Consider the following 72,089-nt stretch of genomic DNA (forward strand, 5'->3'; position numbering starts at 1 on the left):
TGTATATCCAGCACTCCATGGTCCGTGAATGAAGATTTACACATTATAAATACTTGTAATCAAGAGCTCCACTAACAATCTTACTAGCAGTAATATTTATTCAAACTATTCAATTGTATGAAATCACTAAGCCGACATTATATTGCATATTATGTTTTATATAATGTATATACAGAGTTCTCTATTAGGTGATCTGAAAGCGCACATATTATAGCAGCCAGAAGTCACCTGTCTCGCTGTTGACGCTGCATGCATCTAAATTCGAACAGGAGGCGACAGAAACACACGCGCACCAGTGCAGAATGCCCGCTTCCCCCTCCACTCCGCTCACAACCCTGCACTAGATTTTCAGAGCCTGGACAAATCATGTTTCCTCCGGCTTACCCCCACCACTAGCACAGATACTGAAGTCTCTGTTACCCGCAAGGGTCATGTTTGTGCTACATAAAACTTTATAAATACATTTAAAAAATAACATAGTCTCCCTAACTGCAGTGATATTTCCGGAAAGTTGATGACATGCTGTTGGCCTGTAAATGAGGAGAAAACAGCACCCCTTACGCTGCGCCCACTACTGCTCTGAGGCGGTCTGTGGAACTGTTCAGCAGCCGCCGCCGCCATTTTTTTATTTTTTGTTGTTGGCAGGAACAGCCCCGCTGCCACTCCAGGTAAGTTTGTGTGTATGTGTGTATGTGGGGGGGGGGGGGGGGGGAGAAGGGGGCAGGGCTCACCTGACACGAGAAAGCTTGTGCGAAATAGTGCACACTTGTGACTATGGGGTCGTCTCTAGTGCAGTGCACGTTAATCATTGGTGACAGTGTTCCTGAATTCTACAGCAGGGGGGCACTGGTGGTGCATTCAGTAGCCAGATGATGGCTGGAATGGGTATGTTTTAGTACTCAACATGCACGATACGTTAGTACTGTACAGTACAATGCTTTACTGCACTTGAAATTCCCCAGTTGCATTCTGCGTTCCTGCATGTTGAATGGAAAGGTGCTCCAGATGCGGCATGTATCATTGATCTACTGCAGGATGAGACAGTTTGTGGCTGTGCACTGTCCGTGCAAATGTATGCTAAGTGGAAAGGCGTTGTGTTAGCTAGAGGTGTTTAAGTGTGTGTGTGACTCTGTGTGTGTGGGTGGCTCTGTGTGTGTGTGGGTGGCTCTGTGTGTGTGTGGGTGGCTCTGTGTGTGGATGGGTGGCTCTGTGTGTGGGTGGGTGGCTCTGTGTGTGGGTGGGTGGCTCTGTGTGTGGGTGGGTGGCTCTATGTGGGTGGGTGGCTGTGTGTGGGTGGCTGTGTGTGTGGGTGGCTGTGTGTGGGTGGCTGTGTGTGGGTGGCTGTGTGTGGGTGGCTCTCTGTGTGTGGGTGGCTCTCTGTGTGTGGGTGGCTGTGTGTGTGTGGGTGGTTGTGTGCGTGTGGGTGGCTCTCTGTGCGTGTGTGTGTGGGTGGCTCTCTGTGTGTGTGTGGGGGTGGCTCTCTGTGTGTGGCTCTCTGTGTGTGTGTGGGTGGCTCTCTGTGTGTGTGTGGGTGGCTCTGTGTGTGTGTGTGTGGAGCTCTGTGTGTGTGTGTGGCTCTGTGAATACTCTCTACTACTCTCTAATGCTCACCTATTGCCATTGTAAATGACAATACCATTTATTTATGTTTAAAAAAAAAAGAAAAAAAAAGTCATGAGCAATGCCAATAGCTCTACCAATAATAATGCGAGACCATTGCATTGTAAATGCTTGTTTATTGCTGTTTGTTGCTGTCCAGCAAGGGGCTCCCTTGTCTCTTGCCAAGAACTGCATTGGGGGAAAGGTGAGCTTTTCAGCATGAGTGAATTCTTGTCTTTATCCTTTGTTAGTATGAAAACACCTGAAGTTTTATCATCTTAAAAGCACAAAGATGATGTCAGTTATGTCAGATAATGTGTGTGTGTGAGGGGGTCCAGAGGCCTACCGTTGTTAATCCAGTTGACGGGATTATGGCTAGAATAAAAGAGATGTTTATAATAACAATGTGGTATCGATTGAATGAAGTGGGGTGTCAGCCGCGAACCTGCATTGTGTTTTGCCACTCATTTTCATTCCACATTTACAGCGCTTTTATTAATCTCTAATTGCCAGAGGGCTAGTAACAATTGTATTTAATTATCACACATGATTGTTCCGGTCAGGGCGTGTATAGTTGTACAAGTTACTTACCTTCGGTAACAATGTATCTGGTAGTGATAATTCTAGCCGCACAGTCCTTCGCGTAGAAGTATCCCCAGGCGTGAGACTGGATCCGGAAACTTGTTTGCCACAGCATCCCTGCGCGCTGGGGGCGGGGCGACAACACGGGACTCCTCCCAGTCGTCGTCCGCACATGTTACGTCAGCGAAGTCACATAAGACCAGCCCCGGCGCGCCTACGTCAGTTTTCTTTGGAGAACTTTTCCGCACCACAACGCGGAATCACCAGGTAAAAATCTGTGGAAGCATGGGATCAGTGTGCAAAGAGCAGAAAAATTGGAAAGAAGCTGTGACTAACCCCACCACACAGAATAGTGGCAACACCGTAGAACCCAAAGACAGGAAAGAAGAAAGAGCAAGCAGAGCCCTGCGCATCCATCCTGGCAGCACATAGACAGCCTCCCACTCCCGTGCCCCAGAGGCAAGGAACATGCGTAAAGTCATGATACAAATAGTAAACCTACCACCCCATCCCGAGAAAGGGGGGACCAGTCCCAAGACATACAGGGACAACAACCCTCCAAGCCACCCCAACAACGCGGGTAACCACCACAAGGGACAAGGCAAGGCATGGCCAGATGGCCCTTAATTAGGTTTAGCACTGGAAGGAAGGGAGGGGAGGAAGGACAGGGATGGTAAGCAACCTCCCCCAATCCTGTAGTAGCCAAAGCAGCAGGGCACCGGAACACTAGACCCCATCCTCCAAGAACCATGAAGGAATGAACCGCCCCCAGACGGAGCGACCCGTCAAAAACAAGGAAGGCACTCACAGGAGATACAGCCCCCCACCGGGAGGGGAGAACCGAAGACCAGCCCAAGGGTCCTCGCAAGAAAGGGGAGGAAGGGTGGGCTGTGAAGGAATCTGCGGCTTGAATCATCTCTACCAGATACATCATTACCGAAGGTAAGTAACTCGTACTTCGGATAGAGACTACTAGCCGAAGATTCCTTCACATAGAATAGCTACCCTAGCAATACCCTTTGGGAAGGAGGGTCTGCGAAAGGAACCCTACCAGCCAATGCAGAAACGATCTGGTCCCCAGGGGACCAGATCTGTGTACCAGGAAAAACCTCGTCCCTGACAGGCAAGGGGAACCCCCACAAGCAAAACCCCACTGACCCCAAGGGGATGTAGGAAGGAAAAGAAGGCTGAAGAGGCTCACAGCAAAGGAACCAAAGGCATGGGCGGAGAGGTCGAAGCACCCCACTCCCCACAAGACAAAATAACTCCGCCCAAGACCAAAACAGGAAAACTGAAGAAGAAGAAGCCTAGAGGGCCCGAGGAAACGAGGGAAAACAAGGTGGACCCACTCCAGATGGAGAGCAGCCTGCAAGCCAGAACAGCGCCGGCAGCCAAGCTGCCAGAAGCAGGAAGAAGAGAAGAACAGCCTGAGGCCCAAGGAAGGCCGAGTAGGCAGCACCTGGCAAGGGAGAACACAGAAGTGTCCCAGACCTCAGGACAGGAGCAGGGAAAGGAGAAGATGCCCGGGCACACCACTACGAGTGGCCGCGCACACAACCTAAAGAGCAAAAGCAACCTACACAACTGCTGTGGAGAAAAATCACACGAAGGCGACCAGAACCCTCCAGCAGAGCGCAAGCCATAAGAGCTAGGGTACGATAAACCCCAAACATGGGAACCCTCTTTGGAAGAACTTCCGCAGCAGAGGAAGAAACAAAAGAGCCAAGGGGAAAAAACACCCCTGCGAAAGGCTTGACAATCAGCCCAATCAAGCAGAAGGCCTAACCTCAGGGCCAAGTCTGTGCAAAAATTCCAACACAATCAACAATAGGGCCGTCCAGCAGCCAACAATGCCAAAGTCTCAAGAAGGACGCACTGGCCAGAAAACGCACTCCACAGTCAGAACAACCGGCCTAAGAAGGCCCAGACTCAACCCGACTCAGGAATCTCTAAGGAGGGGACGATGGAGGAGGATGATAAGGTGGAGGAGGAGGAGGATGCAGCCCTGCCAGGATGGAGGAGTCGGCCGGGGCACGGAACAACATACTGCCATCAAATGGAAAATCATGAGCCGCTCCCGAATATTCTCTGGGAATACTTCATTCCAAAGCCAAGCATGGCGACGGAAAGCGATAGAGGAAGCCATGGCCCGGCCCAACACCTCTGAAATATCCATGGCGGACAGGAGAATAAACACAGCCAGCTCCCGGCCATCCAACACATGATGCCGTAAGTCCTCCAGGGACACTGCAGATCCCAGAGACTCAGCCAAGTCCCACAAACAGGAGGAGGCCCGAGCAAGCACACACAAGGTGTTCAGGGCCCGCAGGGCAGCGCTGGTCGAGGCAAACATATTGCGCCCCCAAGAGTCCGGCCAGTGGGCCTCTGGAGACGGCGGAGTCAGCAGTGGCGGCAGGGAGGGAAAAGCAGTCCACCAAAGAGCACTGGAGGCAGAAGGGTGGAGGGAAAGGCACGCCGGGTCATGCAGCGCCGGGAGATTCCGGTGCAGAAGCTGCTGAGGCACCGGATCCCCTGAGGCAGGACGCCTCCAAGCCCCCGTCAAGGAAAAAAGGAGTGAACTTTCAAAGGGAAGCAAGATTTCCCTCCCATCAGAGGCCTGGTGGAGGACCTCCAGTAGATGGTCTGCCAGAAAGTGAGCCACCGGGTCACCCATGTGCTGGATGCCCACAACCGTGGACACCTCGTGAGCGAAGGCTGCACCCGCCTCCATAGGGCCCAGCGGCAGGTAAAGCAGCTCCTCCGTGGATGACGGCTGCAAACCAAGGTGGCTGTACCCGTGGCCAAGCGGGGCGGGCAAGGGCCAGACCTGGAAGTCAGAAGGAGCCGATGAATGAGGGACCTGCTGCTCTTCCGACGTACACCTCTGCCTCAGGAAGGGCGGAGAGCCGTCCTTCGCCGATGAAAAAAACACCACATGGCGACCTGTCTCCGGGGAGGATGACACCAAAATACAGGCTGCCTCCGGAGTAGTCCGGATAAGAAGGAGCGTCTGAAGACAAATCTGCGGCACGAACCCTGTGCGGATCCATAGAGTCCGCTGCCTGAGGCGGAGTGTCAGATCCCTCCCAGGCCCCCCGCACCGGGGACCTGATCGGAGACTGGAGTGGGGCTGGAGCCGGACCGGCCCCGGGATAGCGCCGACCCGACCTCCACCGAGGTAGCCATCCACGCAGGGGAACGAGATGGCCCTGGGGAGTGAAACGAAGCCCTCTGGCAACCGCAGCCCAGAATGAATCATAGATCACTCAGCAACCCATGAGGTGGTGCCAGGGACGATTCCACCTCCGACTCTCTCCCTGTCGAGGCAGCCACCTGCGGGGGAGGACGAGAGGGGCGAGGGGTCCTTACCCGGCCTCGACCCGGAGCGGGCGAGGAGGATACACCGACCCCTGTGGCTCTGCACGGTCCAGCTGCTGTCGGTGCAGTAGCGGCATCACCTCGGCCTTAGACACGACCACCTTGTAAAGGGACCGAGAGGGGCTCGGGGATGTGAACGAGCCCCTGCGACCTCCCGCGACACCACAGGGACTTCCGCAGGAGTTTGCGGCGAGGTAGAGACGCCATGGCCTGAAGAAGGTGCCCCAGCAGAGCCGCACCACAACAGAGCCACACCCCCCAAGCCTAGAACCGAACCAGTCAACGTCGGGCCAGAGCCACAGGCTACACCGCGGAGGCGATGGATCCGCCGACGTCCCAGAAGGGGTAGGAGGGGGAGACACCAGCGAGGCACGTAAAGCCGCTGCGTATTTCTCCATTTGGACTCTCAACGCCTCAACACCGGGGAACGGTGGATAGGAAGACACGCGTAGCCGCATCACCCGCGGAGAGTCCACTCCCCCGGTAAGCCGGAACCCAGCCCCCGGGGACAAACTGCGACACTTATCTACCGGGGAGCGACGCTCTTTTTACATTGGAGAATTGCGAGGATGACGACCACGGCCCTATCTGAAGCTGTCTGCTGAGGCTGATCGAGGGGAGGAGGTCGACCTGGAGAGACGCGCCGAAACAAGCTTCATGCGGCGCTCACGCTGCGACTTCGGCTTTAACTGTTGACAGGCCTCGCAGTCGGTAGTGCTGGGATCCTCCCCCAAACACCACATACAAATGAGGAGCGGGTCCGTCGCCGATATAAGACGCCCACAAAACGTACAAGTTTTGAAGCCCGAAGGCATTCGCACACTGTTCCACCAAAAGAATGGAGAAAAAAGGGCCCGAATCAGGCCCGTATCAAGGACTGGATCCGCGTTGCACGCGGAAAAGGAAGAAACTGACGTAGGCGCGCCAGGGCAGGTCTTATGTGACCTTGCTGACGTCACGTGCGCGGACAACGCCTGGGCGGAGTTGCGTGGTGTCACCCCCGCTCCCGGCGCACAGGTATGCTGTGGCAAAAAAGTTTCCGGATTCAGTCTCACGCCTGGGAATAATTCTATGTGAAGGAATCTGTGGCTAGTAGTCTCTATCAGATACAGGAGATGGAGAGCAGGGGGATTCTCTCATCTAAAACCTAATTGATTGGAATTTTGGGAACATTGGGCTTTTAGCGTTGTGCGATGCTCCCATTTGTGCCATACGATTCGATACGATGTAGTTTTTTTGTGAAGTTGGACACTGTAAACATTCCATGTGTAACACAGAAAATGTCGTAAATTTGTAAAAAGCTGTTGAGAGCGAATTACAATATTAACCACAAATCTGTCATTTGTGAAGACAGATGACGAGCTGCAACGCAGCCATGAGGCTCTTGAGAAAAGGGCATATGGATTTACAGAATCCGTTATGTTTGATGACTGGGAAGTAGCACACACCCTATGCATTGAGTCCTGTTTAGCAGTGCTCAGGGAATTTCACAGCCAACACACCGGTACATAGTAGTCAAAACAGGGGCAAAAAGTCAGGGTAAACCTGCACAAAAAGCCTGTTTGCTTACAAATATCACAACTCTACTCCCTTTTTAGGTCGAGGACTCCGTCGTACTGCTGTAAGCAGTGTGGGCGGAGCCCGATGATTTAATGTTTCTTAGAGGGGGCTTGGAACCCGCCCCTCTTCTCCATTGGCTGGCCTAGTAAATGCTGGCCAGCCATTGGAGGAGAGGGGCGTCACTCTGTCCAAGCCCAGTCTTTTTCGGATTCGGGCCGTTTTTTTAAGGTTCTTTCTTGTTTTCTTTCTCTCCTCTTCCCATTGGCTGGAATTTTACCTTCCAGCCAATGGGAAGAGGAGAGAACGAAACCACGCCCCCGAATCGCAAAAAGACACTGGTTTCTCCAAGGCATTTCTGCTTCGCCACGGAGATACATGGTGTTCCTTTCCCCCTTGCGCTGTGTCCTCTCTGCCTGGGCCACAATTTGTGCTGTTTGTCCCCTCTCCTACAAAGCCAGAGAGACTTTCCCTTCAAGTATTGTTTGTTTTATGTGTATCGTTGCTGCCGTTCGGACTCTTTCTGCTTGTGCCGGGAACCCCCAGCCTCTCTGCTCCTCCGATGCTGCAGCCCAGCCGGTGGCCCCGCCGCGTGCAGTGGTCGCTAGCCCCCAATAATGCCCGACCGCGAAAAGGTGTCCCCTGCACAGACCGAGTAAAGTATGAAAATAAGCACAGCGCCTCTCCCTTAAGTCCGGCTACTTTTCACCGAGCCCCGGTCCACCTCTCATCTATGTTTGACCTCCACAACACTGAAGCAGGCTGTGAGGCTTGACGTGCAGGCTAACCAAACTCTTGGAGGCTGCCGGAAAACTCCCTAGTCACAGGGCGAGCGGGAATAGTTTCCCGAATGTGGATTAGGTCCCCTTCGTGTTATTTATTTACAAATATCTCAATCAGATCTGTTGTGTCCTGTAGAGGGGAAGTGATGGCCCTAGGGGTAGCAATCTGGGGCCTACACTCCGGGGCATCTAGTGCTAACTAGGCCTAACACGTGGCCCTAGAATAAACTCAGTCGGACACTGGGAATAACTTTGTTGCTCGGTCTGCGTGCATCAGAATGCCTGCGTGCGTGCGAGACCTCTTTTTATTATCAGGAGTCACATGACTAGCGCGCCCCACGCCCGGGGCGTCAAGGGCGGATCTCCTGGAACATAACATTCCTCCTAAAATAAGGAAAAACCAGAACACAGCAACAATCAAACTCAAACATGTTCAACTAGTCTTGGTAAACATTAGGACCAATGATTTCAGCGTCCGTTAACCTCAGCACCACCTTGTTATCTGGGGTACTTGGATCAGATACATATTCAAGTGAGAACAGTCTTACGTGAAGTAGTCTCGTAACCAGCCGGAGGGGGTGGGATTGTTTCTTAGTCGACGCTGCGACCCCCTGTGACTCATCAGTTCCGCTCCAGCCTCTGACTCGGGCCTTGGCGCCTCTCTGTCGGCCCCCTGCGGATCTGGGGCCTCCTCGAGGGCCTCCGCGTCGCCTCCCACTTCTTCACTGGCTGCTTGCAGATCGTTACTTTGGCTGACCTCGTGACTGGGTGTTGATTCCACATGGGGTGTGTTAGTTGCGGTTTCAGTTTGTTCAACACCCTGCCGGTGCTCGGACTCTGTGGCTGCAGAGTGAAACAGTTTAAAGTGAGACACATTGCGAGTCACCATCTCTCGTCCTCGGATCACTGTAAGGCGAGTGCCTTTCACCCCAATCACTCGCCACAGCCTTTTCTCGTAATTGAGTCTGAACTTGCCACTAGTTATGCGATTGCGAAGAAGCACCACATCTCCTCGTCTGAACTGTGGTGGAACCGCCCGTCGTTTTTGGCTGATTTTGGCAAATGTGGTTGTTCTTTTCCTTGCGACTGCTTATTCATTGACCACCTCAGGCGACCACTGGGGATTGAAGGACTGGGTTCTTTTAGACCCAGCGGTGCCAGGGCACAACACCTGAAACCTTCGTGGGTAACCTGCTCCGGCGTACAAGTCACAGAGACACGGGACACTTCCTTCGACGTCAAAGATTCAAGGTTTATTAGCTGCAGGGAACACAGAAGTCACAGGAAGTACATCGAGTGTAGTTCGGGGAGACTGCTTCAAATTGGTTCTGTGGATCGCTCCTTTTATACAATTTTTACCCATAGGATAACATTGAACACAAAAGTTTACAACCCGGTTCCCACATTTAACTCCCAGTGGGGACGCTTTGGTCACTTAGAAACACATAAGGTCCGGAACATAAGTGCGAAAACATTTGACGGTTCCCAACTGTAAAAACCCATCTTCCCACCATTAGCGAATTCCAATCAGCAGTAAAGTAGATCGAAATAGGAACAAAGACAGGTGCAGAGGAAGACGGAGACAGTGGGGGAATCGGAAAGGGTGTAAAAGGGGAGGTATCGGAAAGCACGAGATACAGGCATCAAAGGGACGTGCCTAATGAGATGCACGGCTGAGGCAATAAGCCTGTGCGGCAAGATGAGCCTCGAGCGGCGCCACCTGCCTTACAGCAGCAACCCCCTCGTCATAAAGACACTTACAAAGAACATGTGTCTTCCGCAAATATCTTGGGAGTCCCAGGGTCGCGAAGCGGACAGCGTCCGTTCGCTGGCTACTTGAGGGCAAGAGACAAAATGGATGCCGTATCTAAGATGGAACCCGTGGGTACAGATGAAAAACCCACATAACAAACGAACGGTTTAAGTTAGCACAGCGAAACTGCGCACACTTACTAAACTCGTCATTTGCGGTTCATAGATACCAGACTCGATCATATTCGTGCGAGTCGAAAACACCGCTTACAATCGTCACGGAACCTCAGACGCTCCTTTTGCCCTCATGTAGGCAAGCACTAGTCGGAGTCATATTCGATATTCATCAGACCATCGAGATGTTGTTGTAGCATAGCTCTGTCCAACCGAGTCCCCTTGGTAACAGATGGTTGTCTCATACACGTTGTAGCACAGAGGCCACATAAGGCAGGACCACACTGCACGCAAAGGCAACACGTGAACAGGAACACTACCACAACTCCGATGATCATCAGAATCTTCCAACCCCAAGTCGACATCAGGCCCCAAAACCATCCAAGTAGCGTCCAATCTCCTACATCCACGTGTATGGATTCGGAGATCTTATGCAACTTCGAGATGGCTTGGTAGACAGTAGGAGCATTATCTGGGATGAAAATGCAGCAGCTCGAATGGATCACCTTACATACCCCACCGCGATCTGCTAAGACGACATCTAAAACCATACGGTTTTGTAACGTCATAAGCCTCTCCGCCTGAAGTTCTGTGGTGATATTACCAAGGGCACTGGCAGTAACATTAGCTGTCGATTCTACCACTCGAGTCAACTGTCTCAGGTTCCTACTATTAACCATAGGTCCCCAAAACGGGAGGAAACCCTTGAAAAAGTCTCCTGCCTCTTGACCGGCAGTGTCTTCTTCGCTAATTACGCCTCGTACAACTCTAGTCTTATGATAATCGGCATCTACAGTGAACGTCGGAGGCAACAGATTTGCAATGAAACATGTGCCCATAAAGTCTGCGGGCAACCATGTGTATGCACGATCATTACAGATAAAGTAAGTACCCTTGGCAGCCAGAAACACAGGGGACGGGGTCATTGGCACAACGTAGGTTTCAGTGCAAGCACTGTCTCCAAATCGGGCTTGCGGACCTTGGCCACGACCCATGAGACACAAATTACCAGTGTGGGGTACAACCCATATTGGAGGCGAGCTTTTAAGCTGCTTTTCACTAGTGAACAAACTGTATTCCCCTCTACTTAGGACCTTATAAGCTCGTACCTCTTCTTCAGGGATAAGAAAAGGATCATGGATCTCATCTTCCATATCCTCTATTGCCATTGATAGCAGCTTCTGATACGAGGTAGGACCAGAGTTGGGGGAACGTGGTTCTCGATTGGGGTGGAAACCCAGTGCGCTTCGAAACATTGTTTGAAATGCTCGAGCTGACCCTTGGGAACTATACGGTAACACCAAATATGGAATTCCCTTACCCGTAGTATGTGGCATCAACCCACACACCCAACAATTAGTAGTGTTAACCACTAACTGATGCTGATGGAGGAGCTGAATAAAGGAATTGTTGCGGAATTCTACACGTCTAGCCTGCTCGTGTTCCGGTAACATGTGAAAGGAATGGGGAGAAGCAGTAGTGGTAAGATTAGGGTGAGGAGTAGGAGTAGGGGTAGCAGGTAAGAAGTAAGACATAGTGTAATACACCCCACCTGTCAAAAATGCAGAAGCAGTCAGAAATAACATAAACAATTGAAATATAAAACATTTGGTACGACTGAGTTGCTGCAGCTTGAATCTATAGACTTGAGCTCCTTCCAAATCATTTAGCTTAGAGAAAGCCATTCCCTACGACCGTCCGCAACGTTTCTTGACGCACTTCGTTCCGTGCAGCAATAGTCAATCCCCAGGAGTTCCTAGGAACCGACGGCCTTTAACCTAACATCAAAGCCCACTGTCCAGAAGGAAGTACGCGCGCGGCCCTACGGCCTTCGATACACAATATGTATATATAGGCACAATGTCTCTCAGCTGTGAAAGTAAAAAGATACAAGGAAGAAGTTTGACATATGCACAGAAAATTTTCAATGATACGAATGTTCAAAGTTGATCATGGGAAACGAGAATATTGCAGTTATCAATTTCAACAAAACAAAAAAAATTTATTTGTCCTTAGTGTGAGATCGCAAAGAATATCGATGTTTCCCGGGACGTGTCTGCTCGTTGAACAAAGGATCTGTTAAAGAGACAGCGTCCTGCTGATCAGTTCGTTGATCTGGTCTTGAGTCTTTTGCTGACAAATGTTCAACAGTGGCTTTCTGCTGTGCTGAGGGTTCTCCAACAAGCTGTGCGTCGCTAAACGGTACAAACGCCGGCAATGTTTCTGTTCCTGTTGACGCAATGCCTTTCCTTACCCACGGGTCTGCCGGCAGAGGAATAGGGACTCGCTTACAATGGGTAGCATGTACCCAATTTTTCCGCCCCTCGAGACGAACGGCAGTCCTCGTGGCCAGTAGTATCTGGTAAGGTCCGGTGAATCGGGGGTCCAGATTATTCTTGCGTGAGAAGTTACGGGTAACCACCCAATCCCCGGGCTGGAGCTGGTGGCCTGGACCCTCCGTCCGCGTTGGCAAGGCGTCGTAAACCTGTTGGTGAATTAACCTCAGTTTAGCAGTCAAGTCATGTAAGTAGTCAATCAACATCGGATACTCAAGATCAGAGAATATTCCTGGCCTAGGAACCCCCCATACATTCGCAGGACGGCCGAACACTATCTCATAGGGACTAAGCCCTATTCGGGAGTGTACAGTCGCCCTAGTTGACAGTAATGCTATAGGCAAAGCATCAGGCCACGAAAGTCCAGTCGTAGCCTGAACCTTCGCTAGCTTTAGTTTAAGGGTACCATTGTAACCCTCAACCAATCCAGCTGACTGGGGATGATTGGCGCTATGGAATTTCTGATTAATTCCAAGGCCCTTACACACACTCTTCATCACACTTCCAACAAACTCACTTCCGTTATCTGACCACACGACTCTAGGCATTCCATACCGAGGAAAGTATTCCTTCAGTAGGATTTTCGCAGTAGACAAAGCAGTATTATCTTTGAGGGGATAGGCCTCGATCCATCGGGAGAATGCGCAAACCACAACCAAAACGTATTTCAGGTTATTGCATCGCTCCATATGGATGAAGTCCAATTGGATCACCTCAAAGGGATACGAAGGAGGAGCAAAACTGCCAGGGGGAGTTGGGGTTCCTTTGCCAGGATTGTACATTATACATACCATACAATTCTTCACCAAACGTTCAGCACACTTTGTAATGCCATCATTCTTCCACACATCGGCCAACAACTTGCAAATGCCTTTCGCGCTAATATGTGCTAACCCATGTGCCATTGTCACAACGGCCAGTACATACGCATCAGGCAACATCCATCTTTTCTGATCCGACAAATCAATCCAGCAACCATTCACATCCAACTTTCCCGTACTTTCTTTCCACTTCGTCTTTTCAGTCTCAGTGGCCTCATTCTGAATTGCTTTCACACTCTCAACAGTATCTTCACACATACTTGATTCTGTAGGCCACCTAACCGAACTCGTCACATACATTCGAGTGCTAAGGTTCCGGGCAGTCTCCTTAGCAATCTCATCTGCAAACGCGTTACCACGACCAACATCATCCGTCACTTTACGATGCGCACTACACTTAACAATTGCAACCTGTGCAGGCAAAGTCAATGCATCCAAAAGATCGTTCACAAGCTGGCCATGCTGGATTTTCGTGCCATGCGACGTCAAGAAACCACGCTCTCGCCACAATCGTCCAAAACTATGCGCTACACCGAAAGCGTACTGGCTATCGGTGTACACATTCACACGTTTCCCTTTTGCTAACACACATGCTCTAGTGAGAGCAATCAATTCTGCAGCTTGGGCAGAATTCTGATTCAATCTCGCAGTCTCAACAACAGTATTCAATGTTACCACAGCATAAGCAGTAGTCACGTCGCCATTCGACAACTTAAAACATGACCCATCCACATACAAGGTGCCATCCGGGTCTTCCAATGGGGTGTTTTTAAGGTCCACTCGACCTTTTGTTTCCTCTTCTGTCCGCAAGTAACAGTCATGTTCTGCTACTTCATCTGACTCTGCACTAATTGGTAACAAAGTTGCCGGATTTAGGACATTACAACGTTTTATCTGAATGTGGCTTGCCAAAAGCGTCAATTCGTACCCAGACAACCTCGCACTCGTCAAGTGCTGAGTTTTCGTTCGATTCAAAAGAGTATCGACTGCATGTGGAACCATCACCGTAAGCATATTATCCATGACCAATCCTGCTGATTGTCGGATGGAGACCGCAGCTGCCGCAGTTGCTCTCAAACAACTCGGCAATGCTCTGGCTACTGGGTCTAAGGTCGAGGAAAAATATGCACATGGACGTTGCTTACCACCAAAAGGTTGCGTTAAAACACTCAAAGCACAACCTTCCCTCTCGTGAACATATAATGTAAAAGGCTTACTGTAATCAGGGGTACCTAACACAGGAGCCGAACACAACGAATCACGTAATTCAGAAAAACTTTTCTGACATTCTTCCGTCCATGGTAAAGGAGTTGAAACATCCTTGCACGTAAGAGCCACCAATGGTTTCGCTAGTAATGAAAAATTAGGGATCCACTGCCTGCAGTACGATGTGATACCTAGAAAGGCACGCACATCTCTTTGGGTGTGTGGCACAGCCATTCGCGCAATCGCTGCAATTCTCTCTGGGGTCAATCTCCTTCCCTCCTTTGACAATAAGTGACCTAGATAGGTTACTTCTTGACAACAATATTGGAGTTTAGAAGGCGATACCTTATGATTTAACTCACAGAGATGTTGCAGCAACGACACCGTAGCAATCTTGCAAATGTCCTGAGTATCAGCAGCCACCAATAAGTCGTCGACGTATTGAATTAAGGCCGCACCAACCGGCAACCTAAACGCGTCCAGTTGACCCTTCAAGGCTTGACTGTAAATCGATGGACTTTCACAGTAGCCCTGAGGAGCGCGTTTGAACCGGAAGCTACGCCCACCGAGAGAGAAACCGAAAAGGTCCCTGCTCTCCTCGGCAATCGGGATGCTGAAAAACGCATTTTTCAAATCAATCACCGAAAACCATGAAGCAGTAGCTGGAATCAGAGTCAGTAGCGCCGTGATGTCAGGCACAACAGGAAATTGAGGAACCACAATTTTATTTACCTCCCGTAAATCGATAACAAAACGATAAACAGGCGGTTTTGTAGGATCAGTACGTTTAAGAATGGGCAGTACAGGGCTGTTGCACACGTTTCCCCGGGTCTCCTCAATGACATCTTTCTCGATCAAATCATAAATGATCGCTAACAATGCTCGCTCACCATCGAGGGAGATACGGTATTGGGGAATACGTGGCAGCCGCACATTACCTTTCAACTGGACAACATAAGGGGAGATATCAAGTAGGCCCACATCATTTGGACCCGTCGCCCACAAAGACGCAGGAAGAGAACTCAATTCCGGTGGAAGCCTATCGAGAGACAAATACATAGGAGAGACAACCCTTTCTCCTAACGTAAGCTCTACACCCGCAGGAGAACAATACAATGTTGCATACAGACGTTTAAGCAGATCCAGACCCAAAAGATTTTCGCCACAACCAGTGGTCAAAATCAACGGAGCTTCGAGCTCACGTGGCCCAATTTGAAGGGGCAAAGGGCGAGAAACTGGATTGCTAACGGGGGCGCCAGAGAATCCAATGGATACATTTGTTAAGCCAGACAAAGGTGCGCCAGGGAGTTTCGAATGCATAATAGAACTTTTCGCTGCACCAGTGTCCAACAGAAAAGGCTCAACGACGCCCGATGTAGCAACAGCGACATAAGGCCCTCTCTGATCAACCGGAACTGATACCACTCCCTCTCCTTGTCTTTGGCTGTCCTAGTAATTACTGTCGTCAGTTCCCTGATCGACGTAATAATCATCTACATTGTACTGTGCAGATCGTCCTTGCGACGATCCACGTTGAACGAAACAATTATTAGAATTAGATGAATTGTCTGATCGATCATTTTGAGCACCACGACCTCTACCACGTGATGCCTGCTGTGAACCACCACGGCCTCCTTTAGACGAATTACCACTATTACGTTCGTTTAAAGCAGGACAATTGAATTTAATGTGTCCCTCCTGTCTACAATAAGCACATTGATTATACCCTAACGAGGATCTTTGGAAAGAGGAATCATTACGCGACTGCGATCGATTCGATTGCGACTGCGATCTATTCTGCTGAGGCGCATTCTGATTAGAACGCGGCGGATACGCTTGTTGCAGCAACACTTTAGTTTTTAACTCGTTCGTCTTTTTAACAACACGGTCATTCTCTTCTTTCTCCCTATTTTCGTAATATTGCGCCGTAGCCAATATCTGAGCTGAGGTAGAAACGGCCCATGCACTTTCCGAATTCTTCAATTTATTGCTCAAATCGGGCAACAAATTCGACACAAATTTATCCACAAACAACCTCTGTCCACCCTCAGTACCCATATCCTGTCCACTATGATCAATGAATGCTTCCTCGAACCTCGTGAAGAAGTCGGAAACACTCTCATCTTTCTTTTGTTTACAAGCTGACAACTTGTCCCAATTTACCCTCATAGCTGGCATAAGAGTCTTCATTAACGTTATTATCCGCTGAGGAAGAGCAGCAATCAATTGATCGGGCTTAGTAGCAGCCACTTGTCCAGCATCTGCCGCTGTAATGGCAGCCCAATCACCACCTAATTCATTCGTGTGATCTTGGTGACGAATCTTAGCCCATACTGGTTGCGGTACGACGTTGCCAAACAACATATCGATATCGGCAAGAGTCATTACCGTAGCATCTACGAGCTGCGATAATTCCTTATAATACCCAGTAGGATTTTTACGAGGATCGGGCAAAGATTGTTTCACCTGAAGCACTTCCGAACGTTTCCATGGAAGATGTATCCATACTCTCTCAAAATGTGCCGCTACTGGATGGGCAGCATTAGTATTATCAGCTGGTACCCAAACCGGCGGAACCTCGCGCATAGGATATTGGCCAGACTCGTCTTGTTTTTCAATATCCTCAACAAACAGTGCATGAGGAATGGGAGCGGGATGAAGGGATAGCAACTGCTCAATAGCACGTCGGACATTAGTATCTACTATTAGTCCGGTTGCGAACTGAAGCCGGAGGTTAGACAGGGCGGTCAGCACCTCGTCAGGCGCATTGGCCACTATCTGATCATATAGGAACTTGCACATTTCGTCAAACACATATCTCTGAGTTGGTATGTTGAATTGACTAAACGTTTCAAGGACAACTCGGGGTGGATTTCTCTGCGGATTGTCCATCCAACCCATCGCCATATTATATAGCGCAGCGCGTTCCCTGTTACCAGGAAGCTGGCTACGTCTCTGAGGACCATCAGAACCAGCAGACCCAAAAACAGGTCCAAGCGACTGGAAAAAACTTGGTGCAATAGGAGAATTACGACTACGAGTAGATGGAGAGAGATAAGACACAGGACTGACAAGAGAAGGAGTAGAAACAGTAGCAACAACAGGGGTTAACAAAACAGGAGCAGTAGCGGGAGCAGGAGTATGTGGAAGCGGAGGAGCAGTAGGAATAGAAACAGACAAAGGAGCAGGGACAGTCGGAAGAACGGGTGCAGGTTGAGGAACTGGTGGAGGAACAATAGGTGGAAGAACAGGTACGGCAGGGACCACAGGAGCTGCGGTACCCTGAACGTACGGAGGTGGCGACTTCATTAGGTAGGACAGTAAAGGATCCTCAACTGCCTCTTCCTTCTTATCCGACTCCGTAGGTAAAGCAGGATAACATTTATCTATGGTCATACGCTGTAGTCTCTCAAACACTTCCTTATCCTTATCCTCCTTATCACGCTGAAACTGCTCAGCTTTCTTTACAATGGTAGCAACATTATCTCGCTGACTACGTTTATTTTGTCTGATTTCTTTCTGTCGGGCTTCTTTGCGCCACAACCGAAAGGCATCAAACATGGCCGGCCTTGATTTACGTTCGAACAACTTCATTTCTAGATTATCTAAGATGGACGCTTCGAAGCTACCGTGAGGTGGCCAACGAAGGTCGCCGTCTTTCTTTGTATATTTAATCCAATAATCATTAAAAGCAATCGGGCCTAGCCCATGTTTGCTATATAAGTCATAAGTAGAAGTTCCAACTGGAGGTATCGGACACGAGTCCTCCAGCAGGGAATCCGCACCACAAGGTCTGAAACAACTAAACAAAGTACTGCGACCAGGCATCTTGCACACTAGCCGAGTTTCACAAACTTCAAGGGTTACGGGATTTACCAAGTCCCAGCAAAGAACAAAACCCTCGGTCTTTGGCGGCTGCAGTCGTCAAACAATACAACAACAAAGTACGCTAGCAAAGTGTCACCGACAAAAACACTCACACAGCGTGCACAACAAAGACACTCGCTAAAGTGTCAACAACCAAGAACTCTGGGAGCGACCCACAAATACTTAACTCAAAGATCGATGGCGTCACCAGGAAGGCCCGTCTATCGTCTCGCTATACCAAGGTCTACGCCAGGCGCCAAAACAGGTCTACAGTCAGGGCAGCAGTCCGTCGCAGCCGTCAGGAGGCGGGAATCTTCGCGGGAAAAGTCTTCGGGCCACTTATTTCGACAACAGGATCGATGAAGCGGGGTGCACCTTCCCTCGGAGATTTCACACGAAGTTCCTCACGATCGTCGGGCTTGGACCGGTACCACTGATGCAGGCCCCACGTTGGGCGCCAACTGAAGGACTGGGTTCTTTTAGACCCAGCGGTGCCAGGGCACAACACCTGAAACCTTCGTGGGTAACCTGCTCCGGCGTACAAGTCACAGAGACACGGGACACTTCCTTCGACGTCAAAGATTCAAGGTTTATTAGCTGCAGGGAACACAGAAGTCACAGGAAGTACATCGAGTGTAGTTCGGGGAGACTGCTTCAAATTGGTTCTGTGGATCGCTCCTTTTATACAATTTTTACCCATAGGATAACATTGAACACAAAAGTTTACAACCCGGTTCCCACATTTAACTCCCAGTGGGGACGCTTTGGTCACTTAGAAACACATAAGGTCCGGAACATAAGTGCGAAAACATTTGACGGTTCCCAACTGTAAAAACCCATCTTCCCACCATTAGCGAATTCCAATCAGCAGTAAAGTAGATCGAAATAGGAACAAAGACAGGTGCAGAGGAAGACGGAGACAGTGGGGGAATCGGAAAGGGTGTAAAAGGGGAGGTATCGGAAAGCACGAGATACAGGCATCAAAGGGACGTGCCTAATGAGATGCACGGCTGAGGCAATAAGCCTGTGCGGCAAGATGAGCCTCGAGCGGCGCCACCTGCCTTACAGCAGCAACCCCCTCGTCATAAAGACACTTACAAAGAACATGTGTCTTCCGCAAATATCTTGGGAGTCCCAGGGTCGCGAAGCGGACAGCGTCCGTTCGCTGGCTACTTGAGGGCAAGAGACAAAATGGATGCCGTATCTAAGATGGAACCCGTGGGTACAGATGAAAAACCCACATAACAAACGAACGGTTTAAGTTAGCACAGCGAAACTGCGCACACTTACTAAACTCGTCATTTGCGGTTCATAGATACCAGACTCGATCATATTCGTGCGAGTCGAAAACACCGCTTACAATCGTCACGGAACCTCAGGATGATGAGGAATGGAGTCCGTCACCACTCGCCCTAGGAGAAGATGTGCTGGAGCAACCCCCGTTGTGGAGTGTGGGGTCTGGCGATAGCTTCGAAGAAAAGTGAAAATGGCCATTTCCACGGACTGTCCCTTGTCATGAGCGATGCGGATAACCTTGTTCATTGTCCTCATGAACCTCTCGGCTTCCCCATTGGCTTGAGGCCATCGAGGTGTTATTCGCCTGTGGCGTGTCCCAAGGGATGACAGATAGGTGGCAAACTCCTGCCCTTGGAATGGTGGTCCATTGTCCGTTCGGTGTTCCTTCATGGCCCCATGAGTTACAACAATCTTTTCCATTTTGGGGATCACACAGTCCGCACTGGTGCTTGACACAATTTCCACTTCGGGGTACTTTGAATGGTCATCTATCATCACTAGCGTGTGCCTTCCATCCGGGAGACTGCCAAAGTCCATGCTGACCCTCTCCCAGGGTCCTTGTGGTCGAGGCTCTACGATGATGGGGGCTTCCCGGGATACTTCTCCCGTAACTTGGCAGGCAGTGCACGACCTCACCACGCTCTCCACCATGTCGTCCATGAGGGGGAACCATACTTTGGTTCGCAGCCGGGCCTTGGTCTTGACCATCCCCTGGTGACCTACATGGGCTAGCTGTATGACTTGTCCCGTGAGAGCCGTTGGTATCACTAGACGATGCCCTCGCAGCAAGCACCCCGCCGTGTCTTCATTAAGTTCAGCTCTGACATGGTACAGACTCTCCATAATTTTCTGAGCCTCCGGGGTGAGCGCTTTCCAGCCCTCCTTAGCTTTCTGCCAATTGGCAGTTCGAAGGAGGTCCTTGGCTCGCTGTATGCAGGCGTCTTGGGCCGTGGCGCTCACAACGTCTTCCAGGGATATGGGGCGCGGGCATGACCTGGCCACCACCCACTTCACATACGCTTCTGTTTCTTCCGCCTCATCCATCTCCTCCGGAGTTGCGGGCCTGGGATGGCGCAACAGATAGTCTGCCGGGTTCTTCACTCCCGGTTGATACTCGATGTTGCAGTTATATTCTTGCAGCTGTAGTAGCCATTTCTCAATTCTTGGGGGTGGTTTCGATGAAGTCCCGGAGAACAAAGCCACCAGTGGCTTGTGGTCAGTCACCACCGTGAATGGTTTCCAATAGACATACAGGTGGAAGTGTAGACATCCCCAATGAATCGCAATTGCTTCTTTTTCAATCTGTGAGTATCTTTGTTCAGTCTCTGTGAGGGACCTGCTGGCGAAGGCAACTGGAGTCCAGTCTATCTCATCCCTTGGCTTTTGCATCAGTACGGCTCCCAGCCCCGCCGGTCCAGCATCTACCGCGATTAGTGTGGTGTGTCGCGGGTCGAAGAAGGCCAGCGTGGTGTTACTGGAGAGGGAGCTCTTAATGTCTTGAAACGCCTTCTCCTGCTCCGGTCCCCAGCTCCACGGAGTGGAGTCCTTAGTAAGCTCACGCAGCGGGAGGGTTAGGTTGGCTAGATCCTTGATGAAACGGCCACAATAATTTACCATGCCAAGAAAACTCCTGACTTCCGTGACCGTCGTGGGCGGTGGCGCATCCTTGATGTCTTTGACTTTGTCAGGATCGGGGTTCACACCATCAGCTGAGAAAACGTACCCAAAGAACCCTATTTTGGTCCGCAAGAATTCACACTTGTCACGGTGTAGTGTGAGCCCCGCACTGCGGAGCCTGCGGAACACCTGCGCCAACCGGTGATTGTGTTCTGGAATTGTTCGGGCATGCACCATGATGTCATCACTGACATTTATTACTCCAGGTATGCCGGCAATCAGCTCATGAATGACATTTTGGAAGACTTCAGCCGCACTGGATATTCCAAAACTAAGTCTAGTGTATCTGCGGAGTCCAATGTGGGTGGAGAAGGTTGTAATGTTCCTTGATTCTTTATCGAGCACCAGCTGATGGTACCCCGCACGGAGGTCAAGTTTGGAAAACCAGCAGGCTCCAGCCATCTCCCCGATTAAGTCGTCTATTGTGGGGGTGATGTGGCGTTCCCGTTTGATGGCAGCATTTGGGAGACGCATATCTACGCAGATCCGGACTGCTCCCGGCTGTTTTGGTTTCCGCGTGACCACAATAGGCGAAACCCAGGGGGTGGGGCCTGACACCTTCTCGATTATTCCGGCTGCTTCCAACTTGTGTAGTTCTTCTTCCACTAGTGGCCGAAGGTGGAATGCAATGCGACGGTGTCGCAGGGCCACTGGTTGTACTGTGGGGTCCACGTGCAGATATATCTCACGACCTTTGAGACACCCAATTCCCTCAAATAGATCTGGAAAGTCCATGATCAGTTGTTGCACCTACTCTTCATGCACTCCAAAGGCAAACGTGACCACCCCCAGGTCTTCGGCTGTCCTACAGCTCAAAAGCATGCCTTGGCCTTCTTCCGATACGAAGATGTTGGTTCTTGTGACCTTGTCCCCATGGCGGACTGCCGCCCTGAACTTCCCACGGATCCGGAGCGGGACGTCTTGACCATAGGCAAACACAGTGATGGGGGTGGGGCTGAGGTTCGGAGGTGTAGGCATAGTTCTGTAGAGAGACGCACTCATAAGATTTATGGACGCGCCTGTGTCCACTACCGCCATGATCTCCTGATCCGCCACCTGAATGGAGCATTGGGGCAGTGTCCTGGTGCGTCGGGTGGCGGTGCCGATCATGTGCACCTTGTGTACTGACTGCTCCTCCTCATTGTCGTCATCCATATCGCTGTTGTTGGGCTCACCTTCCACGACCGTTTGCACCGTCTGGCGTGGCTTGCGGAATCTCTTGGACCGGCATACTTTTTCGAAGTGGTTCATCTTGCCACATCCTGAACATCTCTTGCCCCGTGCTGGACATTCTGGTGCCGGGTGCCTCGGGCCTCCGCAGTAGCCGCATGTCTGTCCTGATGCCCCGCCTTGGGTGGGTGTCGTTCTTTTGGGCCATTTGGACGGTGTTTGGACCTGTATCTTATTGATCGGTTCCACCTTCACGTTGGCTTGTAGCGCAGCCTCCATATGTGCCGCCCTGGCCTTGGACAGCTCTTTCGTGCGGCCAAGGGTGAGAATGTCGGGCAGAGGCTTCCCCGATTCCTCCAGGATTCTCTCTCGCAGCTTTGCAGAAGCGCACCCCTGTATTATCTGTCCCCTGATCTCCTCCGTCACATCCTGGAGCCCACAGGTGAGTGCCAGTTTCTTGAGTCTGGTGTGATATGCATCTAGTGACTCTTCCGTTAGTTGTCGTGCTTGTCGGAAGATGAACCGTTCGTAATCCTGGTTCGCCATGGGCTCAAAGTGTGCATTAAGAGCGTTGATCAGGGTATGATGAGTCTTGGGGGTCGCCTCTGTGAGGGTCCGAGCAATGGAATGAATGTCCTTGCCGCCAAGGTGGAGGACCATGGCTCGCTTCTGTTCCTTATGGACCTTTGTGGCTTCAAAGAATATCAGGAGCCTGTCCACCCACTCCTTCCATTTCGGCGCGAGAGTGGAGGGCGCACCCTCCACCACAAACGGTTCAATGGGCGGAATGGTAGCCATCGCCCAGGACGCGTGTGGTCAGGCCCGTGTCCGGCCGAGGGGAGGTCCGATGTGACACTTCGAGGATGTCGCTGACGGCTGGGGTCAGGCACGGAGGCGTCGATGCCCACTGGCAGTACGGGTAGTGACCGCGGTGTGCCTTTCAGCAAAGGCAGCGGAGCGCGTGCGACCGGCGCTCCGGGGTCGGATGGCAATGGAGCGCCTCGGGACAGGCAGGCGCCACGTCCTCTCAAACAGCCAGGCAGTACTGGACGCCGTCCAAATCGTCTCGCCAGGCGGGCCGAAGTGCGCTTCACGCAGGTGCCACCGAGCTCGGTGCGCACCGGATGGGGATGTCCTGCGGGGGAAGACCCGCACACGACCAATCGTGCCTCGATGCGCAGCAGGGTAGCGTTGGGCAGCGCCGCTCACCTCCAAAATGCCAGGGGTGGAAGTCGTCGTCTCTCCAGGCGCACCGTTCGGGGGCGTGTGGGACAGCAAGGCACGAGCACCACGAGCGAAAAGCACCGCTCGCAGCCGCCTCACCCAGAGATGGGCACACACACACCCCACGCGAGGGGACGGCAACCACCCTCGTCCCCAATTGTTGTGTCCTGTAGAGGGGAAGTGATGGCCCTAGGGGTAGCAATCTGGGGCCTACACTCCGGGGCATCTAGTGCTAACTAGGCCTAACACGTGGCCCTAGAATAAACTCAGTCGGACACTGGGAATAACTTTGTTGCTCGGTCTGCGTGCATCAGAATGCCTGCGTGCGTGCGAGACCTCTTTTTATTATCAGGAGTCACATGACTAGCGCGCCCCACGCCCGGGGCGTCAGGGGCGGATCTCCAGGAACATAACAAAATCTTCCTAGAATTTAGCGCCTGACGAATGTTCTGCTATATTGGTGAAGTCCCGCTATGCCCTCGTAATTAAACGAACTTGCAGAGAAAAATATTTATTGTCACGCATTCCTTCCCTTCCGTGTTTTATTAGTTTGTTATTCTCTTGCTCCCGTGTTGCCCTAAAGTAATGCTTTTCCTTTGGCTCTAATGCCATTACATGCCATTACATGTCCCTGCATGTCTTCTGGCACTGGAGCACCCGCCCTCTCTGCTCCTACGATGCTGCAGCCCAGCAGGTGGCCCTGCCGCTTGCAGTGGTCCCTATCCCCCATTAATGCCCGACCACGGAAAGGTGTCCCCTGCACAGACCGAGCCCCGGTGCGGCGGCCACCGTTTTTATTGGGACGCTGCACCGGATCAATCCCAAGGCCGGTAAATGGATATTATAACAGCGGGGGCGGGGGAGAGTGCAAACTAGGAAAGAAAACTTGCAGTGGGCTGCCTTTGAGCCGAGCGAGCCTGCCTGCTGTGACAGGGCAATTGCTAATGGGGAACATTTTCAGCATATGGTAGTTGCAGCTAAATATACTTATTTCACGAGTGCTGCAAACACTCCTATGTAATGTTAATCGTTGTCTTGAATTGTCTGAGTTTGGCAACCATTTTGGGCGGCACAGAAATCGAAGGAAAAGTCAAAAGAATGTCTCTAACAATCTATCCAACAACCACTCCAAATGGAAGAAGCTTCCAGGAAAGTGAATGCGTGCCGTTTCATTTTTTTTGCATACTTCCTCGTGCCACATCACTGTGCACACACAGCTGGAAGCGAACGCTCCACTCTGGCCAACTGCAATAAACAATCTCTAGGGATTCATTGTGACTATTTCTTCCAAAGGGGAAAACATTACATTTAAGAAGCATTATAACTCACAAACAGGGCAGAAACGTTTTAAATCACTGCAATGGTGAAAAAGTTGCTAATGGGGAAAATTTTCAGCATATGGTAATTGCAGCTAAATATACTAATTTCACGAGTGCTGCAAACACTCCTGTGTAATGTTAATCGCTGTTTTGCATTGTCTGAGTTTGGCAACCAATTTGGGCGGCACAGAAATCGAAGGGAAAGTCGAAAGAATGTCTCTAATAATCTATCCAACGGCCACTCCAAATGGAAGAAGCTTCCAGGACAGTGAATGCGTGCCGTTTCATTATTTTTTTAAACATACATTATTGATTTTACAGAGTGCCGCATAAAGTGTGGGTGTGAAAATGATGGATGCATAGGCGGAGCTAGAACTATTGAATACGTAGAAAATTCTAAGTTCAAATTAGATTAATTCAAGATTTAGGCATTTAGCTATGCAAGTCATCAGTATTAGAACGTCTACATGCAATTGAGGATTTATCGGAGGTTAATTGTCATTCAATGACCGTATGTAAACATTAAAATTCGAAAGAACATTCCTAAGGAACCCACCCCCTGCCTTTTATCTGGCTCACCTCGTTATCATTTAGCTTATTCCGAGCTCGGTGGGTGGCCGGACATGGCTGTTTGTCAGGGAAAGGGAGACTCGTGTTTTATTTGCATTGTGGAAAAGGGGGCTTGATTGCCTTAAAGGCTTCAAGCATTCGATCCCATTCTATGGAGATCTGTAAATCCATAGGCCCCTATATTCTTCTCTCCTAATGGTTGCACTTTCTGCATTGCACCATCAGACTGCCTCCAAGTGCCATGAGTGTAATGTTGGGGGGAGGGCTGACTTCCACCTCATAGTGATGGAGCGCCTCGGTATAAGTAGGGCCAAATCAGCAAACCGGAGCTGTACTTTCTGTGACTTGGGGCGTCGGTAAAGGCCTGCGTTTTGTTTCATAACAAATAAATTGATAGCAGGAGTTCCCAATATTTTGATAATCTTGAAAATAACTTCATCATTTAGCACCCACTAATGTTCTTCCACATGGTGATAGCTGAACTAGGTTTCCTTTGCGTTCTACAGATCTGTGAGTTGGACTGCCCTGAGGCTGCTATGCCAAAATGTCATATGGCCTCATTGGAAGGGCTTGAGATCAGTTTCTCTCTTGAAGAATGTTGAGGCAATGCATTGAAGTTTGCATTGTGTATGGTGTGCAGAAAAGTGGATTTGGAAGCAACTGTTAGCACATAAGACATTAGGGTCAGGCCGAGCGTCCTAAGTTACATCACAATGGTATGACACCTCAGCTCAAGGTTAATTTTCCACTGTAGGCTCCCCATCCCCACTTTGACACATCTGTTACAATGGCCTAAGAGCATTCTGAAAGGGGACGTCTTGGAGCAACATGTTCGTCTTGGAGCAACATGTTCTTCTTGCATCATCACACTACAAAGTGAACATATGGTTTGTTCATCAAGATTTGTTTGTCCCAATTCCTCGACATCTGAGAACGCTTCCAGAAGCTTTCCAAAAGGTTACATATGAAGTTTGACATTCAGGAAGATGCACAAAACCATAGATCCTTGTACAGAAAAGATGTGTCCTACCGTTCACAGAGTTTCCCCAGGAACTGACACTTGCTCTGAATTTATGACAGTCTCTCCTCTAAAGGAAACACTTTTGAGATCTGTGTTTCTTGCATTACCATCTGAGCACTGAACGACAAACTGGTTTGGAGGACAGATTTGTTTTCACTGATCTACAAATCTGCATCTTGAAGCAGGCCGACAGCCAACCATAGACCCTGTAGTATGCTATGATCTGCGATGGTCTTGAGAAACCAGTCTACCATTAGCATGCACCAGGACATTGTTTAGGGGTTAATATGCAAGTCAAAGGGGGCGCTTTGTGCAGGTGAAGATTTCCGATGTGCAAGAATTCTTCTAAGCAAACTGGAAACGTTTGACAAATAAAAAATAATCTTTCCCAAGAAATATTAAGTACATTGAACGGAGGCCAGCCATTGGAGGAGAGGGGCATCACTCCCTTTAAGCCCCGTCTTTTCCAGATTCGGGGGCGTGTTTTTTAGGTTCTTTCTATCTGTGACGTCATCCGTCACTCAAACCTAAAAAAAACACCCCCCCCCCCCCCAGTCTGAATAGGACGGGGCTTATGTGCCTCTCTCGAAGGCGCCTATCGGCAGCTGGCCCTATGAAAGCGCGTCCGTCCTCTGAACTCTGGAGTTTGCCCTGTTACAGATGTCCCGTAAAGCTCCACGGAGTTGTTTCCCTTTTGTGATACGCGATACCCCATACCGTTCAGCATGTCAATTCAATTCAATTATCTTTAGTCGATTCACACAAAGTGTATCATAAAAGAATACATACGGTTAACATTTCTTTAAAAACATGGGTAAACTTGTAAAAGTTGTTAGCATCAAAAGGGACAAAAATGTGTGTGGCTCTGTGTGTGTGTGTGGCTCTGTGTGTGGCTCTGTGTGTGTGTGTGGCTCTGTGTGTGTGTGTGGCTCTGTGTGTGTGTGTGGCTCTGTCTGTGTTTGTGGCTCTGTCTGTGTGTGTGTGTGGCTCTGTCTCTGTGTGTGTGTGTGTGCGTGTGTGTGTGTGTGTGTGTGCCTCTGTGTGTGTGTGTGTGTGTGTGTGGCTCTGGTGTGTGGCTGTGTGTGTGTGTGTGGCTCTGTGTGTATGTGTGGCTCTGTCTGTGTTTGTGGCTCTGTCTGTGTGTGTGTGTGGCTCTGTCTCTGTGTGTGTGTGTGTGTGTGGGTGTGTGCGTGTGTGTGTGCCTCTCTGTGTGTGTGTGTGTGTGTGTGTGTGTGGCTCTGGTGTGTGGCTGTGTGTGTGTGTGTGTGTGGCTCTGTGTGTGTGGCTCTGTGTGTATGTGGCTCTGTGTGGATAGCTTTTTTTGTAGGTGGCTCTATGTGTGGGTGGCTCTGTGTGGATAGCTTTTTTTGTAGGTGGCTCTATGTGTCGGTGGCTCTATCTGTGTGAAGTTGACTGTGTAGGTGGCTCTGGGTGTGTAGGTGGCTCGGTGTGTGTGGGTGGCTCTATGTGAATGACTCTGTGTGGGTGGCTCTGTATGTGTGTGTGTGTGGCTCTGTGTGGGTGTAAATGTAATAGGGCATGCATATGGGAGCGATTAAGCTATTGGCATTGTAAATGACAATGCCATTTATTTAACGATTAAGCTATTGGCAATGTAAATGACAATGTTATTTATTTATGATTTAAAAAAAAAAATGTCACGAGCAATGCCAATAGCTCTACCTTTAATAATGCAGAGACCATTGCATTGTAAATGCTTGTTTAACATGATCCTTCTGGAATAATTTCTGCAGGGACAGCTAAGGACATTGGGCCAAACCTCTGTCAGATCAGCCTAGACTCATTTTGCAGAACTACAGATCATCTATGCTCCGGTCTAAGTGTGTTTTATTGAGTTTTATACAGAGTTACATTGTAATTAACAAAAATAGAGCATTGCAGCATGATATTTCCCAACTTACGTGTAAGTCTCCACTCATGGCATTCCGCCTTCATCCATCCAAACATATAAAGCAGCATTGTCAGAAGAGCAACCGGAGCCAGGCATCTAATGGTGCTTCTTCAGCTCCTCGGTGCTCCCCGACTCAGCAGCCCGTATCAAATAACAGCGATACGGGGCCACGTGGATTCAGGGAGGAGGTCATTCTAGATTTGAACTTGATCATTTCAGTATGTGACCTCCATCATCCGCTGTTGAGTCATCGGAGCTAGGGCGCCTCTCCCATGTCGCGCTCCCAGTCCGGCAGCCATCAGCAAGGTTACATATGGACCCTTCTCCGCCCGGCCGAGCAGTCCCGCTAACTGAGATGTTTGTAACGGGACCTCGGTGATTTCTTGTAAAGAAGCGAAGACCACACCAAAACCTAGAAGCCACTGCAGTACTCCAGACCTTGTGGAGAAACTCTGCACCCTCCTCACCACAACAGACACACCCAGTCTTCCCTCAGCCCCAGTTTATGTAGCATTAGGGAGTCTAATATACACTATAAGTGTGCTCGTACTGGATTAGGCCCGACGCCACTGAATGCTGGGTAGGAGCTCATCCTTTTGTGGACAGCAGAGGGCCCGTATTTCATCTGTCAAGGGACCTAAACCTGCCCCCACGCTGCTGTTGCGGAGTTATCTCTAACAGCATGCTGGGTTCTGCCGCCTTGTATAATAGGGTAATAATACACTTTCTGTGGAATGCATGGTTTACAGCAATTTTGAAAGTTTCCTGTGAAGTTCGGTGTCAGTTATGTGCTCGCCGCTTTTAATCAGTAGTGGAGGAGAATATCAAGGGGGTGATCTCTGCAGCGGCTGGTGACATTTAAAAGAAGGGAGGCATTAAACTAGGGGCTGCGTTTTATGTAGGGAGCGAGTGAAGTCAGCAAAGCCAACTACTTAGAGATATAAGCAGTAGCAGGCCAGGAAGGAAAACCCCTTAACTTCCAGCCAACAGACACCAACGCAGAGGAAAACAGCAGACACACGCTGGCAGGGATAACACAACACAACACCACACACTCACCAGTCAACACACACTCAGCACAGTACACACACGTACAAACACCGACCACCCAACACAGCGCAGACTGTTCATATCTTCTCAATGCATATGCCCTGTCCTGACCAGGGGTACCCAGGGCCTGTAACTTAAAGTATCCCCCAGGGACTGCAGCACTTGTTGTTCTACCGTGAGTGGGACAAGGTCAAACCTGGCTCAGTCTGCCACTACAGATTGGAAGGGCAGTGTAAAACTGCTAACTCAACTTGGCCATTTAAAGTAATGCAAAGCCCAAACCTCCTTTTTTTTAATGCCTATAAGTCACCCCTATGGCAGGCCTAACAAGCCCTATGGCAGGGTCCTGTATGTTAAAAAGTGGAGCATGTACCTTTATATGTTCCAGCAGTGCAAACCCTAAATTGTCAGTTTGACTGTGGAAAGGCTAGAAGCCCCATTGGCCAGCCAGCACAGAGTTGCAGGCTAGTACCCCAGCCTTGTTAACTTCTGAATGGGACTACTAAGGGTGGTAGTGTTTGGTATCAAAAGTAGTGGTAGAAGTGGGCGGGATCGGAAGGGCACGGCATGCCCCAACTTTTTTAAATAACACAGTCCGTTCCGCTACTTCTTTATTTTAAAAATGCATCCCAGGACAGCAGGAATTTTCCGAATGTAAATAATATTGTGTGATCATCCAGCCCTATGTGATGCACAGTGAGGAAGGCCTCTGCAGTTGCCACAACCTCCTTCCCCTTCGTATCTGTGGGCAAGGGCTGCCTAGCAACACTGTAGCAGCCTTTCACTGTAGGAGCAATCAATCAACACCCGAAAACAGCTCCCTTTGGTGGCCCTGCTGCTACAGTGTGATTTACACCTCATTTAGTGACAAGGCCACCAGCCTGCCCCCACTGTGACTAATACAATGGTAACATCAGGATGCATTGGCGGTCCCGCCCTTGAGTTCCTCTGCCCTTTATTTTCGGGCTCACCCAGACTGACAACACCACAAGGAAAGGAAGAGCACTGCATGCATGAAGAGAGCACTCCAGGTGTGGAATTTGAGGCAGACTGTGCCAAACCTTGGCACTTGAAAATAAATAACTGTAGAAAACATTTAATGTCTTATCAGCTGTGTTCCTTATTTTATTTTATAAAATGTTTAATGCTACGCTGTCTGTGTTCAGGGATGTGATCTTTAAAAAAAATACTGTTTATCTTTTTTTAAGGATATGACATAAAAGCAGCCCTAGGTTTCTAGTTCTGTGACAACTGAGCACCAGAGCCACTTGTGTACCCCACCCAGAGTCGGCCTGGGAAAACAAATAGGCCGAGGCACCAAGGCAGGACTGGGGGCTGGAAAACCGGCTACCAGTAACAAAACCAGCAAGACTGTCCCACTTCTCACTCTCAAAAACGCATAAACCTCTGCAGAGTTCATTGTAAACTTAACTGTTTTCATGCAACAATAAAAGAGTCAAGATAGACCCTGGATATGCGATGGACAGATGGCTTCTTCCTGGGAGCAACTACAATAGGGCACAATATGCTAAGTTGGCAGGGAGAAGTTTGACGGGGCCAACTAAGCATGCAGTGTGGATTTGGCGGGAAGCCACTAGCTCTTTGGGATGGAGGGACCGTTTGACGCAGGCCACCCCTCTATTTGATTCCAAAAAGTTGGGCAAGCTTTGGAATACAAAAGGTTTCGACAAGTGGGACCTGATTGGGATTTCAACTAGCAGCAACGTATGGGTTAAGGGTAGAATTAAAACATTTGAAGAATTACAAACTGAAAAGAAATTAGGGAGGACTGAGTATTTTCGCTATGCACAGGTCAGACATGCGTTGACGGCGGCTCTGCTGGCGGTGGCAGACCTGCCCAAAGCGTCACCTCTTGAAGACAGAATTTTAGATGGCCATCTGCCCGAAAAGACTATTTCCCTGATTTATAAAAAGTTGGTCAATCATAGAGCAGATCTCCTGGTTGAATTGAGGGATAAATGGTTGCAAGATGGTGTTGAATTAGATGATGAGGACTGGCAATCTGCTGTATCTTCGCCGAAAGTAGTCGCGATCCCGGCCCGCTTGCGGCTTGTTCAGTTGAAAATATTGCACTGAGTATATGTTACAGGCCCCCTCCTGGTTCGTATGGGGCTTTCGGATTCAGATTTGTGTAGGCGGGGGTGTGGTCTTGTGGGTACATTCCTCCATATCATCTGGGAATGCTGTTCTGTGGCCGAGTATTGGAGTAGGATACATGATGTAATGCAAGAGGTCTTGGGAGTGGCTGTGTTGCCGGAAGTGAGGAGATGCCTCTTAAATATTTGGGAACCCACTGATCTTAATACAGCACAGACCAACTGGGTGACTCTAGATGATATGATAGCGAAAAGGAATATAGCACAGCATGGGGATCCAAGAGGCTACCAACTGTCGAAGAATGGCAAGAGAACATGGATTGGTGTATGTTCCGCGAAAAAACTGTTAATGTGGCGAGGGGCCGCCCTCGTAAGTGGGCATCTGTGTGGGGGTTGTGGAACCACTACAGCGGAGACATCTGTGTGCTACCTGTTGATTCTCCCATTGGGGTTTCTACCTCTCCGTGATTGTTTATAACTGTGTATCATGTTCCCTACTTTCCCCCTCACCCCTTCTTTCTCCTGACGAGTTGATGTGCAATATGGGAGAGTGGCTCCTCCGTGTTATGACATTGTTTTTCTTTGATGCCTTGATTCAATAAAAAGAAATATATAAAAAAAGTGTCAAGATTGATGTCTTTGGTGGTTTATCTTCCTGTTGGAGAGAGATCGGAGTATTTATTGTCTATTGCAAATTTTGACTCATCTACTGTAACGCCGACAGGTAATGTGCCTGCTGCAAAGAACGTGTACCATACAGATCACAGAACTGTATTTAATGTGCATAGCTCAGTGGGTTTCTGATTTTGTCACAGTGATACATTAGTTACTGTCAGTGCATAACTTACAATCGTAATAAATCTGGCACCTTGAGCTATGACCTGCTATCAAAGATCTGCATGCTTAACTGCATGGTTCAGGTTTTGAAGTTATAATATCTTTCCCCAGTCTTTCATTATCCCAATACTGCTAAAATGGGCTTGTTTGAGTAGGAATACAATCTTTTTTTTTTTTTTAAAACCTTTATTGAATTATCAAAGCATTACAAGCGCAGGCCTACAACCACAGGGGCCGGCCGCAAACTCAGGATATAGATTCAGGTGGCATGCAAATGTATACGACCGCGTAATATCAACGAGACAAGCATAGCTTATGATTGCATGTGCCATTAAGCAAAGGATATCAAAGGTTTCATTTTTTTGGTTATGAAGAAGCAGTAGTGGCTGGACTATCGATGGCGTCACACCATAGAATAGAATTAAGAAGAGATGGGGGGCGGGGGGGGGGACGCACCCCGCAATGTAATCAGAACCAGGTGATGAACATTACAGCCTTAAACATACTACGCCCGCTAAGGCAAACAAGGAGCCAAAATCAGTATAATAGCGAGCGATTCAGCTAGAGCATCATCCCGAAAAACCCACCCTCCAGAGAAGTAAAGCATAGGCAAGTATAGACGCCAGATAGAGAAAGAAGTGAGATAGAGAGAGACAGCCAACCTACTGAAGAGGAAGGAAAGCCCCACCTGAGAGAAGAGAAAAGAAAGAGAAAGAGACCATAGAACAAAACAAACTAAAATAATAACCCCCCCCAACACCCACCACCCTGCACCCCTGTAATGGCTACGGCCAACCCCACTAACAGCGTGCCTGTCGCCCCAGAACTGCCCTAAAGAAAGGAAAGAAAGCGGAGGAGGAGAGCAATAGACACACTCCCGGTCCTCATTACACCCCACCAGCAGCAGCCTCCCCAAATTCCATGTCGACTATTAAAGCAAGTATTGAACACGTACATGGGGAGAACTCCAATAAAAACCTCCCGTCTCCCAATAGCAGACACGGTGCATATCCGGCATAAAACAGATAGAAAAGCTAACCCCGAATGTCAAAGTCAACATTGACCAGTTCGGTTCTTCACGAAAGCCCATGTCGTCCAAGCCACAACAATCGCGAAGAAGGCGATGCGCCCAAGACAGTTCAAAACAATGGCGACGGATCGAGGAGAGGAGACAAAATGGCGGCATCTGAAAATTCGACAATTGAGGATGAAGAAGGAAGGCAAACCTCGCCGAAAGTCACTGAAGAACTGTCCTTGGCGGTAAAAACCTTTAGCAACAATGTTTCGTCGAACAGGAATGGAGCAAGGAAAGCAAACGACGATCACAGGTGCACCCTCCATAAGACCAGAGTCATCAAAATAGGCTATAACAGGCTTCCGTCCGGGGGTCTCTAAATGGTGCGGAGAATAATCCACGGGGTCCAAGGCATGCTGACAGCTTGTCGGATTATCCGATTCCGGTTCCAAGTGCGCGTTATCCAGCTTTGCACAGGACGGCAAAGTGAGAGCGGAGCGCCCCAATGGCGGCCATTACGGACCTCAGTGTTGGTGTACCGTCAGTATCCCCCATCTCCTCCGGCATGAGACGAGGCAGGATTCGGATCCCTGAAACACCGTCCAGGAACCAGGCACACACGGGGCTTATGACAACAACGAGCGCTCACACAACAGGCATGGTCGGTATTTCGCCACTCGCGGGGACCAGCCCGACAACCCGGGCTCCCCAGGGGGTCACCGGGCATAGGACCCCCGACCGTGGTCACCGATATCACGTGCGTCACTGTGCCGTGTCCTTGAATGAAGCCGATTATTCAGTTGCCAACTGGAATTAGAAGGTTTGGACCGAGGTCGGGAGACCGGAAGCAACCCTGGTCCCACAGCCGATGTTGATCACATCCAACCCGGATGGGTCAGAAATCGAGGTCCCGGTGGAAGCTCTGTAATAGGCCGAGAAGTAAATTCGACGTAACTTTGTCACCCGGTAAGTTGGAGGGTCCGGGTTTGCACCGCAGGAGTCAGGAGCACTTCATACATGTGGGAGTCTGGCGTGCTGGAAGGATAAAGGGCAGGATATACGAGCTGCCGGTGGAGGTCGGCGGAGCCGGGAGCTTATGCGGCCATCTTGAATCGTAGCGGTAGCTCCTCCTCCAGGAATACATTCTTATTAGTAAATCCAACCACTGTGTTACCTTTTAAATCCTGGGTTTGTGCTTCTCCAGATCTTTAAACATGTCTACCAGAATTGATGGCATGTGAATCCTACACATTGTCGTCCATTTTGTTTTGTATAACATTTTCTAAACCTTGATTTACACACATATGAATCATAGACTCTGTATGTGGGCATGATGTTAAGTTCTCCAAGTCCCAATACTGGTATGAGAGACGCTGTAAAACAAATGAAATACATGTGAGAGCGGCTATGGAGGGATGAGAGGCGGTCTTGGAGGGTGACAGTGAGGTAAACATTGAAGAGCCCCAACAGGATTGTTGTATACCGGAGCACTGCAAAGTCAGCCTTTACTGTGCTATAAAAGCAAATACAATTGAATATATATATTAAAATGTGCTGTAAAATGCACCATTCATGTATTTTTTTCTCCAAAATGTTCATGGGGAGAGAACACCCTCTCCTCCATGCCCCCTCTGTAGTGGGTCAGGCTCACTTGATGCGTTTGCTCGCAACACACCGTACAGGGGATTGACACAATTTGCAGGGGTTTCTTGGGGTTCCCAGTTCGGCCCTGTTTGGTACAAAATTAAAAGTGCCCCATTTAGCAAAAGATATATAAAAAAAACATTGGCTAAGCCAAGAGGTCTTAGATTTGTAAGTTCTGTTAGCGACCCTTTATAGCATCACTAACATACTATTGTGTCACCATAAAAAATAAAGTTGGATGTATCTTTCACTTCCCGAATGAAAATATAATTTTGCTTTTTACTCTCAATAGTTCTCTCAAGTTTTTTGTAGGTAGGAGAGTTAGCCAAGCAGGACAGTTCCAAAGGTATCCTTTGCAGGACACTTGAAAACAAAAATTGATGTTTGAGCAGCTAGCTGGCTGACATGAATGTCGAGGGGCCCTTGTGGGTTTCCGTGAGTCAGATCAGATTCTCCTGAAGAGTCCGTTTGTCTATTGAGCCCTGCTTAACCCCTTCCTTGCTGTCCACGAGTACAACCAACAAAGGTATACCTGTGTACAGGAGGAGCCCTACATTCATGTCCTCAATGTTTGAGGCAAAAAACACTCACTAATTTCTGAATAATGAGTGTAAAAGCTTTAAGGTAACTATGTCGTTCCTGCTTATTTTTGCATGCTTTACATAATCTTGCATTGCCTATGAATGTTTGCTTTTTCCATGATGTTGTAACTTTTTTTCAGGCAGTGCATAATTTAAATTGAGTCACATTCAGATATTTATAACAGGGCACAATTGGGTTGTAGCTGAAGGCAGCGCAAGTGTCTCTCAGTAGGGCAGAAAGGAGTTGGGGGAGGGGAGTGGGGAGGACGTGGCACTATGGCCAGAGAAACCGAATTTGGAACTGGGGAGCCAGGATCAGGCTTCAGGACCAGTACACTCTGTTGAGGGAGCACTTTCCCCTACTAGACCTTAGAAGGTCTGCTAGACCATAGAAACCCTGGTCTCTTAGCACCAGCAGGTGGACCCTTCCTGTTGCTAGTGTGGGTTAACATTGAAGCCCTGTCCACCACAATCCATACTGAAGTTCACCCCCAGTCTTGCAGGCAGAACCACAAAGCAGCACACCCTAGATCAACAGAGACTTTGTCAAGGCCAGTCCACCTCACTCATTTGTGCCTCCGTTGGCCTTGTTTCAACAGTAGTAATGAACTTCCTTAGGGATCGGCAATGCAAAATTTGAACACACACCAAACTAAGAGGCATATTTATTAGGGCTTGCACCACTCCAAGTCACATTTATGAAGTCGCTCAAAGCCACTTTACATGGCTTGAATGGTTTGATTAATATGAAGTTATTTAACACAGCTCGAATCGCCGTTTTGCTTTCTTCTGCACAAGGGAAGTGTTGCGGTGGGTGTTCGCACGCAACTCCCATAGTTATTGATACATTCTTAGAATTACAAGGACTTGTAAACCTGGGAATGTGTCAAAATCTTACACCTCCCCCATGGAAGCACAACAAGAAGAAATATATTTCTCTCTGTTTGTCTCTCTTTCTATATGTGCAGCACACGTAGAAAGAGGAAAAAGCCTCTCAGGATTGTTTTTGTGCAGGAAGGGGCCCCTTCCTACACAAAAAAAGAATTCTGCATTCAATGGAGGCACCCTTGCCCCATGGTTCAAGGGTGCCAGCAACAACTGATGACTACGCGTCCATATGTCGGTTCACAATACTACTAAAAGAACTTCTGACGTTAAATCCTTACGTGAAATCTGACAATCAGTCATAGCGCGCACTGCCGAAACTCAAGTTGAGGCTCCGTGTCGGACACCCTTGCCACACGCCATTGCTCTTCCGTGCCCATTAAAGATCCACTTTAGGATTCAAGGGAGTTTTTCCTGCATAGAAAAACACCGTCCTGATGATGGTCTATCTGACGACTGCTACCTAGACCGAAACGTCGACACTCCATCATCTCCTGTTACGTTGCTCTGTCACCAATTCACAACCCTTCTTTATTAACTAATTTTGGTTGTGTTTTTGAATATCTGGAGTTGATGTTCCTAGTTATGAACTGTAGTGAAAATTTGATTTATCTCTGTTCATGACCGTTCTGCCCTATTTCATTTGTATTTGTCTCCCTTCTTTTGATGCAGTATAAAGAATTTTTTTGAATACTAAATACGATTCTTGCTCTATATGTTCCTTTTGCCTTCCACCAATATATTTGTTACAGTTGATATAAGACGGTTATCCTGTGGATACACAAGAGTGCGTTACATATGTACGACTCATTAACGAATGTAAATCTGTTTTAAATAAGTCCCTTGTAGCACCTCTTGACTTAAACTACTTTGCGCCCAAGCCTACAAGGGTTTATTGGGTTTCCCCTGCCTTTAACAGCATTGGCACTAGGCGGACGAAATGGTGCCAGCGCAGGGGGGGAAAGACAGGAATGCACCGTATTGGATAAATGCGGTGCATTCTGCCCTTTCTCGGTGACGCAGAGCAGCACAGCAAAGTAACTTGCTGCGCTGTCTTGCACCACCATTACCTTATATATGCCCCTAAATTCGCAAACGGTGTCACGCGCAAGCACTTTTGACATGTGCGGCATGCTTTGGGGCCATTGCAATTATGCAGAAATGGAGGACAAAATTATGTTGCAGTGTTGACTAAATTATGCAGCAAAGATAAGGCTGCAGCGTAATGTGGTACATTTTCTGATTGTTGATTATTTTTACTTTTTTACACATACTAACAGTCTCTGCAAAGCTTTTGCCTCATTAATACCAGTTTCACATACAAATGCAGCAGCGAGAATTGTAACCAGTCAACCTTTGTAAAGGGCCCTCCATATCACAGTAACATACGTCACGTGTTTTGGTCCAATTGAGCTACAATTTCTTTTTCATTAAAACTATCAGATTGTGCAGCAGATGATGTATTATGTGGCAAATAGGGCAGAGCTATAATTAAGTAGGAAACACTTGCCAACTAGGATATTTTGCCATTCATGGTTGAACTTCTCTCATGCAGTCTCAGTTGGGTGGTGTTTCTAGACACCTATAGTGCTCCTGGAGAGACAAAGGATGAAGGTGTCTAATTGTGATTTCAGGGGATAGTAGTCTAAAGGGGAGGAAATAACTGATTGAGATAATCCGAGGACCACTACCTGTTTGTGACTCTACCAATGTTTGAATCTCATAATTTAAGAATTGATACATTTGCAATTCCCATTGCTTACTAACTTGAGTAGTAACTACACAAATGACTAATATAATAGTTGTATCTCATTCATCTGATACGGCTAAGAGCATTTGCAAAACCAACAGGTCTCGGTTGTTTTAGGTGTATCTATTCATTTTTGAGTGTGATTTCAAGATACAATAACAGGAAACCAGGAGGCATCTAATGCTGGCTTCATGACATGTTGCGTCAAGCACATAAACGTATGACTACAATTTTGCATTGTCCGACGGGCACAGAATTATGTAATCAACAGTGCTCCCCAACACGTGGGACCTCCTGTCATAGAATTTAAACCCAAACTTTTATGTTCAGAAATGGGAGACGCGCTGATGAAAGAAACTGCACAGCTCGAAGAGAAATGGCTTCTGGTTCCACTTATAAGCGTATTTGGGACGTTTTGTGATTAAAAACAAATCCCACATAGTAAATGTATTTTAATGTCAATAACTCATATATTAAAACACAAATATACGTGTATCCATTGATTGTATTAAATAATGTTATAAGCTGTTACTGGTCAGTGAAATGCCAAACATGCTAATAATTGGTAAGTTTTGCTCTCTCTAGCCACACCTCTGACTCCGCCCACTGACCCAATCCTCTGGTTATTCCCTCCCCCTCATGCTCTGATAACAGTTACCCTACCTTTTTCCATACTTCGACCACTGATCAAAAGAATCAGTGCATTAAATCTGATTTAATGGTTACATTGAATTAAATGTCACTGGTGGGCAAAGTACAACTTTATAAGTTGCCACCATAGCTGTCCAAGGTGTCCAGTGCCCATTTACAGATGTACACAGGGCTTGTCCTGCTGAAAGCTTTCTACCCTCCTGGGAAAACGTGCTAACAACTTTCAGGAAAGGACACAAGAGGAGCCTGCATTGGAGAGATGTTACCTCCCTCTTGCAGGAAGCCACACAGGTGTTAGCCCAAAAGGGGAACTTCAACAAAGAAGCTGCCTTTGTAGGGCAAAAGGGTAACACTTAGGGGAAGGGCTGCTCTATTGTTTAGGAAGACAGGCTGGCACTGGGGACAGTAGAAAATATGTCAATGTCAAACTGTTTTTTCCAGAAGTGTGTAGCACCTGGGTACTAGCCGCACCTCTGGGGTCGGCTAGGGAGCTCTGAGTGTCAAAAAGGGTGTTTCGCCATCCTAGAAGTGGGCACTATGGCACATTCTGGGATAGCCAGATGCTGCGTTTCCCAGAAAGTGATCATCAGGAGGGAGGAAACCTGGTAACCATTTGTCTACCAAGTGCATCCTACCCTAAGGGCATTTTCTGACGATAAACAGGACACCCCTAGAAACCAAGACCTCAGATCCTGACCGACTCGGAAGGAGGACTGCCCTGCTGCACCGAGGGACCAGTAGAGAGGCTGCAACTGCACAGACTGTAACTGCTGCACTTGGTGGCTAGAGGAGAGAGGGACTGTGCCTGATGTGTCCTGCTCAAGAAGAAGCCATCTCCAGAGCCCAGTAAGCCAAGAGAACGTCTAGGGCCAGCTGCCTGGCCTCATGTTCACAGCACAGGGACACAACAGCTGAAGTAGCCACCTGGGGCAAGTTGGAAGCCCAAAGTCGTTAAGTTGCTATCAATACCGCCAGCAGGACCAAGGACTAAGACCCGACACACAGAGTTGCACCTAAGTTGACAGAGCCCAGAAGTGTTGTCGGAGAGCTGCTTCGACCCTCAGAAGGCAAGTTATCGACTCACAAAGGTATGGTCTGTGACCGCGACAATGGGTGACTGGTAGTCCAGTGACAAATATACTTCAGCCAAATCGGAGCGGACTAAGCGGGACATCGACCCTGCAAACAGAACACCCTCACCATCTTCATGGATCGAGTAATCCTGTAGGAAGACCCCAGTAGACCGTGTCACATCCACAACATCCTTAGAGCATCTCCAGCATCCTTCATCCCTTACTTCAGAATAAAGTGCCTGGAACTGCTGAAGGACTGCTTCACCTGTGAAGGTATCTGTTCCTGAGTACCTTGATGGACCCCCCCTTCCAGAGATGGTCGCCCCAAGTACTTCTAACCGACTGCAGTGACACATACGTTTTCCTTGAAAAAGTTTCTAAGTGTCTAATTCATTGACTTTGCTAAGCTTGTTCGTGTTGAGTGAAATTGCAATGCTTTATTATAGCTTGTAACATCTATACTTCTGGGATACTCCGGTGTTTTTTTTGTTGTAGTGTCTAAATTCTTATAAAAAGAAAAAGTATTTTTATACATTGGTGTCAGATTTTTTGAGTGCCAGGTTGATTTCTTCTTCAAATCTTTTGGTGCTGTTTAAATGCTTAACACTTGTTCCCCTATGTAAGCCTGGCTGCTCAGTGCCACAGCTACCCAGGCTCGAGCTGAGGGTTTGCCAGACAAAACCCAGGGGTTCTAAAGGGGTTGGTAAGTGTATTATGTAGGAAGCTGACTTTTTATGTGGTAGTGCCAATGTAGGGGCACACCATGCAAAAAGTAGACGCCCCTTATTGGTTTACAGGGCTTAAATTAATAATCCCAAGTGCTCTATTAGTGGCAGTGTGGTCGTGCAGCTTAGGAGTATCAGAGGGTAGTGTTAAGCATTTGTTGTATACAAAGAGACAATAAATGAGACACACTCAAGATCAATTTAGAAAAATAACAGATTTTTATAGAAGTTACTTGCATTCGCTAACGCACAAGTTACTTACCGGATGTAACGATATATCTGTAAGAAACAGTAGTTAGTGTTAGATTCCTTACCTTAGAATGTCCCCAGGCGTCAGACTGGATCCGGAAATCTTTCGTCAGCAGTACCCCTGCGCATCGTCTGCGGCTCCGCGTCCGTAGCCATGATCACCGGGATGACGCGTTAGACGCCGCCTTTATGCGCTGACGTCAGTTCTGTTCATAGCTTTGCGCACCAGGAACGCAGAGCCATGATAGAAACCGACACTGGTGCCATGAAACTAGGGTCCTGAAAGGGATGTCCTTAACCCTAGATATCAGTTCGCAGAACGGGGAGGATGGGTGGGGTGGTAAGAAATCTAACACTAACTAATGTTTCTTACAGATATATCGTTACAGAAGGTAAGTAACTTGTGCATCTGAAACAGGTTAGTGTTAGATTCCTTACCTTAAAATAGATACCCCAGCAATACCAACCCTGCTGCAAACCAAGATCACACCAGAAAGTCCAGGATAAAGGAACAGCAGAAATAGCCATCTCTCCGGACTTGGCTGTCCAGGCAGTAGTGTCTAGCAAACGTGTGCAGCAAGGTCCACATAGCTGCCTGGCAGATGTCCTGCAAGGGGATTCCCCAACCCAGGGCAGTAGTAGCTGCCGTGGCCCGAGTGGAATGGGCGCGCAGCCAACTGGAGGCTCCTTCTTAGCCAAGGAGTAGCAAACTTTGATGCACAAGATGACCCACCGAGAGATGGTCCGTTTGTGCACCGCCTGTCCCTTCTTAGCACCCACGTAACCAACAAAGAGCTGGTCGTCCACCTGGAACTGGCGTGTGCGATCTAGATAGAAGGAGAGCGCACGTTTTGGGTCCAGGCAGTGGAGCCTCCCTTCCTCTTTCGAGGGATGCGGCGGCGAAAAGAAGGTAGGCAAGGTTATGGACTGCCCAAAGTGAAAGGCCGTGACTACCTTGGGCAGGAAAGAAGGACGAGTCCTCAGAACAACTTTGTCCGGATGGACAGAGAGGAAAGAAGGTTTTGAAGATAGAGCCTGGAGCTCACTCACTCTCCTGGCTCTGAAGACGAAGAGGACAGTTATGAAGTGGCTCAAAGGGAGCGCACATCAGATATGTTAGAACAAGATACAAGTGTAGGAAGGTAGCCCCTGACTATGGTTGCCCCAAACTTTTTTTGCCTGTGTTTTAGCTGGTTTTTGACATAGTTGGCCTGGGTCCCTGCCAATCAGGACCCCAGGCCTATTGCTCTCTCTGTAAAATGGATTCCATGTACCTTAGGTACATATCCAATTGGTACTGGGCCATCTTATCAGACCCTGTAACTCAGGACATAGGTGTACCCAGGGCCTACCAGGGGCTGCAGCATGTATTATGCCACCCCTGGCTGGCCATCTAAATCTGACACAACTGGCTGCACGACAGCTGGGGCAAGGTGGTGTAATCACCCCTTGCTTTAGATATAGTATACCTATATCTAACCAATGGACACTTGTATTCCTATCAGTCACTCTTATGACAGGCCTTAACAATCCTGAAGGTAGGGTGCTTGGAATCATGTGAGATGGTGCTCTGGCATGAGCTGAGCCCGTTTGCAGCTTGCGTAACCAAGTCCTAATAGCTGTTCCATGATAACGCATACCATATACTCTTAAGTGCATTATAATCCTTGCGGTTATATGCCAACTCTGGTATTGCTTTATCAAAACATGTCGAGTAAGGTGTCATACGAATTGGAGTACTAACCCCTTGCCAATTCTGGCGACGGGGTTAGCATTCCACCCTTCTAGAGGGACACGACATGTATGTAACTGTGAACCCCGGTTAAAGTTAACTCGAGCCTCAGCATCACAAAATGGATGCTGCCACCACAGACACAAGTCTGACCTCCTGCTGCTGGGAGTCCTTCCAGCGAGGAGAGCTTGGACAAAGGGTTTCCTGTCAGGGGCGGTGCTAGCACCATCCCAGACATGGTTTTGTGTATCCTGGGTAGGCAGGGCTGAATAGGAAGGTGACTGCAAGTGGCACCCCGGTGCTCACTACGCATAGGCCGGCTAGAACCAGTTCCAGGGGCACACCAGCCCCTGAGCTGGGGAAAGTCCGGCATGGGAGAGGGGTGTAACCACCCCCCTTCCTGGTCCCTCCCATGGGCAGGACCTAGTCCCGTACCAGCCCCTTTCTTTAGTAAAAAGGTGGGAGCGGGGACCCTTCCAAATTAGATAACTCCGAATCTTGATGACTTTCCACGAAAGAACTTTCAGAAGACTCTCCCTTGTGGCTAAGGAGTAGCCACCCTGCACAGCAGGCACCACCCAAGCGCATTGCGGTTTGCTGTAAGTCTCTCCTCCGGATCAAGACTGCCCAGCTCAATGAGACCCGGCTTCCTTGTCACCGCTGACCTCTACCTGCATCATCAGCCACGCTGAGATTCGTGGGTGTGACGAGACCTCGAGGGACCGGCCATCTTCAAGACTGCACGACGCTTGCCCAGCACAACCGCCGAGGGATCCTCGAGTGAGTACTTTGGGGTTTGAGAAGCCCTAACCCTGAGCGGCTCCAGCACCGAAGTTCAGCCCCCCAGCATCCACCAGATCTGCGTGGGGCCCTTCTGCTCTTTGCTGCTCACCGCATGGTCCGGCTACTTGCCTGCTGGCTTGTGGCCCTCCTGACGACGCACCACGACGACAACACCGCTGGTCTGGTTGCTCCAGACTGGCCCTTGCTCCCCTCCAACAGAGGAGCACCCCGGACCCTCCTGGTCCACTCCAGACGCCATTTTGAGTCCACCGCGTGGGCTTGCATTTGCCAAGACTTGTTGCCCCAATCCTGGGTCCAGCGACGTCGACAGCAGATACCTTCGTGGGACAGCTCACACCTCCATCCTGGTCGCTGACAACGCCTCCTGGTCCGAGAGACTGCAGAGCCCAGCGTCGCCCACTCACCTGGTCGAGGTGACTTCATCCGGTGCCATCCTGGTGCCCACCTAATCACTGGCTAGTGATTCAGAACTTGGTCCCCTCTGCTTACAGGTATCCTCCATCATCGATCCAGGCTTGGATCCCATCGAACTTCATCACTGGTCGCCTGCCAGCAACTTCTTCTTTCAGGCTCCATAGACTGCAACGAGGATTCCCCGAAGTCTTTTCAGACCTATGCAGCCGCAGCCCCTGAACTAGGTAATCTCAGCATTTCGGTGCTCCAGCATAGCTTAACTATCCAAGGGTCCAGATCCTTTTTCGTTTCAGCTCTACCTAGCCGGATTTGTCCGATAACACTAACTTTACGAAATCTAGCATCCATAGACTTTGTCCCGCATCCCGCGTGAGAGTGCACACTCTGCACCCGATCTCCCTAGGCCTCCTGCTAGTAATCTGAAGGTTCAGTAGTCCAGTCCTAGCGATCCTAAAGCCTATTAGAGTAGTACTTACCTGCTAGTAATTTCTCATTCCACTTTTAGAGTATATGGTTTTTCGTGCCCCTCGAGCATTTGTGTAAATTGTGCGACTTTCAGTATTTTCATAAGAGCTTTGTATTGTGCTTAGCGCCCTGTCCTCATAAAGAGTCCAGGGCTGTTGTGTTCTAAATAAATATACTTTTATTTTCATAACAACTTGTGTGGTGTCCTTTCACTTGGTGTTCAAGGGGTATATGTGATGGTATAACAGCTGGCTTAACACGCCCTCTAGAGTCTAGCCTAAAGACTGCTCTTGTCCATGCTACTAGGATAGGTGGTCTACGGTTGACTTACAACCAATCATCAATAAGGGTTGTTTGGACTGATACATAGTGATCACTAGAATAGTGAGCACTGCATATCAGGCCAACTTCTCACATCCTGCTGCTGGGAGTCCTTCCAGCGAGGAGAGCTCGGACAAAGGGTTTCCTGTCAGGGGCGGTGCTAGCACCATCCCAGACATGGTTTTGTGTATCCCAGGTAGGCAGGGCTGAGAGGAAGGTGACTGCAAGTGGCACCCCGGTGCTCACTGTGCATATGCCGGCTCAAACCAGTTCCAGGGGCACCCCAGCCCCTGAGCTGGGGAGAGACCGGACAAAGGAGAGGGGTGTAACCACCCCCCTCCTGGTCCCACCCATTGCCAGGACCTAGTCGCGTGCCAGCCCCTTTTCTTAGGATAAAGGTAGGAGCAGGCCCCCTTCCCAACTTAGATAATTCTGAATCTTGAACTACTTTCCACGAAAGGAACTCTTGACTTTTTCTGAAGACTCTCCCTTGTGGCTAAGGAGTAGCCACCCTGCACCCGTAGGCACACCTAAGCATCACGGTTTGCTGCACGTCCATCCTCCGGATCAAGACTGACCAGCTCGACGAGACCCGGATTCCCTGGCATCTCTGACCTCTACCTGCATCATCAGCCCAGCTGAGATTCGTGGGTGTGACGAGACCTGAGGGACCGGCCATCTTCAAAACCTGCACGACGCTTAACCAGCACGACCGCCGAGGGATCCTCGAGTGAGTGCACTGGGCTTTGAGAAGCCCTAACCCTGAGGAGCTCCAGCACCGAAGTTCAGCCCCCAGCATCCACGAGATCTGCGTGGGGCCCTACTGCTCTTTGCTGCTCACCGCGTTGTCCGGTCACTTGCCTGCTGGCTAGTGGCCCTCCTGACGACGTACCACAATGATTTCATCGCTGGTCTGGTTGCTCCAGACTGGCCCTTGCTCCCTTCCAAAAGAGGAGCACCCCGGGCCCTCCTGGTCCACTCCAGACGCCATCTTGACTCCACCGCGCGGGCTTGCCTTTGCCAAGGCTTGTTGCTCCAATCCTGGTTCCAGCATCGCCGACAGCAGACACCCTCGTGGGACAGCTCGCACCTCCAGCCTGGTCGCCGACAACGCCTCCTGGCCCGTGTGACTGCAGAGTCCAACGTCGCCCACTCACCTGGTCGAGGTGACTTCATCCGGTGCCATCCTGGTGCCCACACAATCACTGGCTAGTGATTAAGAACTGAGTCCCCTCTGCTTTCAGGTCATCTCCATCACCGATCCAGGCTTGGATCACACCGAACTTCTTCACTGGTCGCCTGCCAGCAACTTCTTCTTTCAGGCTCCATAGACTACCACGAAGATTCCCGACGTCTTTTGAACCCTATGCAGCCGCAGCCCCTGGGCTAGGTAACCAGAGCATTTCGGTGCTCCAACGCAGGTTCACTATCCAAGTGTCCAGATCCTTTGTCGTTTTTAGTCTACCTAGTCGGATTCGTCCGAAAACAGTAACTTTAGAAATACTAGCCTCCATAGACTTTGTCCCGCATCCCGCGTGAGAGTGCACACTCTGCACCCGATCTCCCTAGGCCTCCTGCTCCTAACCTTAGGGTTCAGTAGTGTAGTCCTAGCGATCCTTAAGCCTCTGGATCTTGTTACTTACCTGCTAGTATTTCGCATTCCACTTTTAGAGTATATGGTTTTTCGTGCCCCTCGGGCATTTGTGTAAATTGTGCAACTTGAAGTATTTTCGTAAGAGTTTTGTATTGTGCTTAGCTCCCTGATCCATAAAGAGTTCAGGGTAGACTTGTTTTAAATAAATATCCTTTATTTTCATAACAACTTGTGTGGTGTCCTTTCACTTGGTGTTCAAGGGTTTTATGTGATGGTGAAACAGCTGGCTTAACACGCCCGCTAGAGTTTAGCCTAAAGACTGCTTTTGTCCACGCTACTAGGATAGCTGGTCTATAAGGTTGACTTACAACCAATCATCAATAAGGGTCGTTTGGTATGATACACAGTGATCACTAGAATAGTGAGCACTATTTATCAGGCCAACTTCTCACATTGGTGTGCAGCAGTTGGGATTTGAGCTTGCTGTTGTTTTACCTCGCACGTATCCTAAGAATATAATTTGAAAGATCACATAAGTACCACGGTACATATAACTTAGCTTAGAATACTCTGAGTTCTACTGAACCAGCTGTTGTAGTCTAACAGGGCTTAGCACACCCTGACTACAACTCTTAGCAAGGGATCAGTAGGCAAACAAATAGTGTAGGTAAGTGCACCACTTACACCTCACTAGAAAGCATGTCTGAACAAGGAGAATCTTCACAGACTCCCCTAGTGGTCATTGACCCTCCACAGGTCATGTCAAGATATGCAGCTCTTAGCTTCCAGGAGATGAGACAACTGTGTACCTCCAGGAAGCTAAAACGGGGTTCTAACCCTACCACTCCCTTTCTGATAGGTCTCTTAGAGACTTATGATGCCAGAAGAGCTTCTAACACAGGCCCTTCTAATCAAGATGGGAGCATGCCCCCCTTAGAGGGAACCCTTGGTGACCCTGACCTTAAACTCCATGAAGCAGAAGGTGAAGAGGAGGAAGAGGAGTTATCAGGGGATGAGGCAGACAAAGGTCAGGTAGTAGTCAGAAGGCTCACCAGGACCAACTTAAGCATGCATGAGCATGGAACTGGGGGACCCCCAGGCCCACTCTCAGGCGGCCTTAACATTGGGAATAGACGAGTTAGGTCTCACTCCAGAGGCTCTAACAGATCTATTCAGACCAATGGCTCTCAGGCATCTTCTCACAGAGGGATGACATCCCCTCAGAGAAGAGAGCATGAAGCTAAGATGAGGGACGTCAATCTGAGGATTGAGAGGGAAGAACTTGCCCTTGCCAAAGAGAGACTTGTCTTTGCCAGAGAGCAGAAATTGAGTGGGGCAGACCCCACTGGTGGCAGCATTATCCCTAGAGATAAGGACAGGAGTTTTGATACTAGACACCTGAGTAAAATAGTGCCCCCCTTTAAACAAGGGGATGACATCCACAAATGGATGACAGCTTTGGGGAGGGCCTGCACTGTCCAGTGCATCCCCCAAAGTCAGTGGGCAGCTATACTGTGGCTCTCCTTTGAAGGTAAAGGTAGAGATAAGCTCCTCACTACTAGAGCTGAGGATGCTAACAATTACCAAGTCCTGAAGAATACACTGGTTGATGGGTTTGGCTTAACAACTGAACAGTACAGGTTGATGTTCAGAGACACCCAGAAAACTCAGTCTCAGGATTGGGCTGACTTTGTTGATTGTGCCACTAAGGCTCTAGAAGGCTGGCTATTGGGTAGTAAAGTTACTGACTTCACAGGATTGTATAATCTTATTATGAGAGAGCAAGTCTTAAATATATGTCAGAACTAGTTATTACACCAGCACCTGGTAGACTCTGATCTAACCTCTCCACAAGAATTGGGTAAGAGGGCAGACAAATGGGTCAGAACCAGGATTAGGCCTAAAAACCAGGGTGGTGACCAAAAGAAAGAATCAACCAAGCCTCAAGAGAAGGGTGGGAATAAATCTTCTGATCAAACCACAGGGCCCCAAAAGTCCTCTGAAAAGGGTGGGTCCCAAAATCCTTCCAATACCCAAAAGAAACCTTATTGTCATACCTGCAAACAGGTAGGCCATTACAAAACTGACAGCAGTTGCCCAAGGGCCAACAACAATATGGAGAACATACCCCCAAGTAACACTTCCAAGCCTCCTGTTACTACTAGTAGTAATCCCCCAGGTGGTGGGAGTGCCCCCAAAAGTTTGGGTGCATTTACTTTGGGAGTTCCTGGGGACTCTGGCCTAACCAGGTCCCCAGACTTAGATACTCTTGTCTGTGAGACTGGCATGGGGTTTGCCAACTTCACAGCTTGTCCCAACACTTTGGGCAAGTACAGACAGGAGCCCCTCATCAATGGTTCAAAAGTTGAGGCCTATAGAGATACAGGGGCTAGCATCACCATGGTGGCTGAGAGCCTAGTCCCCTCAAGGCAACGTATACCTGGAGCCACATACCAGGTAACCAACATTGATGGAGTGCAGAGAGATCATCCCATAGCAGTGGTCAATCTCAGCTGGGGAGGTGTCACTGGCCCCAAGCTAGTGGCAGTGTCATCAAAATTGCATGTAGATTGTCTACTGGGGAATGATTTAGAGATCTCAGCCTGGGCTGAGGTAGAGCAAGAAACCCATTTTAAAATGGTAAACCTCCATGGTAAGGTTAGTGGGGCAGTGATAGCCGCAGCCCCAGTCCAAGATGTCCTCCCTGAACAGGTCAGGAGGGCTGTGCCAGTCACCGCCCAATCTCAAACAGATTCCTTCTCCCTGGACAGGTTGGCAAGGCTGTGATGGTAACAGCCCATACCCAAACTGAGTCCCTTCCTGAAAAGGTTGATGGAGTTGTGATGGCCACAGCTCAAACTCAGACAGATAATAGTGTTGTGAAGCCTGAAACTATGGATCACTCCACTCAGACAGAGAGCATTGAGGAGGAAGAGAAATCTCCCTCCCACCAGACTTTAGGAAAGGATCAGCCTCCTCAGGGAACTGATCTGACCCCTTGTGAAGAAACTGCCCCAGAGGTAGTCAGGCCTAGCCTGGCAGAGCCTCTGATGTCAGTGGACCCTTCCAAGGTGGGACCCAGTCTGGAGCAGGTAACCTGCCCCTCTCTACCCTGCCTCAGTCAGCCCAGGGCTGTAGAAGTCAGGGAGGCCAGTGGTGGACCCCAAAGGGCCCCCTGTCCAAAAGAACTCCCCAATCAACAGATTAAGGGCACTGAAGCTAGCAGGCCTAGCCAAGTGAAAATAAAAAACACTCCTGAGGGATCCCCCTTAAACTTAGTTAGGGACCTCCCACAGATGGGCACTGTTGGGCACAGCCAAACCTGGGACCTGAGGGCCCCAAACCTGACCTGTCCCTCCAGTAAGCCAAACAGAGGGACCCAGCCTCCAGCTTTAGGTAGCCAGAGGTTGACCCTGAGAGCTCATAGCAACTCAGTCCTGGAAAGAAAGGCACATATGGTGGATAGTGATTGGAGGAAGTTGAGCCCAACATTAGTGGATTCTCACTTCAGTACTCCATCCCAGCACCAGCCTTTTACTTTGCCAAAACACACCACAGGTAGAGATTCCCTATGGTGGAGACCCTCAGATACCCTTAGGGTAAGGGATTACTTAGTGGACCATGATATAGGGGGTAACCATGCCAGTGCATATACCACCTCATATGGCCACTCAGGCAATATAGGCTTACCTGGTCAAGAATAGCCTTATCTCCTTTCGTTTGGGGGGGTGGAGGGGTGTTATGTAGGAAGGTGGATATCTGACTATGGTTGCCCCCAACTTTTTGCCTGGTGTTTTGCTGGTTTTTAGACTTAGTTGACCTGGGACCCTGCTATTCAGGACCCCAGGCCCACTGCTCTCTCTGTAAAATGGATTCCATGTACCCTAGGTACATATCTAATTGGATACGGGGCCACCTTATCAGTCCCTGTACAGCATACCTTAGGTATCCAGGGCATAGGTGTACCCAGGGCCTACCAGGGGCTGCAGCATGTATTATGCCACCCCTGGCTGGCCATCCAAATCTAACACAACTGGCTGCATGACAGCTGGGGCAAGGTGGTGTAATCACCCTTTGCTTTAGATATAGTATTCCTATATCTAACCCTAAAATGGACACATATATTCCTATCAGTCACTCCTATGGCAGGCCTTATCAATCCTGAAGGCAGAGTGCTTGGAATTATGTGAGATGGTGCTCTGGCATGAGCTGAGCACGTTTGCAGCTTGCGGAACCAAGTCCTAATAGCTGTTCCATGATAACGCGTACCATATACTCTTAAGTGCATTATAATCCTCGCGGTTATTTGCCCACTTTGGTATCGCTTTATCAAAACATGTCGAGAAAGGTGTCATACGAATTGGAATACTAACCCCTCGCCAATTCTGGCGACGGGGTTAGCATTCCACCCTTCTAGAGGGACACGACATGTGTGTAACTGTGAACCCCGGTTAAAGTTAACTCGAGCCTCAGCATCACAAAATGGATGCTGCCACCACAGACACAAGTCTGACCTCCTGCTGCTGGGAGTCCTTCCAGCGAGGAGAGCTCGGACAAAGGGTTTCCTGTCAGGGGCGGTGCTAGAACCATCCCAGACAGGGTTTTGTGTATCCCAGGTAGGCAGGGCTGAGAGGAAGGTGACTGCAAGTGGCAACCCGGTGCTCACTGTGCATATGCCGGCTCAAACCAGTTCCAGGGGCACCCCAGCCACTGAGCTGGGGAGAGACCGGACAAAGGAGAGGGGTGTAACCACCCCCCTCCTGGTCCCACCCATTGGCAGGACCTAGTCGCGTGCCAGCCCCTTTTCTTAGGATAAAGGTAGGAGCAGGCCCCTTCCCAAATTAGATAATTCTGAATCTTGAACTACTTTCCACGAAAGGAACTCTTGACTTTTTCTGAAGACTCTCCCTTGTGGCTAAGGAGTAGCCACCCTGCACCTGCAGGCACCACCTAAGCATCGCGGTTTGCTGCACGTCCATCCTCCGGATCAAGACTGACCAGCTCGACGAGACCCGGATTCCCTGGCATCTCTGACCTCTACCTGCATCATCAGCCCAGCTGAGATTCGTGGGTGTGACGAGACCTGAGGGACCGGCCATCTTCAAAACCTGCACGACGCTTAACCAGCACGACCGCCGAGGGATCCTCAAGTGAGTGCACTGGGGTTTGAGAAGCCCTAACCCTGAGCAGCTCCAGCACCGAAGTCCAGCCCCCCAGCATCCACGAGATCTGCGTGAGGCCCTTCTGCTCTTTGCTGCTCACCGCGTTGTCCGGTCACTTGCCTGCTGGCTAGTGTCCCTCCTTACGACGTACCACAACGATTTCATCGCTGGTCTGGTTGCTCCAGACTGGCCCTTGCTCCCTTCCAAAAGAGGAGCACCCCGGACCCTCCTGGTCCACTCCAGACGCCATCTTGACTCCACCGCGCGGGCTTGCCTTTGCCAAGGCTTGTTGCTCCAATCCTGGTTCCAGCATCGCCGACAGCAGACACCCTCGTGGGACAGCTCGCACCTCCAGCCTGGTCGCCGACAACGCCTCCTGGCCCGTGTGACTGCAGAGTCCAACGTCGCCCACTCACCTGGTCGAGGTGACTTCATCCGGTGCCATCCTGGTGCCCACACAATCCCTGGCTAGTGATTAAGAACTGAGTCCCCTCTGCTTTCATGTCATCTCCATCACCGATCCAGGCTTGGATCACACCGAACTTCTTCACTGGTCGCCTGCCACCAACTTCTTCTTTCAGGCTCCATAGACTACCACGAAGATTCCCGACGTCTTTTGAACCCTATGCAGCCGCAGCCCCTGGGCTAGGTAACCCGAGCATTTCGGTGCTCCAACGCAGGTTCACTATCCAAGTGTCGAGATCCTTTGTCGTTTTTAGTCTACCTAGTCGGATTCGTCTGAAAACAGTAACTTTAGAAATACTAGCCTCCATAGACTTTGTCCCGCATCCCGCCTGAGAGTGCACACTCTGCACCCGATCTCCCTAGGCCTCCTGCTCCTAACCTTAGGGTTCAGTAGTGTAGTCCTAGCGATCCTTAAGCCTCTGGATCTTGTTACTTACCTGCTAGTATTTCGCATTCCACTTTTAGAGTATATGGTTTTTCGTGCCCCTCGGGCATTTGTGTAAATTGTGCAACTTGAAGTACTTTCGTAAGAGTTTTGTATTGTGCTTAGCTCCCTGACTCATAAAGAGTTCAGGGTAGACTTGTTATAAATAAATATCCTTTATTGTCATAACAACTTGTGTGGTGTCCTATCACTTGGTGTTCAAGGGGTATATGTGATGGTGAAACAGCTGGCTTAACACGCCCTCTAGAGTTTAGCCTAAAGACTGCTTTTGTCCACGCTACTAGGATAGCTGGTCTATAAGGTTGACTTACAACCAATCATCAATAAGGGTCGTTTGGTTTGATACACAGTGATCACTAGAATAGTGAGCACTATATATCAGGCCAACTTCTCACAGGCGTGTCCGCTGGGCCAGGGATGGCGTCAAGATTGAAACCAACACTCGTCCGCGGCAGCTTTCAATCAGCTGTGCGGGGTGTCAGCTAGCTAGAATGAAGAGTGCCCAGGGGGGTAAGTGCGTTTAAAAACACAAAATAATGTGACAGTAATATTAAAAATTCGGCAATGTGGCTCCTGGCTTTTCGCCTCAGGAGGGGTTCTGCTAGTGCAACGCTATCGTTCAGCGCGCGTTTATATGAGCGGGATATGGGGCGTGGCCAGCACGAGTGGGCGTGTCCGCTGGGCCAGGGATGGCGTCAAGATTGAAACCAACACTCATCCGCGGCAGCTTTCAATCAGCTGTGCGGGGTGTCAGCTAGCTAGAATGAAGAGTGCCCAGGGGGGTAAGTGCGTTTAAAAACACAGAATAATGTGACAGTAATATTAAAAATTCGGCAATGTGGCTCCCGGCTGTAGGAAGGTGGATATCTGACTATGGTTGCCCCCCACTTTTTGCCTGGTGTTTTGCTGGTTTTTCGACTTAGTTGACCTGGGGCCCTGCTATTCAGGACCCCAGGCCCACTGCTCTCTCTGTAAAATGGATTCCATGTACTCTAGGTACATATCTAATTGGATACTGGGCCACCTTACCAGTCCCTGTACAGGATACCTTAGGTATCCAGGGCATAGGTGTACCCAGGGCCTACAAGGGGCTGCAGCATGTATTATGCCACCCCTGGCTGGCCATCCAAATCTGACACAACTGGCTGCACGACAGCTGGGGCAAGGTGGTGTAATCACCCTTTGCTTTAGATATAGTATCTCTATATCTAACCCTAAAATGGACACATATATTCCTATCAGTCACTCCTATGGCAAGCCTTAACAATCCTGAAGGCAGAGTGCTTGGAATTATGTGAGATGGCGCTCTGGCATGAGCTGAGCCCGTTTGAAGCTTGCGGAACCAAGTCCTAATAGCTGTTCCATGATAACGCGTACCATATACTCTTAAGTGCATTATAATCCTCGCGGTTATTTGCTAACTTTGGTATCGCATTATCAAAACATGTCGAGTAAGGTGTCATACGAATTGGAATACTAGCCCCTCGCCAATTCTGGCGACGGGGTTAGCATTCTACCCTTCTAGAGGGACACGACATGGATGTAACTGTGAACCCCGGTTAAAGTTAACTCGAGCCTCAGCATCACAAAATGGATGCTGCCACCACAGACACAAGTCTGACCTCCTGCTGCTGGTGGGAGTCCTTCCAGCGAGGGAGGCTTGGACAAAGGGTTTCCTGCCTTGGGAGGTGCTAGCACCACCCCAGACAGGATTTTGTGTATTAGGTAGGACAGGGCTGAAAGGAATGAGACATGCCTGGGGCACACAAGGTGCCCTGTGAATACACCGGTCAGAACCAGTTCCTGGGGCACTCCAGCCCCAGAGCTGGCGCAAGACCGGACAAAGGAAAGGGGGTGTAACCACCCCCCTTCCTGGTCCCACCCAGAGGAGGGACCTAGTCGTAGTGCAGCCCCCTTTAGCCGGATAAAGGTAGGAGCTGGTCCCATTCCAAATTAGATTATCCTGATCAACTTCACAAGAAGAAACTCTGGACCTCGACGTTCTGCTCCACAGAAGACAGAAGGAATCTCCCTTGTGGGCAAGGAGTGTCCACCCTGCATCTGCAGGCACCATCAGCATACCGGGACTTCCCTTTGTCGTCTTCCTGCAAAGGATCCAGACTTCAGAGCCCGACGAGATCCAGATTCCCAGACCTCTCCGACCTCAACCCACATCTGCAGCCGAGCTGAGACCCGTGGGTGCGACGAGACACGTGGGACCGGCCATCTTGAAAGAAGCAGCACTTCACTCCAGCACAACTTCCGAGGCATCCTCGTCCAAGTGCTTTGGGGACTGAGAAGCCCCGACCCCGAGCAGCTCCTGCATCGAAGATCAGCCCTCCAGCATCCACGAGATCTGCGTGGGGCCCTTCTGCCTGTTTGCTGCTCGACGCGTTGTCTGGTCACTTGCCAGCTGGCTAGTGACCTCCTAGACAACGAACACCAACAACTTTGCTGCTGGTCTGGTTGCTCCAGACTGGCCCTTGCTCCCTTCCAAAAGAGCAGCACCCCGGACCCTCCTGGTCCACTCCAGACGCCGTTTCCACTCACCGCGTGGGTTGCCTTTTCCAAGGCCTGTTGAACCCGAATCCGGAGACGACACCGCCGACAGCGAGAGCCTGCGTGGGACAGCTTGTGCCTCCATCCTGGTCGTCGAAGACACCACCTGGTCCACGTGGCTGCAGAGACAAGCGTCCACCTTCACCTGATCGCGACGACTACATCTGGTTCCACTCCTGGTTCCACTCCAGTCACTGGCTAGTGACTTTGAACATTGTCCCCTCTGCTTTCAGGTTCCTCTCTTCACCAATCCACCCTTGGATTGCATCGGACACCTTCCTCCTGGTCGCCTGCAGCATCTTTCTTCAAGGCTCCATAGACTTCGACGCGGAAACCCGACACGACTTCGCACCTATGCACCCCCAGTCTGTGGGTGAGGTAACACGAGTATTTCGGTGCTCAAGGGTAGCTTGACTATCCTAGTGTCCAGTTCCATTGTCGTTTCAGTCCTATCTAGTCAGGAACGTCCGTACTCATCTTTTCTTTAAACTGTACTGTCCATAGACGTTTGTACGCATCTCGCGTGTGAGTTCACACTCTGCACACGCGCTCCGTGGGCCTCCTATTACTTACCTCAAGTTAGTATAGCGTGGTCCCAGCGATCCTACAACCTCTGGACAGCTCCATTCCTTTAATTGACTTTCACATTCCATTTATTTAGTATATGGCTTGTCGTGCCCCTAGGGCACCATTGTAAATCGTGCAACTTAAACTTATTTTTCCTAAGAGTTTGTCATGTGCTTAGCCCTCTGACCTCATAAAGAGTTCAGAGGTGTATGTTAGTTAATAAATAACTGTTTATTTTCATAACTACCTGTGTGGTGTCCTTTTCATTTGGTATTCAAAGGTTATATGTGTTAAAACAGCTGGCTTCACATGCCATAAAGAGTTTAGCCTAAAGACTGCTTTTGTCCACGCTACTAGGATAGCTGGTCTATAAGGTTGACTTACAACCCATCACCATAAGGGTTGTTTGGACTGATACAAGGTGATCACTAGAACTAGTGAACATCATATATCAGGCCAACTTCTCACATTGGTGTGCAGCGGTTGGGATTTGAGCTTGCTGTTGTTTTTACCACATATAATCTGAGATATCATTTGAAAAATCACATAAGGTACTACATATAACAAGCTTAGAAATACTCTGAGTTCTACTGAACCAGCTGTTGTAGTAGAAAGGGAGTAGCACACCCTAACTACAACTCTTAGCAAGGGATCAGTAGGTAAATCCATAGTGTAGGTAAGTGCACCACTTACACCTCACTAGAAAAGCATGTCTACCACAGGAGGGAACACAGAGGGCCCCCATTTGGTTGATGACCTTCAAAAGGTCACTTCCAGATATGCAGCTCTTAGCTTCCAGGAGATGAGACAATTGTGTACATCCAGGAAACTAAAACAGGGTTCTAACCCTACCACTCCTTTTCTGATAGGTCTCTTAGAGACATATGATGCCAAAAGGGCTTCTAACACAGGCCCCTCGAATCCAGATGGGAGCATGCCCCCCTTAGAGGGAACCCTTGGGGACCCTGACCTCAACCTCCATGAAGCAGACAGTGAAGAGGAGGAAGAGGAACAGGAGTTGTCAGGGGATGAGGCAGACAAAGGTCCAGTAGTAGTCAGTAGGCTCACCAGGACCAACTTAAGCATACATGAGAATGGAACTGGGGGACCCCCAGGCCCACTCTCAGGCAGGCTTAACATTGGGAATAGACGAGTTAGGTCTCACTCCAGAGGCTCTAACAGATCTATTTATACCCATGTCTCTCAGGCATCTTCTCAGAGAGGGATGACATCCCCTCAGAGAAGAGAGCATGAAGCTAAGATGAGGGAAGTCAATCTGAGGATTGAGAGGGAAGAACTTGCCCTTGCCAAAGAAAGACTTGAGTTTGCCAGAGAGCAGAAATTGAGTGGGGCAGACCCCACTGGTGGCAGCATTATCCCTAGAGATAAAGACAGGAGTTTTGATACTAGACACCTGAGTAAAATAGTGCCCCCCTTTAAAGAAGGGGATTACATCCACAAATGGATGACTGCTTTGGAGACGGCCTGCACTGTCCAGTGCATCCCCCAAAGTCAGTGGGCAGCTATACTGTGGCTCTCCATTGAAGGTAAAGGTAGAGATAAGCTCCTCACTACTAGAGCTGAGGATGCTAACAATTACCAAGTCCTGAAGAATACACTGGTTGATGTGTTTGGGTTAACAACTGAACAGTACAGGTTGATGTTCAGAGACACCCAGAAAACTCAGTCTCAGGATTGGACTGACTTTGTTGATTGTGCCACTAAGGCTCTAGAAGGCTGGCTATTGGGTAGTAAAGTTACTGACTTCACAGGATTGTATAATCTTATTATGAGAGAGCAAGTCTTAAATAATTGTCAGAACCAGTTATTACACCAGCACCTGGTAGACTCTGATCTGACCTCTCCACAAGAATTGGGTAAGAGGGCAGACAAATGGGTCCGAACCAGGATTAGGCCTAAGAACCAAGGTGGTGACCAAAAGAAAGAATCAACCAAGCCTCAAGAGAAGGGTGGTAATAAATCTTCTGATCAAACCACATCAGGGCCCCAAAAATCCTCTGAAAAGGGTGGGTCCCAGAATCCTTTCAATACCCAAAAGAAACCTTATTGCCATACCTGAAAACAGGTAGGTCATTGGAAAACTGATAGCAGTTGCCCAAGGGCCAACAACAATAAGGAGAACATACCCCCAAGTAACACTTCCAAGCCTCCTGTTACTACTAGTAGTAATCCCCCAGGTGGTGGGAGTGCCCTCAAGAATTTGGGTGCATTTACTTTGGGAGTTCCTGGGGACTCTGGTCTAACCAGGTCCCCTAACTTAGATACTCTTGTCTGTGAGACTGGCATGGGGTTTGCCAACTTCACAGCTTGTCCCAACACTTTGGACAAGTACAGACAGGAGCCCCTCATCAATGGTTCAAAAGTTGAGGCCTATAGAGATACAGGGGCTAGCATCACCATGGTGACTGAGAGCCTAGTCCCCTCAATGCAACTTATACCAGGAGCCACATACCAGGTGACCAACATTGATGGAGTGCAGAGAGATCATCCCATAGCAGTGGTCAATCTCAGCTGGGGAGGTGTCACTGGCCCCAAGAGAGTGGCAGTGTCATCAAACTTGCCTGTAGATTGCCTACTGGGGAATGATTTAGAGATCTCAGCCTGGGCTGAGGTAGAGCAAGAAACCCATTTTAAAATGGTAAACCTCCATGGTAAGGTTAGTGGGGCAGTGATAGCCACAGCCCCAGTCCAAGATGTCCTCCCTGAACAGGTCAGGAGGGCTGTGCCAGTCACAGCCCAATCTCAGACAGATTCCTTCCCTGAAAAGGTTGGCAAGGCTGTGATGGTCACAGCCCATACCCAAACTGAGTCCCTTCCTGAAAAGGTTGGTGGAGTTGTGATGGCCACAGCTCAAACTCAGACAGATAATAGTGTTGTGAAGCCTGAAACTATGGATCACTCCACTCAGACAGAGAGCATTGAGGAGGAAGAGAAATCTCCCTCCCACCAGACTTTAGGAAAGGATCAGCCTCCTCAGGGAACTGATCTGACCCCTTGTGAAGGAACTGCCCCAGAGGTAGTCAGGCCTAGCCTGGCAGAACCCCTGATGTCAGTGGACCCTTCCAAGGTGGGACCCAGTCTGGAGCAGGTAACCTGCCCCTCTCTACCCTGCCTCAGTCAGCCCAGGGCTGTAGAGGTCAGGAAGGCCAGTGGTGGACCCCAAAGGGCCCCCTGCCCAAAAGAACTCCCCAATCAGCAGATTAAGGGCACTGAAGCTAGTAGTCCTAGCCCAGTGAAACTAAAACAAACTCCCGAGGGATCCCCCTTTAAATTAGCTAGGGACCTCCCACAGATGGACACTGTTGGGAACAGCCAAACCTGGGACCTGAGGGCCCCAAGCCTGACCTGTCCCTCCAGTAAGCCAAACAGAGGGACCCAGCCTCCAGCTTTAGGTAGCCAGAGGTTGACCCTGAGAGCATACAGCAACTCAGTCCTGGAAAGAAAGGCATATATGGTGGATAGTGATTGGAGGAAGTTGAGCCCAACATTAGTGGAGTCTCACTTCAGTACTCCACCTCAACACCAGCCTTTTACTTTGCCAAAGCACACCACAGACAGAGATTCCCTATGGTGGAGACCCTCAGATACCCTTAGGGTGAGGGATTGCTTAGTAGACCATGAGATAGGGGGTAACCATGCCAGTGCATATACCACCTCATATGGCCACTTAGGCAATATAGGCTTACCTGGTCAAGGGTAGCCTTATCTCCTTTCGTTTGGGGGGGTTGGGGGGGGGGAGGTTATGAAGGAAGGTAGATATCTGACTATGGTTGCCCCCAACTTTTTGCCTGGTGTTTTGCTGGTTTTTCGACTTAGTTGACCTGGGGCCCTGCTATTCAGGACCCCAGGCCCACTGCTCTCTCTGTAAAATGGATTCCATGTACTCTAGGTACATATCTAATTGGATCCTAGGCCACCTTACCAGTCCCTGTACGGCATACCAGCTGCGACCACTGCCATCAATTTTGTGAACACCCGACGGGCACTGGTTAGGCCAAAGGGGAGCACAGTAAACTGAAATTGCTCGTGGCCTACCATGAATCCTAGATAACGTTGGTGGGCAGGCAAGACAGGGATGTGAAAATACACATCCTGCAAGTCCAATGCAACCATCCAGTCTCCAGGGTCAAGGGCAGACAGAACCTGAGCCAATGCCAACATTTTGAACTTCTCCTTCCGGAGAAAGCAGTTGACGTCCCTGAGGTCTAAGATAGGACGCCGGCCTTTGTCCTTCTTGGGTACCAGAAAGTAGTGGGAGTAGCAACCATGACCTACTTCTGGCACAGTGACTCGCTCTATAGCTCCCTTTGCCAAGAGAGCCACAACTTCCTGACTGAGAAGGGCCAAGGGATCCTCTGACATGCGGTGGAGTGTTGGTGGCATGGAGGGAGGGGTAGTCACGAAAGGGAGGGGGTAGTCACGAAAGGGAGGGAGTAGCCCCTTCAGACTATCTGCAAAACCCACCTGTTCGAAATATTGATGTGCCAGTGGGAAGGTGATGGCAGATACTGTCGCCCACTGTCATCTGGTGGCCCTGAAAACTCAGACCCGGAAGTTTTGGACGTTGCTGCAGAGGTGGCACTGGTAGACTGGCCTGCCGGCCCCCAGACCCACGGCACTGGGTCCCACATTCCCAGCCGCGTAGAGGCTGAGCAGCTTGCACTGGCCTGTGGCCTTGGGAGGAACTTGGTGGGGCACCCCTTCCATAGCCACAAAAGGGGCAAAAGGCAGACTGCACAGGGAGTGAGATGGTAACGAGACCGGGATCAAAGGCAGCCGGGGACACAACCGGCGTCAGAGGTGTTGTCAAAGGAATCAGCGCCAGGGAGGTGTTGTAAGGTCGACCGGGCCGATCCAGACCCAGGCCTGGATCCCTGGGGTGCCAGGGCCGAAGCCGCAGGCATCGAAGGCCTAGAGCCCCCAGCCAAGTCTGCGAGGCCCAAAGGCACGCCGGCAGAGTCGGGCTGACCAGAGATGGAGTAGAGAGCTTTGTAAAATGCACAAAGCTGGGCAGGGGACGCTCCGGCTTCCAGGAAGGGAGGAAGCTCTGAGCCCTCCCAACTGGTTCGACGGGTGGAGCTAAAGGACAACGACCTTCCGCGTCGTGTCACCCGAACGACGGGGAGAAGGCGAAGAGCGACGGTGCTTCTTCGCCTTCTTGTGCTTCGACTTACCCGAAGACGAATGGTGGTGGTGACTCTGCAACCGGGACATCGAGCATCGCGGAGCCGACTGCCGGGCCTCCAGAAGCTTTTGGGACCACTCCCACAAAACTTAGTGTTCATGGCCCGACAGTCAGAGCACGACTTCGGGTCATTGTCGCACTCCAGACACCAGACGGACACACGGTGTGGGTCCGTGACCAACATCAATTTGTGACAGTCAAGTGCGGTTGGGCCTGCAGATGCAGGAGGATGGATCTTCCACCCCAGGGAGGTGCTGCTTGGTCGTTGAAGTGCTAGAAAGTCCTCCATGGGCTTGGGAGGATGCAAGATTTTGGATAAGCTTCGTCAGTGCAATTGTTGGGGTACCAGCAGTAAGGCACCAAGCTCAGGGTAAGCCCTCAGTTCTTGTGGTGACTGATCTCTTTTGTCCTTTTCCTTTCCTAAGTAGCCCTTCTTTGCGTTTACCTAGCCTGATAGTGCAACATGCCTACTGACTAGTTCATTTTCCTACCCGCTGTGATTGCAAATGGGCTCCAGCGCAGGGGGTGGCATTCTCTCGGTCTGGAGAAGGTCGGGGTCTCGTATCTAAGCAAGAAGAGGCTTTGAAGTCTCTGGCCTTGATATGCTAAATAACTACCCATCCTGCTGGAGGTGTAAACTTCTCCTGCCAGAGCGGGCATTGTTTCTGACCTCTGAGAGCATTGGCTCTCCCAGTCAGGGGGTCAGAAACTCAACTGTGGTAGCAGGATTGAAGAGTTCAGTCAGCAAGCACTCTAGAAGACTGGTAGATTTCAGGGGGCACCTCAAAAGTGTCCCCTCGGTGCATGTCATAATAAATCAACACTGGGATCAGTTTGGATTGTTTAACCCTTTGCATGCGTCAGACAGCCGGGAGCCATCCGACGTCACGGTGGGTTTGTGCGTCGGACGGCTCCCGGCCATCCTAGCACCCACCCACAGGGGAATCCCTAGCGCTCCCCTGTGAGCCGCCCTTTAAAGTGCCCCCACCGGGGATGTCTGAGGAAGCCCCTCCACATCCTCTAATGACGTCAGCATGCAAGGCGCACTGACGTCATTAGAGGATTCACAACCCACTGGAAGCCATTTGTTTCCTGCGCGTAGGGAAAAGAAGAAGTAAGTTTCTCCTCGGGGAGGGGGGTATTTAGATGAAAGAGGCATCAGGGGAAATTAAAGGGTTTTCCTTTCCCTGATGTCTCTTTTGAGCATTGCTGCTGCACGTGCAGCAGGAATGCCCACTAGACACCAGGGATTTTCTTTAATTAACCCCTTCCCTGCTCATGACGAGCTCAGCTCGTCATGCAGTACACTGGTCGTGTGCTTATGACGAGGTGAGCTCGTCATGAACAATGGGAAAAGAGTAGACTCAGCACAGGAGGAAAATCTCCCTAGCAGCCAAGGTGTTAAAAATTTTTGCGGGGAGCGGCCCCTTAGGCAAGGGTCGCTCCCCCTTGGAGGAAATGGTTTTGGCTGTCTGCGCTCCCCTAGGGGGGCAGATCTCGCCATTTTTTTTACTTAGTTGCCCACTAGACCACAAGGTGTTAATTTGTGGGGAATGGCCCCTTGGGCAAGGGTCACTCCCCCTTGGGACCAATGTTTTTGGCTGTCTGCGCCCCCCTAGGGAGGCAGATCTTTATATGTTGTTTATTTAGTGGTCCACTAGATCATCAGTGATTTATCTGTTGGGAGTGGCCCCTTGGGCAAGGGTTGCTCCCCTTTATGGGAGGGTGATTGTGGCCGTTTCTGCTCTCTTTGGGTGGCAAATCAGCAGTATGCTTTTAGGCCCATCTTCCCCCAAGGGGGGCAGAAGCCACTAGACACCAGGGTTTTTTAAATTTTGGTGTTGGGGAGTGGCCTCTTGGGCAAGGGTTGCTCTCCTTTTATGGGGGTGAATATTGTATTTATACTCAGGCCCACTTACTCCTTAGATTGGTTGGTGGATTGTGTGTAGACTGGTGCATTATTTGCATATTTGATTGTACTGTTTTTTTCCCCTTTTTATTCTAGTGTAAAGCTTTTGATTCTTGTTTGCGGTTTCGTCAGTGGATCTTCTGCAATTTTGCGTAATTGCATTTATTTGGTAAGAAAAACATTTTTGTTGTGTTTACTGCAAATGAGTATTGTTGTCATGCATGATTTTGTAAGTGGTGTTTTAATGGCAGCATATTTGGTTAGTGTTTTGAGCATGAAATTCTTTGCGATGTCTTTTGCATTGTCTTATATGTAATTTTCTTTTTTTTTATTGCGATATTGTTGATCCTTACTGTGTCTGTGCAGAGTAAGTGGCGCTTGGCTGGTGGTGTGCGTGGACTGATGTTTGGCTGGCGGTGTGCGTGGATTGGCGCTTGGCTGGCGCTGTGCGTGGACTGGAGCTTGGCTGGTGGTGTGCGTGGACTGGCGCTTGGCTGGCGGTGTGCGTGGACTGATGCTTGGGTGGCGGTGTGCGTGGACTGGCTCTTAGCTGGCAGTGTGCGTGGACTGGCACTTGGCTGGCAGTGGGGGTGGGATGGTGCTTGGCTGTTGGTGTGCGTGGGCTGGCATTTGGCTGGCAGTGTGTGAGTAGTGACTTGCTGCTGGTCATTACACACACTGCTAGTCAAACGCCACTGCAGACACTATGTCAACCACCAGCCGGTGTGATTGCAGTGTCAGCACCATTCAAGGACCCATCACTTTCATAAGCCAACAGACTGTCAGTTGATGTGAGACCCGGGGGAACGCTGGGTGGGAGGAAATTTGTGGATCCACGCAGATTCCAGAAATTTCCCACACAGAAATTTGAGAAAAAAGTGATTTTTTCAGCTAAATTTGAGGTTTGCAGGGGATTCTCTGTAGGAAAATGTTGGGGGACCCACTCAAGCCATACTTTGCTGGACTCCCCAGAGTGTCTAGCTGTCAGAAATGTGTAGGTTTGGTAGGTTTCCCTAGCTGTCTGCCGAGCCCTAGGCCAAAAACTCATGGGACCCTCCTTGCAAAACCAGGTTGTTTCGCGATAGGTAATTTTGATGTCGCCTCAATATGGTATTGGGCCCTTGCCTGTTGAGGGTACTTGACCCACCCACACAAGTGAGGTACCATTTTTCTCACAAGACCTTGGGAAACGCGGCGTGGGTGGAATTTGGTCGATCCACGCAGATTCCAGAACTTTCCACCACAGAAATGTGAGGAAAATGTGTATTTTATTGACAAATATTTAGGTTTGCACGGAATTCTGGGTACCAGAACCTGGGGAGAGCCAGTCAAGTCATCCCATCTAGATTCCCTTGAGTGTCTAGTTTTCAAAAATGTATAGGTTTGCTAGGTTTCACTAGGTGCCGGCAGAGATAGGGTTCAAAATCTACAGCTAGGCACTTTGCAAAACAAGGGTCAGTTTTCACTGTGAAAATGTGGTGTGTCCACATTGCGTTTTGGGCCATTTCCTATCGCGGGTACTAGGCCTATCCACACAAATGAGGTACCATTTTTCTCGGACAACTTTGGGGAACGCTGGGTTGGTGGAATTTTGAGGATCCACGCATATTCCAGAACTTTTCACCACAGAAAAGTGAGGAAAATGTGTTTTTTTGGACACATTTTTAGGTTTGCAAGTGATTCTGGGTAACAGACCCTGGTGAGAGCCACGTAAGTCACCCCATCCTGGATTCCCCTGGGTGTCTAGTTTTCAAAAATGTATAGGTTTGCTAGGTTTCCTGAGGTGCCGGGAGAGCTAGGGTTCAAAATGTACAGCTAGACACTTTGCAAAAAAAAGGGTCCGTTTTCACTGTGAAAATGTGGTGTGTCCATGTTGTATTTTGGGCCGTTTTCTGTCGCGGGCACTAGGCCTACCCACACAAGTGATGGACCATTTTTATCGGGAGACTTAGGGTAACACAGAATTATAGAGCAACTGCTATTACCTATTGACTTTCGATGCATTTCTGCCTTCCAAATGAAAGACAAGGTGTAAAAATAAGTCATTTTGAAAAATTACCTATAATTATCATGCTAGTATGGGTACTCCAAATTTCAGAAATGTGCAAATATCTACTGTTTCTAAACTCTACTTTTTATTGGTTATGAGACAAATAAGTCACATTTCTTGGTTTGTATACAATTGCACAATAACATTCGTCATACATTCAATAGGAATCAGTAGTACATCAGTTGTCAAGTTCCATTGTATTTCACGTATTTTCCCTCATCTCCATCTCCCTGGTAGGTGAGATACACAGTTCACCCCCTGTATACATTCCATTTACTCCATTTGTTTGTCCCATTTTTTAGGGCAGCCTCTCTAAACTCTATATTTTGTTCCAATTTCAGAAATACATAGGTGTTTTTTATACCGATTTTTCCATGTATATATTTTCCCAAACTAATTGCTATACACCCGGTACATAATGAACAAGCATTTACAATGCAACGGTCTCGCCTTTGCAAAAGTTAGAGCTATTGGCATTGTAAATGACAATTTTTTTATGTATGTGTTTGTTTTGAAAACAGATAAATAAATGGCATTGTCATTTATAATGCTAATAGCTTAATCTCTCGCAAATGTGAGACTTATTGCATGTGCAACCACACACACACACACAGAGCCACACAAAGAGCACACACACACACACACACATAGATGTGGTGGAAGTGGATCTGGTGGATGTGGGGGTGTTGGATGTGTTGGTGGTGGATGATGTGGTGGTGGTGGATGTGGTGGTGGATGTGGTGGGTGTGGTGGTTGATGTGGTGGATGTGGTGGTGGTGGATGTGGTGGTGGTGGATGTGGTGGTGGATGTGGTGGTGGATGTGGTGGGTGTGGTGGCGGTAGATGTTTCGGTGGATGTGGTGGTGATGGATGTGGATGTGGTGGATGTGGTGGTGGTGGTGGATGTGGTGGTGGTGGATGTGGTGGTGGTGGTGGATGTGGTGGTGGTGGTGGATGTGGTGGTGGTGGTGGTGGATGTGGTGGTGGTGGATGTGGTGGTGGATGTGGTGATGGATGTGGTGGTGGATGTGGTGGTGGATGTGGTGGAGGTGGTGGATGTGGTAGATGTGGTGGATATGGTGTTGGTGGATGTGGTGATGGTGTTGGATGTGGTGGTGGATGATGTGGTGGTGGATGATGTGGTGGTGGATGATGTGGGGGTGGAGGTGGATGTGGGGGTGGTGGATGTGGTGGTGGATGTGGGGGTGGTGGATGTGGTGGTGGTGGACGTGGTGGTGGTGGTGGACGTGGTGGTGGTGGACGTGGTGGTGGTGGATGTGGTGGTGGATGTGGTGGTGGATGTGGTGGTGGATGTGGTGGTGTTGGATGTAGTGGATGTGGTGGTGGATGTGGTGGTGGATGTGGTGGTGGTGGTGGATGTGGTGGTGGTGGTGGATGTGGTGGTGCTTTTAATTACTTAAAGTCCCGCCATACATTGACAACAATGTGCGTGTCGAGTGGGATGTCCGCTGAAAGTTTACTTCCCAGACTATTAACAATAACCGAGCCTGTCACCCTCATTGAAATAGGCATGTGCTGGTGGCAGTAACAAAGCCACCTGTCCGTAAACACTGAAAGCCACTGGTTTTAAACCCAACACATATTTAACCTCCCAGACACCTACAGCCATTAACCGTGCAATATTTACAACAGCCAATTTTGCCATGATCTCAAGGGAGGGTTTGCCACAGAAAAGATTGTTTGTTTTCCCTATTGGTTTTTACCGTGTTGAGCAGTGAGCTAAGATGGGCCAAATGAGAAATACGAATGTTTGACCCAAGGGGCCATTAGGAACAGCTGGTTGTTGAAAAATAACTTCGCTCTGCAAAAAAAACACAAGACTTTTAATTTTCACAGCTGTGAGAGCAGGGTGGAGCTCGCCGCTGATCTTGGGGTAAAACCAATGGAGCTGACGAGACCAGGCAGTGAGTGCTCAGCACTTCGAGCCGAGCTAGCCGCACACTGCTCTTGGGGTGAAAGCACGGAGGATGACAAGAGCGGGTGCCTATAAAATGAAGACATCCATCAAGCAGAGACTGTGCTAACAAAAATGTATACTTACTCGTGCCAGACTGGCAGACTGAAGGCTCTGAAGCAGGGAAGGGGCAGGGATCCTCCAGGGGCCAGGACTCTCGCAGATCACCCCGACCGTGCCACGTGCAGAGTCTGGACACCTAACTCCCCGGTTAAGTTGGTCTGTGTAAGCAACCGAGAGGAGGGGAGAGTCGTGGCTGCCTGCAGCCAGCATTGCTTTGCTGTTACTGCCCGAGCTCAGGTTTCCCGCAGCCTGCCTGCCTGCTGCAGGAGCTTTCACAGGACACAACCTGCAAAAACTTGTTTAGAGTGGCGCTGAAGAGGGGGACGCATAGTAATGCGGGTTGCACAACTCTTACTGCGTTCACTCGTGGTGCCTTGGCGGGACTTGCTGGGCTTGCTTGTGTGCTTCCCAGAGAGACAGGAGATTGGGAAACGCGCGCGCGGCCGGCGCCGATCGCTTTCCAGAGCGTGCGCGTGACATCTCCTGTCTCCTGGGAAGCAGACCCGGCAACAATAGTATCGCGACTGCGCGATGGCATATGGCTTCGCCATATGCATCGCAGGCGCGAGACCTAAAAACACCACCAGAAACAAACCATTTTTTTGGACTGTGTGAAGAGCATCAGCACCCACCCTTCATTTTCCCATCTCATCGATACCAGGGACTGCAGAATTCAACCATGAACATCCCACCTTCCTGGTACTAAAAGATCTAATCCTTATTAGTGTTCTTCTCTGTATTTGTTGACTGGCCCAAAAGCGCAGAGATACTCCTGAAGGAGTCGATTCCAGCGCTATATAAGCTTGTAAATAAATAAATAAATAAATAAATAAATAAACACAAGACCTCCTTTGGCTATAATTTCATCAGTTTTCGTCCCGCAGGCCTCGCTATCAGTCCTCAAATGCAAACAATAAGCCTTTCTCCAACTAACGAGAAGCATGCTAACACACCTGCAAAAGGAAAGAAACAACCTACTTGCAAGATTAAAAAACAAACCTCCATGTAGGCCTGGCTAAGTTATCGTAAAAAAAAAAAGACTTTTGGTTACATGATTATACATACATACATACATGTACGATGAAAACAAATGGTAAATATGGATACGTAAACATGATGACATAAAACAATTATCAATCCAAATATGTTTATGCATGGATTCCTAATACCTATAATGATTACAGTCTATCAGTTGATTTAAATGCATCACACACACATTACTGAAGTCGAGTCACATATTGTATACGAATGTTGCATATGAATATATAAATGTATAATTATAACGCATACAAGGGTGGAACCTAATTTAAGCTGCTCCAGCATCAGTTCCAGTGACATCACTTCCCGTGTCGTTATTGTAATAAGTGCGTTTTTCTTACCTCCTTCGACTGACGGTCCCACAGGGGATCGCGTGATCACACATGTGCCTTATACACCGTTAGTGGTGGTTAATAATTGGTTAATTGGGGGCGGGGTTCTTTGGTGTAATAAATAGGTCCTGGTGTGGCCAGGACGCTGAACAGTCTCTAACCCGTGTGGTGTTCGTTATTTCTGATCTCCGACACAACAGTCATTTGTGAATTGAATATGATAATTTGTCCCCTCTATTATTTTTCTTAGGACTTCCGTCAACTGGCGACAGGAATTAGAACACAGAATACGGCACCAGTATATTAAAAATTGCAACGCTGTGGCCCAAACCAGTATTCTGCAAGATCCATTGGGGTTTCATAGGTCAGACCACAGAGCGCTTAAACGACCATACAGGCACTTTAACCCTGCTCAGTACTCCTCATTTCATCAATGTCGGAAGGATGAAAGGTGAAACTGGCCGTGCTGGATTCAAACCTGAGCCCTTTCAGTCGCGCGTGCATTTAAGCAGTGACCATAATAACCCATATGCCAGCCTACCAGCTGTGACGCGGCAAGGGCAGTGCCAGGCGCAGCGTCACACTTTGTGTCGCCCAAACCAGTATTCAGCAAGATCCATTGGGGTTTCATAGGTCAGACCACAGAGTGCTTAAACGACCATACAGGCACTATAACCCTGCTCAGTACTCCTCATTTCATCAATGTCGGAAGGATGAAAGGTGAAACTGGCCGTGCTGGATTCAAACCTGAGCCCTTTCAGTCGCGCGCGCATTTAAGCAGTGACCATAATAACCCATATGCCAGCCTACCAGCTGTGACGCGGCAAGGGCAGTGCCAGGCGCAGCGTCACACTTTGTGTCGCCCAAACCAGTATTCTGCAAGATCCATTGGGGTTTCATAGGTCAGACCACAGAGCGCTTAAACGACCATACAGGCACTATAACCCTGCTCAGTACTCCTCATTTCATCAATGTCGGAAGGATGAAAGGTGAAACTGGCCGTGCTGGATTCAAACCTGAGCCCTTTCAGTCGCGCGCGCATTTAAGCAGTGACCATAATAACCCATATGCCAGCCTACCAGCTGTGACGCGGCAAAGGCAGTGCCAGGCGCAGCGTCACACTTTGTGTCGCCCAAACCAGTATTCTGCAAGATCCATTGGGGTTTCATAGGTCAGACCACAGAGTGCTTAAACGACCATACAGGCACCATAACCCTGCTCAGTACTCCTCATTTCATCAATGTCGGAAGGATGAAAGGTGAAACTGGCCGTGCTGGATTCAAACCTGAGCCCTTTTAGTCGCACGCGCATTTAAGCAGTGGCCATAATAACCCATATGCCAGCCTACCAGCTGTGACGCGGCAAGGGCAGTGCCAGGCGCAGCGTCACACTTTGTGTCGCCCAAACCAGTATTCAGCAAGATCCATTGGGGTTTCATAGGTCAGACCACAGAGCGCTTAAACGACCATACAGGCACTATAACCCTGCTCAGTACTCCTCATTTCATCAGTGTCGGAAGGATGAAAGGTGAAACTGGCCGTGCTGGATTCAAACCTGAGCCCTTTCAGTCGCGCGCGCATTTAAGCAGTGGCCATAATAACCCATATGCCAGCCTACCAGCTGTGACGCGGCAAGGGCAATGCCAGGCGCAGCGTCACACTTTGTGTCAGCGGCGGCGCAGCAGCATAACGCGGGCTAGGGACACGCACAAGTCATCACCACTAATTAAACGCGGCATTACCGTGGGCTGAGCAGGGGATGAGAAGAACCCGGAGCAGCCAAGCTGGTTTCACGTGAAGAAAATTAATCAAGTGCAAGTTTAAATAGGTTTTGTTGCTCAGTCGCTCACGGGTATTCCGGGAAAGAAGGCAAATAAGTAATAATTTAGAGTGGCGCTGAAGAGGGGGCGCATAGTAATGCGGGCTGCGTTCATTCGTGGTGCCTTGGCGGGGCATGCTGGGCTTGCTTGTGTGCTTCCCAGAGAGACAGGAGATTGGGAAACGCGCGCGCGCGGCCGGCGCCGATCGCTTTCCAGAGCGTGCGCGTGACATCTCCTGTCTCCTGGGAAGCATGCCCGTTAGCAATAGTATCGCGCCTGCGCGATGGCATATGGCTTCGCCATATGCATCGCAGGCGCGAGACCTAAAAACCATTGCAAGACGCTGCTCAGTTATTGGTTCTGGGTTCATCAGGTTCTTGGTGAACCTACAAGTCCTATACATCCCCACAACCAGAAAGGTCCAGCGGATGTAATGGTATATTGCTTTTAAACAGCTGTCACAAGTAGAAGATGTTACAGGTGAAAACGTTGGCGGATTATGTGAAAGTTAACCAACTTCCACTAACTGTGCGCTAAAGTTTGACTTGAAACTTTAAATGTTTCTTCTCCTGTTTTAACAATTCATTGACAAAAGTTTATGACTCCATTTTTTTCAATCAGTTTTGGTTTTTATTGATTATGCAGTTTTCTTATTTCATTTTTCGACTTCCATTGCTTACACGATCACGTGATCGGAACCGTGTTTGCTCTTTTAACCGCAACCGCGCGTAACTTCTTTCTACCCGTCCGGTATCGACGAGACCCACCTTGGTTACCCGCCTGTTATGAGTGTGATCACTGCGATATCCTTACTCACGTAAGTGTTCTTAGACCTCGTGTGTGCAATTTCGGCACTTTGGAACCTTTTTTCCGTAATTTTCGCCCTCTACTTTACCCATCCTTCTGACTACTCTCTTTTTTGCTATGTTACCGCTACACCACTGCATTCACTGCTTCGCCTATACAACCTTAGGAATGTCACATGAAAACGTACTTTATGGTGTATATTTAGCATTGTGTAAATTTTTTGTATGTACATGCATGAATCCTTTATTTTATATTTTGATGATGGCTAAGGTCCTGTATTCGTCTTTTCACAGGCCCCTGACGAAGGGTCACATGATCTGACCCGAAATGCATTGGGCAGAGCTATAATGGATACATATTGATTACTCAAAGATATTGAATGATAAACTCTTTATAATGAAATAAGAAAACTGCATAATCAATAAAAACCAAAACTGATTGAAAAAAATGGAGTCATAAACTTTTGTCAATGAATTGTTAAAACAGGAGAAGAAACATTTAAAGTTTCAAGTCAAACTTTAGCGCACAGTTAGTGGAAGTTGGTTAACTTTCACATAATCCGTCTTCATTAAAGACACGAATAGGCATCGTGTAACAACGTGTAGCGCTAAACAAAAAATCACACACATTTCAAGGAAAACTTTTGAAACAAGAGTGTGCACAGAGACCAAAAAAACTTTTTACAGGTGAAAACGTTGGCACAAATGACTTTTTTTCAACTAATTTCCAATTTTTCCCATATTTAACTGTTAGTTTTTATAAAGAAAACTTGAAATATCTACACAAATGACCCCTTGCTGAATTCAGAATTTTGTTTACTTTTTAAATTGTATAGCTTTCCAGGATACATTATTGCTTTCATACCCATTTCTACCATTAACTGGAAGAAGGTTAAAAGCACAATAAATAGAAAAATATGCTATATCATAGTAAAATGCAGAAACTGTAAAAAAATGCTGTTTTCTGACAAAAGTCTGTCAGTCCCTAAAAGCTGGGGACATTGTGATTTTAGCCTCACAATCCCTTCGTTGATATCATTTGCAGGGAAAAAAACAGACTCTTTTATTTGCAGCACTTTTATCCCATTTTTCCCCCAAAAAACAAAATGTAGCTGTATTCTGGCTTATTTCTGGGTCCCCTCCAAGGGAATCCACAAACCCTGGGTACCTTTAGAATCACCATGATGTTGGAAGAAAAGGACTCAAATTTGGCATGGATGCCTTAAGTGGTCATAAAGTTACAGGGGCCTAAACACAAACTACCCCAAAAAGCCCAAAAAAGGTTTAGCACGGGGGGAAAGGCCTAGCAGCGAAGAGGTTAAGACGAGGTGTTTGATAACAAACACCATTATTTTCAGTTAGACAATTATGTAACTGGGTAACTCGTAATGACCAGTGCCCAGTATTTATTTATTTTAAACAATATTGTATTGTTTCCATATAACAAAAACACAAAGGACATTAGCTGCCAGGAATTAGTACTGCAGAGACAAACAATGATCTAGGAACTGTGATAGTACAGAGCAACACACATCTAAGACAT

The sequence above is a fragment of the Lissotriton vulgaris genome, chromosome 1_1 (assembly GCF_964263255.1).
Source record: "Lissotriton vulgaris chromosome 1_1, aLisVul1.2, whole genome shotgun sequence".
NCBI classification, from domain to species: domain Eukaryota; kingdom Metazoa; phylum Chordata; class Amphibia; order Caudata; family Salamandridae; genus Lissotriton; species Lissotriton vulgaris.